This window comes from Aphis gossypii, chromosome 2 (assembly GCF_020184175.1).
Source record: "Aphis gossypii isolate Hap1 chromosome 2, ASM2018417v2, whole genome shotgun sequence".
Lineage (NCBI taxonomy): Eukaryota > Metazoa > Arthropoda > Insecta > Hemiptera > Aphididae > Aphis > Aphis gossypii.
Window position 1 is genome coordinate 61,025,232 of NC_065531.1, and position 60,948 is coordinate 61,086,179.

Sequence of the window (60,948 nt, forward strand, 5' to 3'; positions counted from 1 at the left end):
ATACTACTAAGTTTAGATATAATTTCAACTCAACACAACTAATAACCAATAAACTATTATACTCGTATTTAAAATGTTAAGGATTAGTTAATGATAAAACAATTATAATAAGAAAATATAAGAGAATATAAAATGAATATTTTAACAAAAACAAATTCACCTATAATTTATGATTTTTTAGTTATAAATTACAATTTTTTTAATTGTTTAATCTTATATAGGTACTTACAATTTAAATATTATATATTCACTATATAAAACTGTACTAATTCGAAATCGTAGAACTACATTTTATTTAATTTAATATATCATGAGGAGTGAGAATAAAATATAAGTGAACTTAAAAATTAAATCATTAAGCTATTAATTTTGTTTAGCTATAATTTAAAACAATCATTAAAAGCAACTATACTGTTCAATATAGTATAATTGACGACATTAACCCATTACGATGTAGGTTGAGGTCGTTGAGAATGGACCTTTTCATGTATGGAGATTAATAATGTTTTACGTAGATTAATGGATTAAAATAAATTACACAAATACAAAATAACAGTTATTATTATTACAAAGTTTTCCCAAAAAAATGTCAAATTATTATAAACTATAATAGGTATTTATTGAAAACATTTAAAACCTATTACGTTTGAGATACTTTAATTAATTAAATGTGATCTTAGTTTAATAATAATCAAATTAAAATCACAATTTATATACATATTTCAAAAATACAAAAGGCATGCTCTAACCTAATTCGGAAATATTGTTACTACAAAAACCTGATGCTGATACATTTATGTCGAATCATTTATCTCAACTCAAGTAATTTTGTGATGTACTAATATATTATTATTATTGTAAATTTTAAAATAGTAATGAATCATCGAAACAAAAAAAAAATTATATGCATACCCAGAGCATAGCTCAGTTAAACCACGCTTTCTAAATCATGGACCTCTTCGATATATTTCGATGTTTTCACGATCGTCTTTTCTTCTCCTTAACCGATATGGTTGCATATGCATACGCTCACTAATAGACAGTAGGAGAATATCTAAGTAAAAAAATGTACTAATTATACTAAATTATAATCAGTAAGTATTTAGTAAGGTATAATGACATTTTTATGTAAAATTTTTAATCAAACGATGTACTAAGAAAAAATACAATGTTATGACAGGATTACATTCATCTCAGTTGTATTTATAGAATCAAACATGTATAGGTATAAATATATATTTTAATTTTATGAAATTATTTAGTATAGTATTATGGCAGTATTAATTTTGCATATCAAATATTAAAGCCATAAATGCAATGGCACATGCTCAATATAGCTAAACAATGTATTTAATAGGTAGTAACATTGTTATAATTTTAAATAGTTTATGTCGTTTATAATAAAATCAATTTTTCAAAATTCAAACTTAAACTGGAAAATGATTTATAAATTTCAAAAACTATCATTATTAAATAATATCATCGTAGGTATTCAATTATTCTAAATCTAAACTGCATTAAATGTTACTGAATCTTTTATAAATAATTTACTAAATATGCAGATCATTGTTGAATTGATTTATTATAATACAATACCTAGTAGTTTCAGCACATTAAATATGTATTTTTCCCCTCGTAAAAAATCGATAGTGAAAAATATAAATAAAAATCTTTCCCTATGGGTATTTCAGTATTCGATGCTTAAAAAACTCTACTACGATAGAAATATTTCATAAGAGACAAATAAGGGATGCCTTGAATGTTTTGTAATAAATAAGTGACAAAAATCTAAGACATAAAAAAAAGTCATTAGCATATTGTGTTACATAATATTTACATACTTTATATATTTTTCAGTTTTTCATTCTTTGACATTAAACAAATTCGTTTACAATACAAGTATAAGCAAAAAATATCGTGTTTTTAGTTGAAAAAGAATACAATAATACCAATAACATTATAGTTATTACCATATTTTACATATTTAGATATATAGACAGTATGTCCAGTGTTCACGGTCCACAATAACAGGAAATACTCAATAACACAGCCGAAAGTTAAGTTAAATTTTAATCATGATTGTTGTCTTTATGAAGACACTAAATAATTATATTATAATATATGTTTAGGTTATATTGTATATAAATATCTAAGCAAATGTTTTTTTTTGTTATTATTATTATTATTGTAACTTATAATCATATTACAAGCAATGATTAATTTATTTTTAGCAGTAACTGACAATTTTACTACGTATTATTTTTCCTTTTTTTTTTTTTTGTAGATAGGTAACTAACTTTTCACTTTTTCATGTAAGAAATAGAATTTAAAATATTAGATATTCTATATATATATCTAATATAGTATTATTTACATATTCAACGTGTAAAAATTATTTTAATACATTAGATTCAAATTATTTTATACACACAGTTATTTCCTAATTTCCTTAAATCATTTATGTTTGGATTACCTGCTATGACGCAATGATTAGAAGTAATAAGAAAGTCTGACTCATCTGACTCAACTTAAAAATGACTAATAATAATAGCCCAATAAAATGATTTCGCACGTTACACATATATATCTAATATTGAAATTCTATTAATCAACTATCTCCACCATTTGTTGCGCTAGATTTTTCACTATCACAGTATCACAACATGTACAATTTACATACAACATAAAATATTATTTTATAATTTTATAATATCATTAATTATTTTTTAAATACCTCTTTAATATTTGTACAAATGTTTAATACTATAGTATTATTAATGAATTTAGTTCAGGGTCAACAACCGCCACTAAACATAATATGCAAATGCCCTGCATACAATTAAACCAAGAAAGTAATATTATCAATTTCCTTATAAATTGTATAGTATTTTAATCAAATTAATGATTGTATTATTACTGAATCGCGAAAAAAATGGCCACGGAAAAAAACCCCCAAAAAAATACCCACGGAAAAAAAACCCAAACTAAAAAACACACCCCGGAAAAACACCCACGGAAAAAAATCCCAAAAAAATATATCGTACATAATATATTTACATGTATTTATAGATACATATTTTAAACAATATACACAGTAGTAAAATATAATACTTTATTAAATTATACATACATACTTTTTAGCAATGGTGGGCATTAACTTATTAAAAGTTAATTTTTTTTAACTTTTTAACTTAACTACCTAGTTAGTTATTTTTGTTTAATCAAACTTATTAATATAATATAACTTATTCAATTAAATTTTGTATTGTTTTAACTTAGATTTTTATAGTTAATTATCATTATTATACAGTTAAGTTAATTTTAATTTTTTTATGTATAGAATATAGATATAGCCTACAAGTTATTATTGAATTTTATCATGATTGTAAAGACTACTTATCGAAAATTATTTTTTTAAATTAACAATTTATTATTATTATATTATTTAATTATTATGACTATGATCTCTCGTATTATAATTATTAGTTATTATTATATTACCACAAACGAGAATATTTTGTATTTTTAATATTTTGTTCCTATGTTCTATTAAATAGTTATATGATAAAATGATTTAAAAAATATTATTGTTTATTATTAAAAATGTATTATATGATTGTAAATCCATTGTATAATCAACAATCAACAACAGTTTATAAAATATTTCATAATATAAGATTACAATGATAGCACTTTTATTTTTTTAGGCTTTTTTTTCCGGGGTGTGTTTTTTAGTTTGGGTTTTTTTCCGTGGGTTTTTTCCCGTGGTCATCTTTTCCGCCTTCCATTATTACTATATTAAATTATTAAAAATAAGTTTTAATATTAACTATGTCATATTTTATATTATTAAAAAAAACTATTGATTCATTATTAATAAGTACAAAAATCATCAAGACTAATGTATTAAGAAGGGTGAGTAGGTAAACCATTTCCCCAGGAAAACATTTCTTAAGATTTATAAGGTGGAAGTATTACTGTCCACAATTCACAACCATAGTACAATCAAGAGACTTAAACATATTTTATGACCTCACAATTTTATGAAAAAATCAATACTATTTTATTTACATAATGTAATTTAATTTTTGATATCATACTTGGTGAAATATAAATGATAGAGTCACAGATAGTATAACATCGTTTTGTATAGTCTGCGATTCTGATTAACACATCAATACGTCATGAGGCTAGTGTTCTCATATTGTAATCTTTACTAGGTACTGCTATATCGCTCAAAAATTAAATTTGTATCTATCCATTTTTGAATGAATCTAATTTATTATTTATTACTTGCTACAATTGCTACATACGTACTTTATATTTTTTTCGTTAATTTTTTAGTTAATTAAGTAAATATCGAACTAATATTTACTAGATATGTAAATATACATAGTATACATAGTAATATACATTACACTTATTGAATACAACGTTATTAATTTTATTTTCAGTTTTTCTTGTTGTTTATAATAGTTTATAGCTGTTTGTTTCTATAATCGTTGTTTTAGACTGATTGATACAATCTGTTAATATTTTAATATTATACTATTATAAGAACAACAATATATTTAAAAATAATTGGTAAAAAAAATATGTAATGTAATTTATTGAAAATAAGCCAAAAAATAATTAGTTTTTTAAAAGGCTGGAAAGTGAGTACAATACTTCTGTAAGTACAGTAAGTGTAAAAGAAGTGACTGTAATATATTATAATACATTTGTTCAAAATTTTGGTGTGCGTATATTAATTGATTTAACTTTCCCGGACTTAAACATTTAGTGTTTACAATTTAATTACATCCCTACCTAATTTTTATATATTACATATTTTGAGTTTTAATTTAATGGGTTATTAAAAAAAAGCATCTCGGCTTTGTTTTTGAGATTACAATGTCTCGTAAGAAATATCATAGACTCAAAATAAACACTTAAAAAATACTGTTTTTTATATTTTTGTTTGGGTTTGTTGTATATAATTAAGTTAATGAAGGGAAATCTGGGATATAACTGATTTATGAAGGTTTTCTGAGAGGTATGATACTTTAAAAATGTCAGCCACTGGGCAATTAATTTGTTTGAAAAAATGTCACTATTCGTCTACATGCACTTTATAAGCCAAGTTGCTTGTTGTAGTAATTTCTTAGCTTCAATACTGCCTTGTCTGTTTGAATGATTACAACCATTGAACCATAAGCTGTATGTACAATGTACGTGTTTTTATTGTGAATTGTGTTAAATAATATATACAATTATTCATTATAACTCACAAATGAAATATGGATAAATAGGTTATAATAAAAACAAAGAACGTATTATAAAAATCGACCAAAAATAAAATTAAAATAAATAATTCGATAGAAAATTATATGCTTTGTCATATTATGCTATTAGGTCAATTCTAAACGACCATAAAGAGTCAACGTAGCATTTATATGAGGTAGTAAGAAATTTTCTCGATTATAACTTGATCATTTTTCAATAAATAGTCATTGTAATGTAAAATTATTATAAAAACGGTAACAGTATTATTATAAAATAAACAATACCGTGTGTTACTTTAACATGTTAATCTTATAAGAAGTATATCAAGTTATACTTAATGATAAATAAATAATGTAAAAAATAAAATATGTTAGTTCTGAGTTATCGATATTTGAGCAATTAATGAACATATTTTATGTGTAGACTCTCTAAATAAATGTAAAAAATTTTTTTGGATTCAATACCTTTAAGAAGAATTTAATACTATACATGATTGTAAACTGATATTATCATGCCTCAGGATTGTCATTAATAACGGACACTCAATACCTTGGAAGTATGATATTTGGTTTCATACACCTACAAGAGTCTTTGGAAGGTTGCAGAGCTCACCGACACACTATGCCCACAACTCTGCAATACCTATTGAAATTATGAAAAACGGTTCACGTAGACAGATACGTTCAGATAACACATATCAGTTCTGTACTAATCTATCTTTTTGGTCGAAAATATGACGTGATCTCGTCATAAGCAATATGGAAGGCCGAGATAATAAGTCAGTGTCGATAAAACTATAAAAGATTATCGATAGCAAACCGACATTCTTGTTAGTATTTTCAACAATGGGAAGTAAACCACTCATGTTGCCATTTATATATGTTTAGCCAATAACCTTCTTATGTTTAACATTGGTTATCTTTAATGGTATTGTTGAATAACAATCGAATAAATAATTTACTTATAATTAATATTGTTGATCAACTAAAAATACAATAGCCTTATTTGTTACTTTTTATACAATTTCTATTTCTACAGACAGCTATTAAATTCTGTTTCAAATAAAATGAACGAAAAACAAAAATGAATACCAAACAAGTACATTAATTTAATATTACTTTTATAAGTCATATGATCTATAAAAAAAATATAGAAAACTAAATAAATAATTAAAAAAAAAATGTTTATGTTGTTTAATATTATTTCTATCATATACCTAATACATCGTTAATCTACTATATTATTATTAAATTCAAAATTATAATATCAATCTCATATTGAAAATATGCTAAAAAAAGAAAAAAATATATTAGTAAAAAATATTTTAAAATCTTATAATTATATTATTAAACAATTTACCAATATGTTTTGTTTAGTACTGTATTATAAATCACCTTAGAAGCTAAATTATTATTATTAATATTTAATATTATATATTACGCTATGGCCTGTAATTTATTAATATAAAATCAAGGATTTTACGAAAAAAAATAATTAACAAATCGGACAATATCAACAACGAATCTCCGTCGTTTGTTGATTTATATGCCTAATTAATGATTTCTATTACTTATTATCATACAAAATCAAAATTAATCGAATAAACTATAAAATCAAGGACACCTTCTCGTATTTTTATTACTGTTCTGATCGCCATCAAAGATTTGAAGAGAAGGATTCATTAGGAGTTCTATCGTTTAAAGAAATTCTTGATTTGCTGCATATTCGATCACATAAAATATATATTGTAACATAGTGTATTCGTAGAATCTTCGATTTATAAAAAAAAATACGTTTATGCACCAACATATTCATACGTCATTTGATTGAGACTAAACGACATTAGCAATCAAGTTTATGGTAGATGAAATAAAATAAACAATCGTAAGTCTTATTAATATTATTATTTAGGAAGTATCAAATTTAGTGATGGAAAAATATTTATTAAATATAATATATAGACAACATTTTATTTAAATGTTTAATAGCTTAATTTATTGTAGTATTATAAATAAAGTATAGAAAGCAGATAGTAGGTATACCTGGGTATTATTCTAGCAATAAAATTAATTCTTAAAACTTAATTTATTATCAAAATATTATGCAGGTACACTGGAAGAGCTTAATAATAAACTTAAGCCCTATCTTTTAAAGTGTTCATGCACTATGAATAATATGATTTTAAATTTAAAATAAAACTGTTAACAAAACTATATTTGTATAATGTATACGCTTCACAAATATTTTGTGATATAATTATCATTTTTATAAATTGAAAGAAATATCTAAATCAATCATTTAAAGCTTCGAGTCATGCATACCAATAACAAATTTAAGTAGATTTTATTATTTAAAACTTTATTACCTATAAATAGAATAAAATATAGTAACATTAGCATATTTTATTTCATTACAAACAAATGAAATAAAGTGTTAAAAAAATAGTAAATTATGGAACTAATAACTATTTGCACGCACTATATATTATACATAGTTAGTATATTATACATATTATAAGTCCGGTGTAGCTAAGCATTAAAAAAGTTAATAATAGTGATACGATTATTCCACACAATAATATTTTAATACCAACAAAAATAATTATTAAAATAAATTACCTACCAAATATATCTCTATATGTAGTGATTTTTCACATTCAATATTGCCATAATTATATACTATTTTTTTTTTTTAATTTTAACATCGAAAACCAATTTGTATGCTAATCATAGGCGTGACTAGACTTTTTACCCAAAAACATAATATATATTTAATTTCTATTGATATTAAAATTTTCAGTACTTCAATTCTTAAAATCAGCGGTGTGATATTATAGATATTGGTAAAAGAGACTGATCCCAAAAACTCATTTTTGGGGGTTCACAGTGTTTTATCTTAAATTTATTCTATTTTTTATTATTATTATTATTATTATTTATTTTTATTTTAAAATTTTAAAAGCACCTTACTCTTGGAAAAAAAATTAACAATTTTACACCATTTATTTTTGTTATATTATTTATGTTCACCCTCGTTAATGCACAGGGCCACTTAACATAACTGCAGTGTATTATAACTACACTAACGGCTAAGAAGTACCTACCTACAGTGCGTGCAACTGATGGCATATGTTAACGACATGTACCTATGTACCAATATTTCCTCCTCCATCGCCACTGTAAAATAAGCATTATTTAGAGAAGCTTTTCAGTGTTGTGTGTCGATAACCATTGACAAATAATTATTATCTATTCATTCCACATATTCACATACACCCACAAGACAAAAACACGCAAAACACGATCATTTTATCGGAATAGTAATCAATGATGTAATAATGATTTTCATTCTAACTAACAACCCCATATGCATAAAATAAAAATTATTTGTTGTAACACCATGAACATGCGAATCGTGGTAAATTATGATTTTTATGCTTTATCATCACTTATCATTTATTATTTATAAACCACGCTTTGCACACAACCGCTATATTTTTCCGAGTAAAATAATATTTTATTACCATGCAGTTTTTTTTTTTTTTTTTTTTTTAATTCATGACAAAATAAACACAAATACTAATGGAAAAAATACTAGCTAGCTGTCTAAATGACGTTTCCGGAGGAAATGAACGAATTTATTACTGAAACGTGCAGACAGTCTGTACTATAAAAAACGTATTCATAACTTTTATAAATATATTTAATAACATAGAATATTTACAACTTTTGTAAATTCCAATATTAATTTTATAAATATAATCTATAATCAATATTTTGATCTGAATATCTGATAAAATAAATCTGTCTATGCTCTGCATGACAATGTACTAAACGTATCTGATCAAAACATCACAATTTGAAACACAATAATTTACACAAACGCATGCCTAAAATAATATTGTTTTTCGATAACTATCGGTACTCAATAGGTATTGTATTTGTCTATTTATGGTGTAATTAGGTTTTTGTAATACAATTTAATATATTATTAACCAACCATTTATAATGTCCAGTTTTTTACTGCACATCATATTATACGAAAGTATCAAAATTAAATTCTAAAATTTGACAACTTGTTTATGGGCCAACTCTGTCTACTAAATCATCGGGTTAGATTACATTTTGGTTACTCTACTTTATTCCTTTTTGTGTTATTATAATGAAACATGAATAATGCCAGGTTCGCATTTTTTATAATGTCATGTAATTGGAAAATGTTTTCTGTTTCTATTATTGCATACAACTATTCATTTTCTAAATTTAAACGTACAAATTATTTTGTTTTTATTAAGTTAAATTATATACTACCTTATAATATACCTATATAGGACATACAGGAATAGACGTATAGATGTATATGATACCTAAACGAATATATGACTCGAAAAATATAGGTCCGGAATGACCATGCAAAATTGTACGTGTTATTATTATAGTTATATAGGTACAATTGTTTTTATATTTTATAATTGTTTAAGAGTTTACTGTTTGAAACATTATATGAATTATGTACATACATTTTATATTAGGTAACTATAAGAAAGAGCAATTACTTAACAGTTGTCTAAATAATTCGTTACAATAAATAAATAAGCAATGTTTTGTAAATCAATAAATTAATAAAATTATTTCTACTACATAAAATTAAATGTAAGACGTCTGATGGATAACCCTTATGTTCTAATGAGTAATGTTCATCAATAGATTCAACTAGGTTCATAGTGTATAGACTACTTATAATCACTTATTTTTTACTTTTCAACCCATAAATAGTAAATACAGTTGACTCTAAAAAATATTAAACATTTTTTATTTATATATTGTTGCTATTGCTTGCAGAAAATAAAATAGTTAATTGGGTGAATATACTGATAGAACAAGATTTTAAGTTTCGTAAAAATAATCCAAATAAACATAATAAAAATCCGTGCATTTTATACTTAACGAAATTTAAGAAAGGGTAAATCCTTGGACATTTGATTTGTCACGTGCATCGCTGTGCAGAAACAGCTGTTAGTATTAAAATAATAAATTATTATGCTTAGATAATAAATGGCAGTTTATAGTATTTTGACAATTTCAACTAATATTAATAATAATAGATATAAAATATGAATACATGAGTAGTTCTAATAAACTTTTACCCGTCATTCATCAATTAATCATAGTTATTCTTAGCTCAAATGCATTGTGAAACGTCAAAGCCAAATATTATTATCATACTGCTGCTTGACTCTATGAATTATACTGTATGCAGTTAAGTCTCAGTAGCTCAACAACTTAAATAATTTGAAAAATACATGAGACTAATTTTTTTTTATCCCTCTTAAAATTTAATTTACGAAGAATCGCTTGTATTAAGTATAATATTGTTACTTGTCTTAAATTATAATTTTGTGTTAGTATAAATTATACGTCTATCCGGAGCGCGACGCACTCACAATATATTTTCTTCACTCCCTACAAGACTAGTGCAAGTAGTTACCTATTATTCAACTGGCGTCGTACCCGAAACCTATATACGCGAGTGACATTAATTCCCGGACAAGGGAGCGAGCGCATCGTTATCAAATTCTCGGTAAAAAAAAAAATAAAAATAAAAATGCAAGGAACGTAGTTGGACCAAGATGGGTAGATTGATTATAATTTAAAAGGAAATTTGTAAAAAGCACTCTGTTTATTACGCAAGATAAATGGTTATCGAATAAACAAACGAAAAAAAAACCATACCGATTTGTGTTTTAATAGGTATGTAGGTGTACGGGAGGAAATATCGTGAATCGGAGAACGGGATTGAACGTCGTAACGGCACCGTCGCCGCCTAATGTATTTTCACTTTTTTTTCTTGTCATATTATTATAATGTGTCTCCAGGACACGGATAACAATTTATCACCGTTGTGTATGCTTTTAACGGAATAGATGATTTCGGAGGGGTGAGGGGGATGGACGATAATAAAATATATATTAACTGTGAATAAAAAACGCGTAATGGTATATGGTAAACAAAGCGAAATATGATCATTATTAAAATATTATATTTTATTTTGACGATACCTATATAATATTATATACAGAGTGATTCACCAAACATGGTCACCCCTTCTTTTTTCAATAATGTGCAATTATTAAAAATCTGACTTTTAGAATTTTCAAACTGCTGAAATCTTTTGTGCTCTTTATAGAGTGGTCCTATGAAAATACAATAAACTGCTATTATTTTTCAAATGAAAACCCCCGTTCTATTGTAAAAAAAAATTATCGGAAGAGTTTTCTGAAAATGTCAAAATCGAAACTCGAATGAGTTGGCATTTAGTTATTCAACTTTTTGTACTAAGGATAATATATAGGTCTATAAACCATGATAATAAATTTGTATTATATGGTGATTATAGTGATTTTAAAATGTTAGTAATATTAATCTGTAAACCTTTTTGATTTTTTTTTTAAATGGTCCAAATATAATATAAATAGTAGATTCAATACTACATTTAATCCATAACTTTTATTATTATTAGTAGAAATATTTTAACACTGGGAATCTACTCGTTCGAATATATAAGTACTAACATTTTCGATTATATAATTTACAATAAAAATGAGGGGGTTCTTATTTGAAAAACAAAAATGTGTGAATCACCACAGAGAAATCTCATTTAGTCTTTATAATTTAAATATATATTTTTCAAAAATCCTGAGAATAGAATTTAAATTAATTCACTGTAAACGGAAAAATGGGAGTGATCATTTTTGGTGGCGAATCACTCTGTATACATATACTGCACAGCTCATTTCGATGACCAACACATGGCGTGAGTTTTCTGTTTTTGTGTCTAAACGATAACAATAATATTATTATTATACTAACCGTGTTCGTGAAATCGTAAAAAAACATAACTCAACGAAACTTAATATTAACAGTGCCTTAGACATTGGATGATTTATCGACAAATTCGGTCATCGTACGACCGTGAATTATAAACGTATTTTGTTGCTAAAACACGATATAGTAACCTTTAAAACGACTTGTAGGATATACTTACCATATACCTAGTTTGAGAATATTTTTTTTTTTTTTTTTATCATAAATTCATAATACGATCGAACACACTTAAGCACAATTGCTCGGTTGAGAATGTCTTGATGAATCTTTGAAACGGCATTTTTCTTTCTATTCGATAAATGCCTACAACACGTTTTATATTGTATCACTTTAATATTTGGACATTATAGTAAACCATAACATAATATTTATATTTTTATAATCTAGAAAATATGTTCCTACAATACAAAATGCAATATTATGCATTCAACTAACAAAATCCTAGGGGTTGCAATTGTTGCAATAGATAGTGTATAGATATACTTTATGTACCTAAGTAGAATAAAAAAGTATGTTCTGACCGCTGATCCAGCTGATCCAGCTGATTCAGCTGATTCAGCTGATCCACTGCCGCCGCCATATCCACTACGTAACCGGCGGCGGGGGTGCAGTGACGCGGCGGCGGCGGCGGTGGATCAACTAAATCAGCTAGATCAGCTGGATCAGCGGTCAGAACATACTTTTTTATTCTACTTACCTATGCTATAGTTAATATACAGTATAATAATATAGTAACTTTATCATTCTGTCATAACTATTATGCTAATTACGTTACACTGTCTCACCCCAGTTATTGAGCTTTAAAAAAAAAACTGTAAATAATTAGCATAAATTTGCACGTAGTAAAAAAGAAATTGTAAACTTTTTTAAACATACATATAAGCGCAACTGCAGAGGTAACTGGTAAAACGGGTTTTGATTATAACACATCGACATCGGTAACAGTTGTAAAAAATCATGCTAATTACGTTTAATTTTGAGTTTAGAAAAATGTTTAAAATAAAAATATTTCATTGTAGGGGAGGGTTGGGGTACGTCCCTCGAAGTTCGTGATATTTTATAAATAAACCATACAAATTCTAAAAATTGTTCGTTTAAATTCTTGTTCATATTTTCTACATACATTTTTTTTAAGTTCGGCGGTGGGGGAGCATTGTATTGTATGTTATTATACTAAACACCAAAAATATAAAAAAATAAATTTATTTTACGAGCATCAAGCCGTATTCTTTTAGTGCGTTTTTTTTGGCAATAGTATTATTGACTATTGTTCGTAGTGCCTTTTACAATCCACTTACAAAAGGGATATTGACAAAGCAATTTTTTTGCTGCTTAAAAATATTTTATCAGTGATTCTAATGGAAAATACTTATACAAATACATATTATACCTATACAGTTATTTTCTGATAATTTTATTTTTAATGAAGTATTAACAATTTTTACCAAACTGTTAACATTATCTATGTTTCTCATTCTTAAAATATTAAATATAATATCTAACAAATACTAATTTACCATACTTAACAGCAAAAATTCTACAGCACAACACCTATATAATAATAATATATATTTTGTAATAAATAATTATCATAAAACGTATAGATAGATCAAATTTACTAATAATGATGAATACTACCTATGTGATATGCGTATTATAATATATGTATAAGTTATAATACATATTGTTTAATAACAGTAGGATTTTCGAAGTAGGACAAAATTACAAATCAGTACTTACAGCCTACAGGTATCGCGTGTGCGTTAATTTCAGCAGACAACACACTGACGATAAGATGTAAGTATTTAAAGAACTGTACGCTATTAATTCAAATAATTTAGTCCGTGTTAGTCCAAAATTTCAATCTGATATGACGCAGACGTTTGGTACATAATATAGAAATCGGGTCATATCGAAGTAATTTATTGTTTACGTATAGGTCCATACGTAAAATACCTACAGAAAACGAACCGAAATAATAATTATTTGACATGCAATATCGTTTCAGTCGAACGGACGTAACAGGTTACGAAATTGTCAACCTATATGTATGATAAAATATTTATCAATTAGTTTTGGATTGAACATTGAAAATCGTTATCCGTTAATAATAGTTCGCCCAATTTTCTATTTTACCGTGAGCATTATAATTTATTTATCACAGCATGTGGCCGGATACGTGTCAATAGGAACACCTATACGTTTTAATAGTTATAGTTCACCAAAGCTATACACAGTAATACGCATTAAATACCGTGGCCGTGGGTAGTGAATGTAGCCGTGTCGCTTACGGGAAAATTTGCTAAACACGCTGAAGATATTTCACGATCGATAATAGTTTCGTGCGTAATCGCGCTAGTTTTTAAAATTCTGTAAACAAAAAAATCATTGTTTCAAAAAATAAAAACTTTCAATCGGAATTCGGATGACTTTATTTAATTTCATCGTGTCTTGACAAGAGCGCAATGCTGTAGAAATCAGAGAAAATTTCTGTATATTTTTATCACTTGACATTATACCGTCGCGGTAGGTATACGACAAAGAATAATTTAATTTTAATTATTATTAATAAATGTTTTCGACGTCCGTGGTAAATGGTAATACGAATTTTCGAAACCGTAGTAAAAATGTAAAATTATGTACGATGTACCTATAATACAGGTAAATAATTAATATCGTTTTATACGTTATGATAATATTATAACGTGTGTAGATTTATTATTCAAACCTTGTTGATTATTTTAATACATGCGATATAGATAATTGAGTCTATAATACTAGTAGGTACATTATAGATTATAAATACATTAGTGTTTAGTGTGAATATACTTAGGATAATTTTTCTTAGTAATGATTTTTTTTTAGTAAATTATTTCGATATTTTTGTAAAATTATGTAGTAGGTACTATACATATATAGTATAGGTACAGTCCATATTGTCACAAATTCTAATTCAATGTGTTATGTAAATATATATTTTTTTACTATATCTTATTAAAAACGTTTAAATGTGTATGATGAAGTTCAAGGCCTCAGTAAACAAATTACAAATTGAAGCTTACCAAGGGTACACCGGTGGTATTACGGCTGTGCTGGCCAACACGGTACTCCACAATAATAATTAGTTTTCTATTATATTTAGCGGGATAAGTCTCGAAGAACCCGTAATGACCACAGACCGGAAAATATATCAAATTGTAATAATCACAAATCAAAATGCTCAATTTTCGATTATTCTAATATTATTATTACCTACACGGCTGCTATACCTACAGTGTACGCGTATATGCGAGTAATCCGACGATTAACATTTCTAAAACGACTAAAACATATAATTATTATAATATACTGAACGTACCAAAATATTAAACAACATAATTTAGGTATAGTTATACCTACCTATATATTAAGGTATAGAACTAATAAACACATATTATTTTTTTCCTCCAATTCACCGTAAGTAAACAATAACATATCATTATATTATAATATTATATATTTAAATTATCTACGCGTGAGTAGATATCTAATATCTGCCTTAAATATTATTTCATGCGTACCTTATACCTATAATAATATTTATTGATGCGTAATGGTTTTATTTTGTTTTTATTCAAGAATTCGTTTCTAGTAAATTCCTTTTATTAGCGATTCAATACTCGTATCATGATGTGCAATGGACAGGTAGGTTATCTGTGTATAAGTATTGGCCCTCGTTTTCAAAAAATATTTACTAACAATATATTTTATACCGTGCCAAAATAAAATAAACAGTGGTTACACCCGTACACCAATCCTACGCACTATTATGTATATGTAGCTGCTTAATAAAATCAAAACAGGTGCAATATAGGTACTTGTACTATATGCTGTCTGCGTACCTAATAACTAATAAGTAGCCAACGCAAATCTATAAATAATTCGTTCGTGTTGTCAGGTACTTGTTCCTATTGTTATATAATAATAACCGATGTAGACAGTATAGATATTAAATATTATTATTACTTTGGTGATGTTATTTGACAGTTGTGTCAATATGAAAACTTGAAGATAGAATGGGTACAAATTTACAATTCGTAGAAGACTGCAAAAACGTAAAAAAAAAAGACCGTAAAAACGCATAAAATATAAATATATCATATTATTATAATATACTACAGTGAAACTTCCATTTGACGAAAATATCTGCTTAACGAATTATTTTTGAGAACCATGACCTTCATTGTTAATCATGCGTTGATTCTTTTTAACGAATTCCTCTATAATACGAATTTTTTTTTTTTTGTTCCTCACGAGACTTCGTTAAATAAAAGTTTCACTGTATATTTGCATTATACGCACATAACACATAGGTATTCAAATATTATGTATTTGAAATATTGAAAAACTTGAAAGCATTGTACTGCTCGCACACGTTCGGGAATTTAATATGGAGTCCTTACTCCTTACCAAGGTGGTCTAAATCTTATATAATGTTCAATCTGACTTTTTAAGACACCTTTATAAATTTGGATTTAACGTTTCAGTTGATAGCTGATGACTCAAACTTAGGCTGCACTCTCTTACATCTTACAAACATAAATTCAATGAGGTATCATTTATTCATAAATTAGGTATTACCTGACAAAATAAGTATTCCTAAAGTACTTGAAAAAATAAACTGTCGTATTCCCGCTTTTAATACTCGTTTTATGACTAGGTACTATTTTATATACCTCTTCGTTCTTAATCATATATAGTTTTAATGAACCGCAGAGTCGTATGTTAAAGGAATCAAACAGCCTTGTATTTGACGTTAATTTTGATTACGAACTTCACTATTTGTGTCTGAGTTTTGGATAAATAACTGTAATGTAAAATAATATAATAATATTATTTATTTAATAATCGTTCTTTTTTTTTTTATTTTGTATCATTTTATGTACCTAATCTCTTTGCCCGAATGGACATTTAATGTCACTTTAATATATAAGTATACGCAGCTTTTTATTCTAACTACGGTCGGACATTAAGTGTAAACTATATATAAGGTGACTTTTCTATCTTTTCTCATTTATACAAATATACGATCGAAATATTTAGAAAAATGTCGTGATTCAAAATATGGATTTAAAATGTAGGTACGTAGTTATTCAAAAAAGTAAAAAACTTACTGTGTTACCACAATACAAATTATCAAAAAATATTTTTTATATATATATTATTTTATTTTAATTGAAAATTATGTGCAAAAACGTTAACAAATTTTGAAATAATGATGAAAAAATATAAAATCACCTTGTACATAGTTTATACTGAATGTCCAAACGCGTTTTAAATGAAAAGCCGGATATTTATATTAAAGTGTCTAAAAAAATTGATATTTACATTTGTCGTTTAATGAATAATGTTTACTAATTTATGATAATGAATATATATTATATTATATGTGATCAAATTTAAATTTTTGATCGAAACATTATTTTTTTTTATTACAGAGAAAACATATCTTTGATTAAAGAATTTTGTTCTAGATTTGTTTTTTAAGTTGGCACCTTTTGGATATTAAGCACATGCACATTAATTTTGAGTACTAAAAAAAGGTCTTTCCATCAGGATGGAGTATACAGAAATACAGAATGCAAGACCTTACCTCTACAGCCTCCATAAAAAAAATCCTATACCCGCCTATATACCTAACTATAATCTCCACGCCACGACTGACTTGGGTACATACGAGCAGACTGCGGTGACGACCTGCCTGTGTATACATAGGAGTACATAGGACTTATAGAAGAGTCCAGGTATATAATATTGTCTCTAATCCGCAGGACATTATTAGGATCATCATCACTGTTACGAGTTAGTCCGGCCGGCCGTTATTGGGGGTCGCCGCACCGTGTCGGATTAAAATCAGACTATTTAAAAAACCTGCCGCGACAATAATATTCGTGCAAATAGTGCTGCATAAGATTGCAGGACGTGACGAAAAATAAAAATGCAAATCGTTTCACGTGCCTACATAGTCTATACACTCATAAAGGGTATATATTGTACAATATGTGAACTGTGCAATATGTATTATGTCTATTTAGTATATAAATACGCATAGCTACAGATAGAATTAAAAAGAGAGAAAAAGCGAGTTCAAATATAGACTAAAAAAGAAATATTCATCTGGAAAAAACTAACCTCCCCCTGGTAAGTATGAACATAAATGTTATCATAAAATACCACATGGTACATATAGGTTACACGCAGACGAGCGATTTTAATTAAATTTACATGTGCGAGAACAGACCAATTATTCAGAATTTAGATTATTATTGTACACTAATATGACCAACGGTAAACGCATTAGCTTGCGTACATGTTTATCGTCCGTTATAATGAAAAAAAAATACTTATATACTAATTAATGTATTCATAGGCGTAAAATGGTGGGGGCTATAGCCCCCCAAAATTTTGTCAACCCTCCCCAGAATTCTGTGTCTGGACTCTTGTCAGGTTCTCCACAAGGAAAAAAAGGCTATAGCCCCTCCATATAAATCCATCACGCTACGCTTATGAATGTATTAGTGTATTACATCGTTATAGATAAACCGTAGAGCTCCGGGTTGGACTTTCATGAGCCTGTTCAAAAAAAATCAAATTATTTTTCATTTGCATTATTTTAGATTCTGAACGAAGTGATGAATGTGTTGATTTTACAATGATGTGTGTTTTTTTTTTTTGTGTGTCTGTGTACAGCATAACTAGTCGAAATAATGCTCCAATTTCAAACTATGGGGGTGGTTTCCGATGTAAAAGTGAATATCCTTGGTGCATTATAGAGGTAAAAAGTTAACATTTTCCAACAGTTTTCAAAAAAATCGAGAAAAACAAAAAAAAAATGACGGAAAAACGGCAATTTTTACGCAAAACTAGTTTTTGACCAAATCGATTTTTTTTTTGTGGTTGTAATTCAAAAACTAATCACTGAAAATACTTGAAATTTTCACCAAATGTTAATGTCAGTAGTATCTGTATATAGTTAAATTTTCAAAAAATTTTGACTTTTTTTGATAAATTTTTTTTAAAGTGTCGATAAAAAATTGTTGGATGACCAAAAAGTTTTGAAAATTTAATACAAGGTTCCTTATGAGTTTTTTTTATTGTAGCTAAAAAAAATTAAAAATCGTTAGTCACAATTTTTTTTTATAAGCGTTTATAGTTCAAATTTTTACGAAATCTGTCGAAAATGCGAAAATTTGCAAGTAATTTTGAAGTTGAAAAATCATAAAATTTTTTCTTTTATAACTAAGTTTTGAAAATTTGGTACAAGGTTCTCCATAGATTTTTCTTCAAATATCTGTAAAAAAAACTCTACCGGATTCAGACAAAAAATTTTTATGAGTGTTTGAAATTTAAATTTTTACAAAACCGCGTTAAATAACGGTTTAGCCTCAAATGATTTTTGATATTTGTTATTATTCAAATAGTATAAGTTGTAAATACTTAAAAATTTTACCAGTTATTTATATTTTTATTTTCTTTACGTGATTTGATTTTCAAAATATTTTGACTTTTTTTGAGATATTTGTAGACAAATGAAATTTTCAATTTTCTTAAGAATTTTTTTTTGAAGTGTCGATAAAATTTTTTTGGCGAAGTCAAAATATTTGAAAAATTAATACAAAGTTCCTCATAAGTTATTCTTATAGCGGTAAAAAAATTATAAGAATACATAGGCACAATTTTTTTTTATTAGCATTTGAAGTTCAAATTTTGACAAAAACTCGTCAAAATCATGAATATTTGCAAATTATTTTGTAGTTCAAAATTCTTAAAATTGTTTATATTTATATCTAACGTTAAATATTTAGACTGACAAATCATCTCTGTTCAGAATCGTTTTTCATATACAATGATACCTATCATTGCATTCAAATTTAACCTACTCTAGTCCGAGGTCCACCCCACCCCCTAATGTACAGCAGAGCGGTACCCACTTGCCGACTTTTTAATATTATTATTTAATGATTTGAACCACATTGTAATTATTACTTTAGGTACAATATATAATATTACTTTATTTTTTTTTAGAAAACAACTGTAAGGTTGGTTTAACAATAGTCCACTTGAACTAATGTGTACTAGGGAAGATTTTACTATACAATGATTTTCCTGTTGCTTTTTGTACAAAGGGATGGCAGTGCATCGCTCTCTAGCCAGTAAATTATACTTTTTTAGTATAACTTATGTAAATATAATAATACTAAATTGATACTTACAATAAATATACACTTATTTTTAAATAACACTCAATTTTGAATCATATTTCATATTATTACACTAAAATATTAAATAAAATCGTAATTTTTCCAGTAAATTTGGGGATTAGAGAAGATTCTAAAAGTTTCATAAGTTTCATAATAATTAATAATTATATATTTATATTCTCATTGGTCTTCGTTATTCATTATATTTATGTTCTCTGTATAACCAAGTTATATAATTGGGATGGTCTACTTACTTTTTTATAAGGCTAACTTATTTCTGTCTACTGAGTAATTACAATGGTATACAGGTATGCAGGCATGCAAGATTTAATACACTATTAAATTTATACTGTAAATATAGCCTATTCTTCAAGATTATTCTGGGAATATGATAAAATACTTTAAAATATATTTTTTATATAAAATGATTCCCGATGCATGCGATAAGTACCTACTGGAAAAATCATTAAATGTATCAACATAGGCAAGTGCCCAATAAAAACAAAATATTTTTAAATTAATATTATATCAAAATTCAAAAGAAAAAAGCTAAATTATTATTACATAATATCTATACTCAGTCTACTTCAACCACTCACAAATTAACTTAAAATCAAATAAAAGAACATTTTAAGTGCTAAACACAGATAATATTCAAACGCAAGTATGACTGATCGAGTAGAATATATATTTCAATTTTTAAAAAAATTTTGCAATTTCAACAGCTTTTACACCATTATACATTAATATAAAACAAATTACTACAAAAACATAAACGATTGAATTATAATATAATTAAAGACGTTGTTTAACAACATTTTTGTACGTATTTTTTCTATGCTAAAGTATATACCGATTATTATGAACAATTTAACAGCTATTGTTTTTTTTTCATTTAATATAAATTAAGAGGTATTTAATTAGTATGTGACTCCTCCTAGCTTAAAGTTGATTAAAAGATCATCAGTTTTTCATTATAAGAAATAGTTAGTTGCCAGCTTGTGGGTTGCGGAAATTCTTTCCTGCGTACTTGGCATTGCTGCCCAATTCTTCTTCGATACGGAGAATTTGATTGTATTTAGCGAGACGTTCAGAACGGCAAGGGGCTCCAGTCTTAATCTACGATTATTAATATTGTTAATTTAGTTATAAATAATACAAATGAAAAAAATAGTACAAAGTTAGGTTTTAACAGTATTATAACTTTTGTAATTACTATTTGAAAACTTACTTGTCCAGTACTCAATCCAACAACTAAGTCAGCAATGAATGTATCTTCAGTTTCACCTGAACGATGAGACACCATGGTACCCCATCCATTTTTCTTAGCCAACAAATGTGCATCAATTGATTCAGTAACTGTACCAATCTGATTGACCTTAAGCAACAAGCAATTGCAAGCTTTTTTTTCTACTGCTTCAGCAATACGTGTTGGATTGGTTACAGTTAAATCATCACCAACAATCTATAATACCCAAAAATTAAAATATGTATTAATATTAATATTTTAAAATAATAAATATTATAAAACCTAATCATTTATACTCTATCACACTAAAGGTACAATTTGCAAAATAAGCTATAAGAAACTGTTGCCAGCTTCTATTGATTTCCTCCATATGTTCTAGAATAACATGTTACTCTATGGCTAAATCAACATGAACATAACATAACTATAGATAACTCATTTTAATTAGATAAGACACTATCCTGTGATAGTAGAACTAGGCAAAGTATGATAACCAGTTAAATTCAAGTAACTTACAAGAAACTTACAAATTTACTTTCAAATAAATTACAGTAACTTTATTTTGTGAGACAGAATATAGTTAATATTTAAGTTTTTCAAAACTACTTATAAGATTCATTAACACAAATATATTATTGAAAATTAATAAAACCTTGAAAACACAACACAAACTTCAGTTTTATAGATATTTTTTTTAATAGAGATTTTTAATCAAGTCTAATTATTTATCATTAACATTCAAAATTATTTAAAATAAATAATTGTATTTCCATAAACCAAAATCATAATTATAACTTTTGTTGAAAATTAACTAGCTAAATAAAATTACTTAACTAACCTAATGTTAAGGGCATAAATAAAATAATCAATTTCAGGAAAATTAACTTGAAGCTTATTAATAGGTTAGCTCTAATAATAAAACTAATAAAGCTCAATGAAGACAGCTGAACATAATTTTACTTAATTACACTTTTAAGATGGCAACAATACATTTCAGTGAAATGCATTTCTTAACATTCCTTAAAATTGAAATCTGATTTTTAAGGATAAATAACTTATTTAATGACAATTATTATACCTGGATATCAGTTGATGCTGTAAGTGTACTCCATGCTTCCCAATGATCTTGATCAAATGGATCTTCAATTGAAACCATTGGAAACTCCTTGATGAATTCTTTGTACAAGTCTGTTAAAGCTTCAGTTGAAATAATTTGGCTTTTGTCTTTGCTGTCAGACTTATTTTTGAAGTCCAAGTCATACTTTCCATCACTGCAATTATTATTAGTTATTCAAATTACAAAGATCTTTATATATGCTACTTAAAATGTAATAACAAAATTAAATCAAATTAAATGCCTTACACATAGAATTCAGAAGCAGCAACATCCATTCCAATTTCAACTTTTCCTTTGTATCCAGCCTTTTCAATAGCAGTTTCGATTAAACGCAAACCTTCTTTGTTTTCAAGAATGTTGGGAGCAAAACCACCTTCATCACCAACAGCTGTAGCGTCCAATCCAAATTTAGCTTTAATAACATTTTTAAGGTTGTGGTATACTTCAGATCCAATTTTCATAGCTTCGGTGAAAGAACTAGCACCTATTTATAAACAATTGTTTAAAAAAAAATGTTAAATAATTTCTAGATGTTTTCACTATATTTATTATTTATATTATTATAAAATTTTAAAAAAAAACTTGAATCACTGCATTAAAAAAATCAATAATTTAATTGATGAGTTATATGTAAAGATTTTTTGATTAAGTTATTCAAACATTATATATCACACTATATTATTTGTATTTAAAATTGTAAACAATATTCACATTTTTTATTCAAACCTGAGTATAGACTGAATGCTCAACTATTACTCACATTTCTCATTATTCACACAATATAAAGTACTCAATAGTCATATAAAGACGCTTAAGAAGACACTATGCCTGCATGTGTTGTCTCTGTCTTACTAACGTATATCATAGCAAATTTGTGTTCAGCAGAACATATTTTGTGATGTTAGTTTTAATATTAAAGTTAATTTAATTTACCTATTATCAACATTTAAAGGTAAGAATATTATCTAGGAAATGACATATGCAATATGCTTTTATTGATACTATCATTTTAAAGTTGTAATATTTTATACAGCTATAACTCATTTTAAAATGCTAATTTCTATAAAAGCATTTGACATTTTCTAGATAATATTCTTTCCTTTAAATTTGATGATAGGAGAATTTAACTGAATATTAAAACTAACATCACAAAATGTGTTCTGCTGAATGAAAATGTACAATAATGTACGTTAGTAAGACAGAAACAACACACGTGGGTATTGTCTCTTAAGCAACCATCGAGTAACTCATGGTTTAGTCAAATAAAGTTGGCAGCTGTTTTATAAGACATTTCACGCACAGTCGACTGATATTCAAGATAAAGTTAATAGAAAACATGCTAGGTAATTGAAAAAATGATAAAACATATCTACAATTTTAAGACAACATCACCCATATTTTAATACAAATTAAATTAAGTTGAGCATCGATAAAATTGAGATAGACAGTGCTATTTTTTAAGTGAAGATATGTAATATCAGTAGTAGACCAAAATATTAAAACCAATAAATGGACAAAAAATCAAGTAAGTGTGGTTCAATTGTAAAAATAAAAATATTTGAATTTATTAACTAGTTTAGTTTTAACTAAAATAATAAACTTTGATGATCAGTATTTATATTATTACTTAGTATTTTAATATATTACCAGTAGGCAAAATCATAAATTCTTGCATAGCCAATTTATTTCCAGCATGAGAACCACCATTGATAACATTGAAAGCTGGAACGGGCAAAATAATTTCTTTGTTTCCAGCTAAATCAGCAATATGCCTAAAAATGTCATTATTAATTATGACAAATGTTTAATTTAATATTTATATAATTACTTGTAAAGAGGAACGCCTTTCTTGAAAGCACCAGCTTTAGCTACAGCTAATGAAACTCCCAAGATAGCATTGGCACCAAGCTTAGATTTATTTGGAGTTCCATCCAACTTTAACATAATATCATCAATAGCTCTTTGTTCGGTGACTATGAGTCCCTATAAAAACATAAATGATAATAAAATAAGTTCTTAATTAGAAAATTTAAACTAATTATATTAAATTTTAGATTCTGAGAAAGACAATGAAAGTATTGGTTTCATAAAAATGAGTTTTTAGTCAATGACACTTTTTGCTAGATAAAAAGTTTAAATCCTTGACTTAATGAGTTTTCTGTTAACAAATTAGACTTTAGTACTTTTCAAAATAATCAAGAAAAACAGAATTACGAAAAAACAAAAATATTTATACAAAACAAGTTTTTAACAAAATCAATTTTAATTTTTGTTGTAATTAAAAAACAAATACCTGAAGAAACAAAATTATTTTGAAATATTTATATTATTATTTTCTAAACATGATAAACCCTATTAATAATATGTGTTTATTATTATTAGATCATAGATAAAAAAACAATATTTGTTGTTTGTTATTAATATATAAATAACTGTACCCAAATTGTATTTATACTCTATTCAAAATAAGAGTGCACTTGCATAAAGACCAGTTTATGTCGACAGTAGTCAAGCATTGCTCAACTACCGCCTCACCAAGTTTACCATCTGTATGCCTAATGTATAGTAAAACCATGTCTCTGTACACAATACAGCCACCAGGGTACAATCTTATTCTGAATAGAGTATACACATGGTATGTTATTTCTGTATTTTTTTTTTTTTTTCAAATAAAATAATTGCATTTTAGATAAAATTGTGCTTCTTTATAAAAAATACATATTAAGACTATTCTTAGCTTTTATGAAAATGATATTATAACATGTTAGTTAAATAATCAAAACATTTTTAATTACCGCTTTAATAAGAGCTGGTGCAATGATGTTATTTATGTTGTTTACAGCAGTATTAACTCCTTTTCCGAGATAATTGGACTTGTCATTATCACGAAGTTCTAATGCTTCATAGATACCAGTACTAGCGCCAGATGGTACTGCTGCACGGAATTGTGGTCCATTGTCAATGGTTAAGTCAACCTATTTATTAAATAAATCATAAAATATATCCAATTTGATAATAGAAGTATAAAAAAATACTTACTTCTACGGTAGGGTTACCCCTAGAGTCGAAAATTGAACGAGCTACAATCTTTGTAATAGGCATGATTTCTGAACAAGGAAACCGGTTGAAGTCAGCAAGTGTCTAAGTATGATAATTAAATGAATGGTTAATAACAGATAATAAAATCGTTTGATAGTTTTGGCTGATAATCAAATATATTATATTTATATGGCAATGTCAGAATGAGGTTACGGTCAAATTGCCCTACACTGATATAAATATAATATTTATCATTAACACAAGTTATAAAAGTGAATAATATTATTTAAGTTTCAATTTAGAAGCCTTAAAACTGAAAGTTGTAAAAACATAAAGCAATAATGATTAAAATAAGTACTTATTTTTAATTAAATAATATTATACAATGCAGCTCCAAAGATTAACTTTATTAGGTAGATAAAATATGATAAACTTAAGTAGGTAAAGAAAAAAAGGATTATCGTTTAGGATAAGGAAACATACAAACCTAGAAAGCACTAATTTTAAAATAGAATGCTGTTGTAGGTACAATAGATATTTACTATCACAAAAAATGTTTTGAATTTTGAAGACAAAATAATGGAATATTCAAATACATTTGTTTGATAGGATAAAAATCACAATTTAAATGTAAGATCCATAAGAGAAATGTATAAGCAAGATTTATAATAGGTTTATTTTATTTTATAAGCATATTACATATTTGAGTATAATTTACTATTTAGTACCTACTCAATATAAGTATTAAGTATTTTAAAATGTTATTTTTGACTTGAATAAAATATGATCAAATGTATTTTAAATTATAGAAGGCAAAGTACTTTCAAGGAAAATTACGAGAGATAAGGTAATAGTCTAAAGGTGACATTAACCTGAAATGATTTAAGTTCAAACAAATAGATTTTAATTAATTATGATAGTAGGTAATCTGAACAATTGATGGGTTGGTACTCGTTAAGCATCTAATAATATGACTTTAGTACTACTGATATGTAATAGTTATCTGTATACTAAGTATATTGTAATTCAATAGTAACGTGGCATAATAAGGTTTAACATTATAAAAAAATATTCATGAACATTATGCTCAAGCTCAATATTATTTACAATTAACAAGTGTCAACTGTCAACATTAAAAACTTAAAATTAATTAAAAATAAGTTATCTATTTTTATTAATTACTTAAGAAAATGTTCTATTAATATATTCAATAAACAGTATCTTATGTAATATTCCATCTTGAAATAATGCTCCTAATGTTTCCAAAACCTAAGAATATATCCTATCTCTGTCAAATAGAATGATTATTATGTTTCAGCTTACAAACATCCTACCATTCCTACCCAAGTTTATTATTGAATTTAATACTTAAATAAAGTTACTATGCATGTTTATTTATTATTACTTATTAGTAATTAGTAGGTGATCACCATGTATAAAATGAAAACTAAAAAAAATCTTAACACAACTATATATATATTTGGCTGTTAATGAAAATTAAAAATATAAATTCCACGGATGATTCAAGGTTATGTTTATTAACCTTGAATTGCCCTTTTACTCCCCACAATATGTTACTTAATAATATTAGATCAATTAGTTTAAAAATATAAACTTAACAATTTCAGTATAGTATATAAATACAATGTAAATAAATAAGGATTAAACTTTAAATATGACCAAAAACAAAGAACTATAATATTATAATAATATATCAATATGAAGAACAATAGATTTCTGTCATAACTAAGCTCTAATACAGTACATATAATATAATATAGATTATACACAACAGTACCTAAGTTGTTGAAATAGACGTATCTTAATCTTAAAGAAGTACTTATCTTTGCAAACAATAGACACTTCAACTTAGTTGAAATTATTTTAATGACAAAACAATTAAATAAACATTAAAAGACACACTTTAAGGGCATACTACAATAATCTCTATTATGACTACCTAATTATGATACTTATAAGACTAATTTTGTTTGTAAAATAAGTTATATTTTTACTAGTTTAATGTTATGAAAATAGAATTATACTAAATAATGGCTAAAAACCACAACCCAAAATTTATAATTTAAAATATGGTTATCAGTTGCGGCAAGACATAGAATTATTTGAAGCAATTTCTTTAGATTTGAATGGGTGGGTGGGTGACCAGATCCAGGTAGATGTCTTATCTTAAGACTTCAACACAAATAATATATTTTAATTTAATATGTACACGAAAGAAACATGTATCTAAATAAATATAATTATAAATATCATATAAAAAAATTACTTAAAATATACAATATTATGCATCACTCAATAAGTTCAAATCGCCACTGAATAGGTGGTAAACCTAGGTAAGCAGACATAGAAGTTAGTACCATACAAAAATCATGTAAAACCTAGGTAATAAAATATCTTTAATGGTGGTATAGACTGAATCAATTAGGTAGGTATAATGAGTTTTTAATGAAAAACTTTATGTAGCCACAGTGTTGGTTTGGTCCACAAACAAACCCCTTAAAAGCATAGATTTTTGAGTTTACCGTGTATATAGACAATTGAAATTCTGAACACTACAAGTATTGGCCTCAAAAATAAACATAGCAAGACACAGTATACAGATTACTATTTTAGATCATTGAAATAAGAGTCATAACGAGTCCAAGTCAGGGATAACAGTATTAATCAAACAGTAATAACATACATTTTTGACTGTTTTAAATACGTTTTTAAAATCTGTTCACAATTATTAACAGTAGACCATAAATATTGTACAGATAAACATCTATGGTCTAGATGACATAATATCTATGTCGGTAGAACTTAACAGTTAAGCAGCCAAGCAGGTACCGTTAATAACAATTAATTTATCAAATAATTCGGACAGGAGTATACGACAGCAGAAGCGATACTAAAAGAAACTAAAATATAAATAGTCTTAATTATACAATTGTTTGGATACTTACATGCGATGAACAGTAGTGCGCCGACGGGGTATAATCGGACGGAAATGGTTTGGGCCTAGCGGATGAGAAACGTCGACGGCTATCGATCGGTTCCTAGGCGGTCACCGGTAAATGGGAATAGCCAATGGGAGAGAAGAAAAGAACGACGTGAAACTATAATATAGTGATACGGGCACAAACGACGGCAACAGCTGCTGCTGCGCCGTCGCCACCCCGTGACGTAGTCAAGCCGGATTATCGGATTCGACCTTAACGACCTTTGTCGGAGCCTGAAGGTCGAACGCATAGACGCTGCATCTTTATAGAGACGACAGTGTGTCCGTCCGCCAAAACGTAAAATTTTCTGATAACTGTGGTTGTGGTGGACATTCTATTGCTGTAGTTCCACACGTCAACTGATACAGAATAAATGAAATTAATTTCAATAATAATAAAATATGTAATAAATTATTATTATTAATGTGATACAACCACGAATTACTATAATCTACTACTTTACTACACGATTAAAGATTTAATACTCGTGTTCTGTGTAGTCTAAGGCCGTGCTCGTGTTAGTCACGGACTAAGATAGTACTATCATTATCATTATTTTGTACCGCCATTGAGAATGAACAGTTCTTCCCTCTAGATAAAAGACATCTGCACTTAAAATCTAGAGCTATAAAAAAAAATAATAAACAGAACTGAGAACACAAAAACTTCTGTACCATCAACTACTATATTATTAGTGTATTATCTATATAGTATTCAAGTATTATATAAGTATATAACTCTAGAAGTCCGTGTCCGTGACATTATGACAACTTCAACGGCTTAACCACGAATTAAGATATACTTAATATATCTTAATTCGTGGGCTTAACACATTGAGAAAATACCACCACATTATTTAATCTGTGATATTACCAATTGCCATTGTCCATTTACCGAGTGATTTGAAAGACCTTGTTAGTTTTTAAAATAATTTACTTTTTTTTATAATAAACAACAAAATCCCCAATTAATATTTTCTGACAGGATTTAAAACTGATTGTACTAGTAATTTTAAAAAATTTAATTTGGTTCACTATGATTTTGTACAAATTATTTCCATGGCATCATTGATATAGAATGGTGAACCAAAATAAATTAAGTTAAATAATTAATAGTGTTTATACCTTATAAGTTACAGATAATATTATATATTATCTATGATCTATACCTAATCAAAATTAAATATTTATTCATTTTATAACAGAAAGTTATTTTGTATACTGTCAAACTAACTATAAAAAAAAATTATAAATTAGTTATTAAATCAGTATAACATAATCTAAGCACATAAAATTAACATATCTACTACAAAATATAATGTTAAAAAATGAATGTCAATTTCAGTTTTAGAATAAATTTATTTCAAAAAGTTTTTAACTTAAATATACAAATTAATATATATAATACGATAATTATAAAAATAACGGTGTCTAAGTTCCTAAGTTTATTTTATTTTTTAACTTAAGTAACATGAAAAAGAGTACCTAACACAAAGTATAAATGTAATTATTGTTGTAATGTTAAAATAATTAATTTGGAGATTTTGTACCAAAGTATTATAAATTATGGCAAGATGTTAATTGTCAAATATTATGTCTGTGCAGTACACTTCTATACCATAATCAAATATGAGTGCATGACACATTTAATAAAAATAGATGAAAAAGTTGTAGAAAAATTAGAAAGGACTAGGTACTCCAGTTCTAAGAAAGAAAGTGTACAATTTTTCTAGGTCTTTTATATTTGTTAATAAAATCAATAAAAAACCGGTCTAGACAAAAATTGTGTTAAAATAATGAATTCAACAAAAAAATAAAGTTAATGAGAATATTGTAGTAGATTTAGTCGATAATCAATAAAATATTTAAATAAACAAAAAAGAAACTATATAGGTACATCAACTTCACAATTCACATCATACTACATCAATTATGTGTATATTGTGTACATTCAAAATCAATCATTTTAGAAGTTATAACTTATAAGTAGAGTTATCAGATTTTGAAACCCCTAAAGCAGGACATCATATGAACTTTTTTTTTTTTAACACTCATAGTTTACTTATATAGTGATAGATAAACCTAAAATCATGCCGATTTTATGTTTAATTATTAAATAATACAATATAAAATATTATTTTCTCTTAGTTTTTATTAACTGGGACAAACTACATAACTAGCCGAGACATTGGAATATGCTGTTAAAACCATAATGAATAACAAGCCTACTTATAAGTGTAATACATCAACTATATTATATACCAACTCACACCTTGTTACACATCTGTAAGTAACTTCTATGTATCAAATTTTTCTTTGTAAAAATCTTGATACTATTTTAATAGAATTTCATAAAAATATAAATCAACATATTATGTGCATTATTTTTAATGTGTACTATTTAATTTAATTATTTGTGATTTCTATGTAATTAATAATTACTTAATTATAGTAATTAGGTACCTACATAACAAGTTAAATTTTTAATTATAATAAAGGCTTCAAAATGTACATTTTCATAAGTAGATATATGTACTTTAGTTGTATTTTGTATTATATACTTATACCTACCATGTTATGACATACCTATCTAATGTTTCAAGTATACTTTTGTGTTTATCTAAAACTTTAATTTTTATTATTTTATTATTGAAATCATATGTGTCAAGTACATCTTATGAAATTAAAATTTCAATTTGTGTAAGAATTTTAATATAGTTACCACTAACTAGGTAATTGATTAAATTATATCTCAATAAACATTAAACAGTTAGATTTCCTAAGTTCCTGGTTAAAGGGATTTTTATTTATTTATATAGGCTTTCTGGCCTTGTATTATAAGGCATAGGCTATAGGTAATAAATAAAATGCACTTATTTTCATTTTGAGTAGGTAGGTAGGTACTAAAATTTTTTAATGTCCATCTATAATTAGCCATTAGGTAGGTATTCTGAGTAGGTACCTATTCATTATTTTTTCTTTTCGTGGTATTAAGTCTGTATTCTGCCGTTTCATGTAAATTAAATGATTCTAATAGCAATAAACTTTTATTTATTTTATTGATAAATGTATAATATAGGTACCTATTCACAACCTTTTATTACATATTGGTTATAATTAGCTTATACTATGACATAGAATTATAGTTTTAATAGAATTGTTATAATAATTATAGCTTTAAATTATGATATGTTCACTATTACCATTGATCATAAAATAGACTATCTATTCTATAATCAATGTTATTACATATTATAACAAACATTATTATAAGATAGGTATTACCCTGTATTAGTACCTGTAATAGTATAAGCTTGGCTTAAAGAGAGAATAATCAATTTTTATTTTTTATGATGGTGTAGGTATTCTTAATTCTTACCAATAGTGTCTAAAACAAATTTGACAATGACATTTTTGTTAGGAATAGGGGGGTTAGCATTGCAACCAGTTAACATTAAGTTATTAATATTAAGTTTTTAGCAGGTCCCTAGGTCATTATCCTTTTAGCCTTCAGAAAATCAGTGTAGGTACTGTGAGAAATTTAGTTTATTTGTTTCATTTTTTTATTTTAATTTGCTATACAAGCTTCAAACAACTAAATATTAGTTTTAGCTGTGTTAGATGATTTTAGTATTAAAAAAAAATAAATCAAGTGTATTACAATATTTCACCTATTTATATTATTAAAACTCAACTAAATTAAAAAATAATAATAATAAACAAAAGTATTATGCAAATTAAAACATTATCAATCAACAGCAATCCAGCAAAAATTATAAGTTGACACATAACAATATAAAGTTAATATTCAGATACTCTAAAAAAATTTAATAAATTATTATCCTATTGTTTATTTGACTTCACAATAGAATATTTAAACTTTATGAAAATATTTTTATCATAAATTTAATATACAGGAAACCTAAAATGTATATAATACTAATTTATTTATTGCCAAAAATTAAACGTAAATAAAAATGTAATATAACAGATAGGTACACAATTAATCATCATAAGTTTTGAAATGTGGAGACTTATTAACAACAACCCCACCAAAAATATGACCATCATCTTTTGACAATGTTTTCAATGACCAGGTATTGGTTTTGGGATTGTAAATATCAATAGAATTCTAACGGCAGAGGAGGGGGTAAGCAACTTACGGAACTTCCCCGTCCAACACACTGCTGGGATGACATACGTCGCGTCCGTGTTTGAACAGCAATAAAATTATACCTAATTTAGTATTAGTATTAATAGTACCTACGTACATGTGTAATGATATGTATTGTATATTTGTATATTATAGTCACCTATAAGTATTTTAGAATTAGTCTTAATTAAAAAAATTTTTTATTGTGTATAATTTTAATATACATTTTGTTAATCAATATTCAACTATTTCAACTGGATTATTTTATTGTTCACTATACTGTATTTACATACATGCAGTATAATAATAAAACTTTATAATCAATAGTAATTAGTAGGTAATTAACTGCTGTGCCGCTATGGACCAACTGTAGTAATAAATATACCAAATTCACATGATTCGGTTACCTGCACACACTTTTTAATTCCGCATTACACAATTTTAGGGAGGGAATTTTAGTTGAGAGATGACAATATGTTTGTGCTAAAAATTCGGATGTCACGCGTAAAATTTAGGCACGAATATAGGAGGTAGGTATTTATCCTAATATCCTCTACTGCTCTACTATACTAGATCATATAGGTACAACTGTACAAGTTATATTTTACTCATACAGTTATACTTACTTTATATTGTTAAACTTTGTGTATTGTGCAAAATTTAGTATAAAATACAAATATATATAAATAGTAAGATTGCACTGTTAAAATTTTACTTGCGTACATAAACTTTAATGTAGGTAACAAAATGTAGTTACTCAAATTATCCTAAGATATATTATTATACATAGGTATACCTATGGGCTATGACATTCTAAAAACACAAATACCACTCTAGATACGTATATGTCAGGGGTGACCAAACTGCGGCTCGCACCTTATCGTAACATTTTTACAAAAAAATTTTTCAATATGAATTTATGTATAGATATTATGATCTTTTTTCTATTTCGGCTCTTCCATATTTATTAATATATTGAGTGGCTCTAGAGTCTAGAGTCTTCTCGTTGGTCACCCGCACCCTTGTTATATGCTAACAACATATTATTACTAGTGACTAATAATAATTTCTTTATTGCAAACAAACAAGTACCTATACAACACCACCTTGAAAAAATACATACTTGACCCAATTTTCAGAAATCCCCTTAAGAGTTTACTTTTTTTTTTCTATTATAATAAGGAATCGTTTTAAACACGTAGACATAGATATAAAAAAAACCACTCAAGATTCCAAAAAAAAAAAAAATAATAATAATTTAAAATACTTAAATAATATATAGGTAGGTAATAGGCAGACTTGGGTAGTATTCAGAATACTTTTTGAATAATTTTTTTTTAAAGTATTCAATACGGTATTTTGAATACTTCTTACAAGTAGTCTGAATACTTTTTAACGTCCAATCACACTTAAAAAATAATTTTATTACTTTTTTCGTCATTGAAGCTTTTGCACTTGTGTATAATTATAAATAAATTTTGGTAAAAAAATATGTTTTTTGGTTCATAATATATAAGGGTGCCCCCCACAATGAATTCCACCCATGAGCTACCACATACCTACATTCGCCCCTGTTTGTATAGATACAATATACATCATACCTGTCCACTACACTTTAATCAAAAGATTTAATTAAGATATTTTTGATAAACATGATCGATCGTTATAAACTAAAATACCTAGTCAATAGAATTTTTGAACAAAGTTCGAATGTTAATATGTTTTTTTTTTATTATCTGTATGTATAAATAATTTTAATTAAATATTCATAATAAGAGTGAAGAGATGCATTATGATAAGTGCCAATAGTGACGATAAATTTGTAATGTAGCTATCTCAAAATATATATTGTATTCAATTATTTCGAAAAAGACAACAATGAAAATGATTAGATGAAATAAATCGAATCAAATAAATTAAATGAATGTAAAATAGCGAGTTTTTTTTTGGAAAATTTGTAATTCTAATTAAAAAATATTTCACGTTTTTTTTTACATATTTTGTCAAAAAAAAAAAAAAACATAAATATTTACATATTTTGACTTTTATGTTACATAAATATCGTTACGTGTAACAACTGACAAGTTAAATGTACTAATATAGGTACTCGTTAGTAAAATTCCGTTAAATATAAAGAGCACAGAGTTTTTACACAATTATTTGAGTTTTTTTAGTTAAATATTAGATACAGGTCTAAAATTATATCCAATGTAATTTATTTTCTATAACCAATAATAGCAACCCTAGCTATATTAGGTATGTACTTATACTAGGTATATAGGCGTTACTTGGGCGATTTTCATTTTTATTTTACTTTATTTTATGTCGATATACCGTGTACTTAAAGATACTTAGAGACTAAATCACTAAATATACCTAATAAATACATTTTGAATTTTGATTAGTAAATTAATTTATATTTCTATAATAAATCTTTTTAAAATATTATACTTTTCAGTTTTCTTGAAAAAAAAATTCTTACAACCTAAAATGACATTTTGATAATATTTTTCAAATAAATTTACAAACTATCAAGAGGACCGAGGGCCATTGCCCTGTTAAATTTTTTAAGGCGGGTAGTTTCCCCTTCTCGACCCCTCCCCTCAGTTTACGCCTATGGATTACTTACAGTGGCTTAGATAAGTTAGACAGGGATTTTCATTGAGGGGATGGAATATTTAATATACCCAAAAAAATTGCTGATTTTGGTAAAAATGAAAATTAAATTGAAAATATAATGCTTTATTCATTATTGCATTGTATAATTTTATTAGTAGATAGATTTAGATAAGTATGAAACCATAAAAATTTGTTATTATAGAACAACCGACGATTAATTTTTCACAATACACCTACACGAAGAATGGACGAAATTGTATGTACCTATAACCTAATTGTCCTAATTTATATTAAACTTCTATATAAATCTATACCTATAAAAAAAGTATTCCTTCAATGTTGTACCTCCAACGTACATATATTATTTTATATTTTTACAGTTGTTATTCAGTTCACCTATACTCCCATATGATTTAAAATAGTTGTGTTTTAAATATTTTACATTTACTTTATTAGTTTCAATTACATGTAACATTAACTATATATGTTAATATTTTTACCCGTATAAGCTAGTAATGGTAGTAGGTACTACCTATAGGTATACAGGTATACATCCGTAAGTACTTATAATATATCTATACATATAAAGCTATAAAATTAGTTTTCTTTTTTAAAATACTTATTTCTATATAATGTTAGTTGCCTGCCTTTATTGTACCTATAACTGAAGAGATTAGACTATATTTTATTAAAAATGTTAACCAGTAACCACGTGGTATTATACTGTATAATACTTTAATACTGTATATAGGTAGTACTGTATAGTCGGAGTCGGTAACCTTTTTGGTGTCAAGGGCCAAAAAATTAATTTTCACAAGCCATACACCTATTATTTCGTAATCGCGAGCCCCATAAAATCGCTACACGAGTCGCGGGGTGCCCACCCGCGGTATAGTCTATAGCAGGGGTGGCCAAACTTTTTTTGGCCACGATCTACTAAAAATATACTTCACTTTTGAAGATCGTCTTCCATAGATTTTTTTTATTATTATTATTGAATAACTATAATTATTGAGAAACATATAGAGTACGTGCCCTTAAAAATAAATTCTAAGTACTAACATGATCGACTTTGATATTGTCAGCGATCGACTGTTTGGCCGTCCCTGGTGTATAGGTACCTACATCATGTTTACATAGATAGGTACTATGCTGAGTAATTAACTAACTAATAATTATAATAAGAATTGTATTTTTTACAAAAATATTAATTAATTATAATTATAATTTTTACTAGGTATAAATGTATGTAAAATGAAATTGCATAGTATACTGTAGTGCAAATAAGTTTATGAGTACCTATATAGGTACACATATAACACTGTTAGTATAATTAGACGTATAAAACTATAAGATATGAATAAAAAAATTAATTAATCATTTGCAATACGTGCGTATATTATACTATATACATAATATAGGTACATACCTATACTTATTAATGGGTAAAAAACCGTCCCCCATACCTCTGCGCTAATGTAAAAAAATTTGATTAATAATAATCGTTGAACTCACCAGGTAAATAGGTCACAGCCGCCCGTACTGTCCTTGATACTCATCAATTTGATACTTATGTGAATTAATATTGAATTAATTAAAAGTCATTATTCGTATTCATTTATTCTCCACCCGGTTAGGTTAGGTACCTACTACCTACGCCGTAGCGGTTTACGTGCGTGTTGCTTTGTGTTGAACAAAGTACAGGAGACCGGTTGTATATAGGAAGGGACGTCACAGTTTTAACGGGAAATGTGTGTTGTTCTCCGGCGGCCATGACATAATAATTATTATTTATTACCTTTAAACCTGGCTAATAACTTGTATTTATAGCATAATGTTTTACCACCCATCGGGAGCCACTACTACACCGAGCAATAGCATAAGTCGTGATAAATGCTAATGCAAACAGGATAAGTGATTCGAACGCGTCGGTCGCAGTAAAACTCGTGCGTGGATAGTGCGACTGGATCCGTGTATCGAAAAAAAATAATACTGTCGAGTGGCGATATAATATTGTAATTTATTCAAATGCGTGCTGACATTTGTGTTTTAAATTTCGTATCGGTTAGATTTAGCGTTCCATGAAATTTGTCGACATTTCTATGGATTTACATAACCACAAAAGTTCGGCAGTTCAAAAACTGGCATTAACCCAAATTGGATTGATTTTTTCGTTGTTTTCAGTAATTAATTGTTCTAACAACACTTTCGCATATACCGTCGCAAACATGTCCATCAATCCCGTAGTAATATCTTCGTCTGTTAAACAGACTGCCACTGTAAGTGTTTAAAGTATACCTATTATGTAAAAAAAGTTTTTCTTCAATATTTTTCATTTCGCCAAATGTAGTATAAAAGTTGTATAGATTGTCAACTGTGTAACTTTTAAGATGTACTTGTTAGTTGAATTATATTGTTTTTGATAGTTGCCTAATGTAATTGACACTTGGTATAATTTCTTACAATTAAATATTTCATTCGTCCGTTCAGCTTCTCAAAAAATTATTTTGTTCTTATACATTTTTTTAAGTTTAATTTTTGGTAGTACTTTGGTCACAGTAATTTGTTTTCCAGTTAGAATTTAATCTAACAGATTAAAAATAACTAATAAGTGTATTATAAACTGTAGTACTTTAGTATTAGGTATATGAATGATTTCTTATTTCTTATGTGTTTTTTTTATTAATTTAAAATGTAATTAATTACAATTTTTTATGAATAGTATTCTTTAAAATATTCCTACATGAACCTTAATTTCATAACTATTTTTATTTTTTTTGTTATTCAGGTCATATTTCTTCATGGTCTTGGAGATTCAGGGTACAGTATGTTATTTATTGTTTATAATCTAACGGATAATTATATTCTTGTAATGGTATTACTTTTTTTTGCCTCTATTAAATTTGTAACTAGTTAAATATTAAATAATAAACCTCTCATGAAAAAAACTTAATCATTTTTATTACTGACTATTTTTTAATTTAATGATATTCCCATTATGGTATGTATACCTAGGTACCAATAGTGTTTTTATTTCTTAATCTATTTAGTTAAACTATATATTTTATATCCAATTTGTTTATTTATTTATATTTTTTTAAATATTCTCACTTAAATAACTAACATAGGTATTTTCTTAATTTTTACTTAGAAATGGCTGGGCCGAAGCTATGACACAAATAAGACAACCTTACGTGAAAGTTATATGTCCATCTGCGTAAGTCGATATTATTTTATTGTTTAAGTTGTTGTATTGCTGTACCTTTATACATATTATTTTAAATTTAAATCATCAGGAGTCCGATGCCAGTATCTCTAAACCAAGGATTCCGTATGCCTTCATGGTTTGATTTGTTTACATTAGATGAATCAGGTCCAGAAGATGAAAATGGAATTAAAGAAGCTGCAAAATTAGTGCATTCAATTATTGATCGTGAGATAGAAGCTTCCAATATACCATCATCTCGTATTGCCCTTGGTGGATTTTCACAAGGTGGAGCTCTTGCTTTGTATTCAGCTTTTACTTATAACAAACCATTAGCTGGAGTTATGGCTTTATCATGTTGGATACCATTACATAAAACATTTCCAGCAGTAAGAATCATTAATTTATTTCTATTTTTGATCAAATATATTCATGATTGTTTTTTAGGCTGCTAAAAGTAACAAAGATATGCCAATAATTCAGTGTCATGGAGATTGTGATCCAATTGTACCACTAAAATGGGGTCAACTTACAGCATCCATTCTTAAGTCTTTTGCTAAAAATACTGAACTGAAAACATACCGAGGATTGATGCATAGTTCATCTGATATGGTATGTATTTGCTATTGTTTTTGTTAACTAATAGTATAAAAATAATTATTCTTAAATATTATTAAAATATAAGTAATAACAGTTATATTTTTATTAAATTAAATTAATTTTTATTTTGTTCTCTTATTTTAAAATGCAGATAAAGATAACCATCATAATTAAAAATTATTTTAATTGTTATAATATCTGTGTAAACGATTGTATTATGAAATTTTTAATCAAATATCTATACTCTGTTCACTGAGAAAGCGCTCGCGGGCCAACCAAAAATCAAAATCAGTATTTCTGAGTATCCCCAAATGACACCTTTCCATATGGGAATTGGTTTCAATACCATGATGATGCGAAGGGATGTACATAATTGACGCTAACCTAACGCCTAGTTTAATCTGTATACTATATGTTGAAAAGTTATATAAGTGAACAGTCTAATCTAATTGGATGATACAATGTTATTATATAATTATGTTGCATGCACTTAACAAAATATTCTTTTTATCAAGTGGGTGTTCATTTCATAAAAAATTTCCATATTCTGGCTGTTACTTAACTACTTTTTTTTTTTAAAAAAAGAACAACTATGCATATTTGATAGCTTTACAAGAGTTTTTTGATTCTTGTGTACAAAATAAGAACTATTGCCAACCTGAAATGTTGGTTACTATTTGTCAAATAAACAGTTGATTTGTTAATTATAAGGTAATCATATATCATTATTTATTACAAAGTTTCTATTTTTCCACTTCAAGAAAAGAATATTTCATTAAGTGATGTATAAAGAAAATAATTAATAATATAATAATACTGAATTAACTTATGAAAATAATATATTTTGTTTTTTCTTATATTTATTGAAACTGATCATTGATAAAAAATACTTTGTCTTCAATATAATAATATACCAATAACCAATGGTCTAATTGTATAGTGTAAAATGATCTAAGCTAAAATATATCCTAGTTTTCAAGTCAGAACACATTTTGTTGGGATTTTAACAGTTTTTTTTTTTCAATTTTTTATATCAGCAGTAATTTTTTAAGTAAGAATTGATATTTTTTTTAATATTTTCTTTTAAATTTATGTATTACTTATAACATTAAATATTTTTTATTTTATTTATTTTATTATTCTTATTACAATATAGAAAGAATAACTTTAAAAAAAAATTACTTAAACAGTCTGTATTTATTATATTTATTTTTATTTACTTTAATCTTAAATAGATAATAAAGTAGAAGATATTATTATTAATTAAATTATTATCATGTTATAAAATGAATACTAAAGCTTTAATTTATGTATTATTTATATTTTATAGGAATTAAAGGATCTTAAGAAGTTTCTGGAAACGGTCCTCCCTCCAGTGTGATTCGTCTATCATCTTAATATAAATTTAAAATTAATATTGTTGACATCTAGAATATGGATTGAATATTTATATATATATTTATATATAGGTATATACTTTTTTGTAGTGTATTTAATTGAATTTCTTATGATGAGTTTTTACTTTTATTGCTATATTTAGTGTATATAACATTATTGTTGTTACTTCTTATTGGCATATTTATAGTTAATATACAACCGGTATAAAATATACTTATTAGTTATTAAGTAAAATAAGTATAAATTCACATTACCAAATTGTTTTTTTTTTTTGTTTTTGGTAATTATCACGAGACACTATTGAACAATTAAATACTTCGAACTTAACTGATTAAGTATTTTGATAATTATCAGTTACTTATAAAAATAAATATAATTATTATTTATACTTATCATTAAAAAAATTATATTGTCTATAAACATTAAGATTCAAGAGTATTTTTTGGTGTATGTCTATTGCAAAATGATGGCAGTGATAATTATCTATTACCACCAATGCTACTACTCAATAGTTTTGTTATGTTGTCATATGATTTTCTCAACAGCTGTGCAGTGTGCATTTATCTATATTCTATCCAGCAAGAGAACGTGCCACGAGCTCACCAAAATTTGTTTTGATAGCATCGTGATGTAGGAGGATGTGCAGCATTGGCGCCATTCTCTCGTTGGATAGAGTATAGTAACATTGTAATATATTAAACTACAATCATCCACAAATCACTTAATACATTTTTCAGCTATAGTCCCACACAATAATCTGTATTATAGTGGTAAAGGAAAGGGAACATGTTAACTGACTGAATTGCACAAAAACTGGTCACTATTGAGAAGTACATTTAATATAAAAGAAATGGAATAAATATATAAATAAATAAAAAATTAATAATCAATGTAGTTGTATATGTTTTTTTTTGTTTTTTATATCATAATCATAATACACGATTGTTTTATCAAAGTAATTCTAGTAACCGTAGTCTGTAATATACATTTTAAACTATGAGTGAAGTGAGGAATTTAATTATATATGTTCAGTATAATACGTGTTTGTATGTTATGGCCAATCTTCAGAGATGTTCATTTGCCAAGGTCTCTACGTCAGCTGAGCAGATTAAGGTCCTTTTTATGGTAGTTATACACACAAAAGTTGTGACAATAATTTCAGTTCTGTCTGACACAGCAATTGTGTCCTTGCATCATCTAGATATAATTTTATTACAAAAAGTATAATTCTACAAAATGTATTATTAATTTTTATTACTAATGATGATTAACATTTTTTGTTCGATAATATAATTTTTTTAATAGTAAAACTAAATTAATGGACATGGAGACTGGGATATAATTGCTGAATGCTGAATGGAATAGTTTAATTGGTTTGGTTTAATATAACTAAGAAGGTACATGGTTATGGCGGCCAGTAGGAGAAAATTCTGGCTTTGGGACAAAAAATTAATTTTTTTTGATAGTGAATGTAATGTTTTTAATGATAATATTTTTTCATAAATAATGATAAGAAATTATTCCTCGGTTAAAATTCTTGAAAATGTCATAAATGATTCAACATAGTTGTTCTTGTATCTGTTAAAAATACCTAATTAAAAATAAATATGTACGATCAGAATTTATATGCATTTGGATGAATTCATCAAAACTACGAGTAATTTGTTTTAAAAAATTTTTTTAATTTTTATTGTCAATAAATTATTGGTTACCTTGAAAATGAAAATATAACACTATGTTCCTCATCAATAGTTCATACTAAGATCAACAGCCAACAGGTAATCTAAGAATATTTAAGCTATAATTATTGTTTGAAGGTATCTATTTGAGTTCAAATTTGAACCAAATCACATGTTTTAAATATAAACAACGATGTATAATAAAATAACTATCTATAGTTGAATCGACGAAATAGAGAATGTTGTTTTAAAACAATGTTATTTTCAAAAAGTATTCATTGACACAAATATCGTTGGTGTTTTGTACAAAGGACATGTCATAAATATAAAATGAGTTTTTGGTAGGTATCAACATTTTTAGGAAAAATAGGCATATTTTGTGTAAATGTGCTAGTTTAATTGAGGATTATTCTCTGTATATATATGCTATAGTACCTATGTATTATATTATTTTATACGGAAAATTTCAGAAAGGTGTTTACCATAGGCATGGGCGCCCATTGGGAGGAGCAAGGGGGGCACTTGCCCCCCCCTGGACAAAAAATATTAAAAACTTGTAACTCAATAAATATTACCATAATATAATTATTATCTTTACATTTGAGAATTTTTTATTTTGACCCCCCCTAAAATATTACTTATGGGCGCCCATGACCATAGGAATTCTTGGTAGTTTTATCAAATAAGCAAACTAATTTTGAATTATCACGTTTTTATCAAATTTAAAAATTAAATTGATAGGTACCTAAATTAATAAATAATAATTCATGTCATTGCTTTATTGATAAAAATTTAGAGCGAAAATTATGCCTAATAATCATAGACAGTTAATTAAATTAATCATAGTCGGTGGCAACATTTATAGATCATTAAATAGAAACAGTTCATTACTAATGCAAAAAAAATATATAGGTATATAGGTATTTAAAAATTATTATTTTACGATGTATTAGAAAATACGTAACCTAACCTTATCTTACAAATACTAACGATTGTTTAAAACGAATAGTTTATAAATTTCCCTACGAATGTAATTGTATGATTTTGTGAAAATGTGAATATTTTTTTTTATACTTGGGTATAATAATAATATTTTTTTGCCATTTTTTTCTTTCTATTTTTTTTTTCGATATTTTGGTCTGTACCTATAGGCTATAATAATACCCTATAACCAGTATTACCTAATCATTATTTCTTATTGAAATATTTATATAACAATAATAATTTATTATAATTAATAATGAGTTGGAACTGGGAAAAAATATAGAGCATATAGTGTTGTCTTGGTCTTTTTAACTACTACAGGTACAGAAAATTTGACGTTTTGAATTAAACATTTTACCTAGTGTAAAATATAGATATAGCGAATTGACGATCCACTATCAAATTTAATGTAGTGATATTATAAGGACCCTGCATAAATTATTTTTATATTTTAGTTTAAAATAAACTGAGGATATTAAAATTCTAAAAATTTTAAAATATTAAGACTTTTTATTTTTTTTTATTACGCAGAGATACAATACCTAAGTATAAACGACCACGATTTTTATGGACTGAAGATTAGAAAATTTTATAATATCACGGTTACCCCTAACAGTCTCGTGAGTATATCTTATAGTTGGTCTTAAAATAATTGTTAAAACAAGTTAACTGCCTTCATTTTTAGAATACCTCTGTGATACCTTTGTGAGTTAATTTCAAACTCACCTAATCAGGTCAACACTCAACCACGCTCTAATCAAATTAATGAGTTTGGTGAAAAATGTTTTTGGTTTTATTTTAATAAAAATAGATGTTTATCTGATCATATGATGTTTACGATATTCTAAATCGATTGTGCTTAAAATAGATAGGATTTTAGGTGAGAGTTAAATTTGATGCTCATAGCCAATAAGTGTATTTTCACAATATTTTTGTATGTATCACATTTTATACAAATTACATGAAAATGAAAATTGCTCCCGCTTTGTATAACCCAATATTTATTTTTTTTCTCCTCTTTCCATTGATGCATATTATGAATGAGAGTTAAATGCAACTCTCACAAAATAAAGTAACAAAATATTTGAGAGTCAAATTTAATGCTCATAGCCCACGATTACGACCACAGCGTGTATCAAATTTAATTCTCAAAGCTAATACAGACGGACGACGGGTTTTAAATTTCTTATCAAACGAAATTATTGCAAGGTATAAGAAGGTGAGAGTTAAATAAGACGCTCGACTGCTCGAGGCAGTCAACTTGTTAATAAGACAGCTCGGCAGACGTGGATAAACATGGTCAACTATTACTCATTGAGTACTAACAAACGTAAAATGTCACGGTTATTCTGTACTATGAAGGAAGGTTGTCAGAACACAGTTTAACTTCGACGATCGAGGTCTACATTTTAGATTTACCATGATCTATGGGTATCTATGAGTTAATTTCCGTTGACTGTCGAGCCCGTTTCACAGTCAGTTTGTGGAAAACGTAATCTCTCGTTGCGGGCATTATTTTTCGAATATACATCGTACTGTTGGATTTACGATCGAATTGTTCACTCTTCATCATATATATATATATATGTATATAATATAATAGTTTCTCACCAAATTCTACTTTTAAATTATTATGTTTGTATAAATATCTGTAAACTAGCTTACATCAAAGCTTTCATGGTTTCAATACAGTTAAATTTATTTAATATTTTTTATACTAACAAATCTAAATTGTTTTATTATATAAATCTGCACATCATACTTGATACCTTTTTTTATTTAATTGAGTGGAGCTATGAATGAGTACATTACACCATCAAATATTTTGTTTTTAATATTTGCCTTATAATATTAAAGTTTATAACTTTAACCAGGTTATAAAGGCTTAAAAAACTACATTAGGTACCTACTCATATTTTTACTTGATTTACCGGGTTGGGATGAGTGTGTTATTCATGTGCGCTCAAAAATAACAAAACATGTTATTAAAATGTATTAAAATGTTATAATTTTAACATATTTTAATACAGTGCTTATATTTCAAATTTTACTAGAAATATGCAACATTTTAATCAGCTCTTTTATAAACAGGTTATAATTTATTGTTTTATCCATGGTGTCTGCTTTTTAGCATACGAATGATTATAATTATATATCAAAGTCAATGTACAAAGAATTATTCCCGGTATTATAAAATTTTTTATTTTATATCATTGAACTAAATTTTACAACTTTTAGGAATAGATAATTTATTATCAATATTATCTTGATTGAAAAATAATAAACATCAATTTATGGAGTCTAGGCAAACAGTGCCTTTTCAGTTGGTAAACACTCATCCATTTTTATTCTGCTGAATTCTTCAATAAGTTCAATGTTTAATAGATTGAACTTTAAATTATTTGTTTATTTAGTATAAACAAGTAATCTTAAAATTGTATATAATAAAATAACTATACATTGTTGCATTATAAAATGATTTAATCACATACATTAAAACAAAAACAAAAAAAAAATCCTAGCTAAACTATTAGCCATTATGTATATTGGTATAAAATATGTAAATATCAAATATATAATATTATACATGTTAATAATGCAATTTTAATCTATATGATATTTTATCAAAAAATATATTGTATAAAATTATTAATCCAACTAGATATATAAATCTTTTAAATAGCTTTTTCTTTTTATAAAATGTATTAAATATATTTTTGAGCCATCCTTTAATATTATTTTACCAACTTTGATATTTACTCTTCTACTTCATCACTTTTCTCTTCATTTTCTTCAACATTTTCTTTTTCAACAATTTTTTCCTCTTTTAATTCTTCATCAGGTTTATTTTCTTCTTCGACTTTTTCTTCTTCGACTTTTTCTTCTTCAACTTCGTCTTTTTTCTCATTTTGTTCTACGTTTTCATCTTCTGTTTTTATTCCTGTCTGTTCTTCATCCATTTTGTTATTTACCTCTTCAGACACGGCATCAGTCCCATTTGTCAGAATTTCCGATTTGATTAAATCTATTGGTATAACTCTAGTTTCTTCAACAGTAAGAAGAATAACTTCTTGTATTTTAGGTTTTCTAAAAAAAAAAAAAATACATTCAAAATAAAATTATAACCTATTATAAAAGGTTAATAATAATATTAAAAAATCTTGATCTTGATTATGAGTACACGATATTTAGTGTTACTAACTGACGATTTGCGTGTCTATACCTATAACAACCAAAGGTCAAGGCTTGGTCATACACACTTGCGTGAGCAGGACACAAGAAATGATTTTTGCAAGCTTTAAGTATTGTATTGCTTGATGAAATTGTATTCGATAAAAATAATGTTCATGAACTGTTCTATATTTAATAATTTAAATTAAAATTAAAATTTAATTTAAATTACTGTGTTAAAAGTGAAGTCTTATAAAAAAAAGTAGTTAGTTTTAGTTATATCGATGAGTTAGAGATATTATAAAAGAGAAACCCTCAAGGTTTGCTTTATAACAGATTTTTACTTGAGTCCCTAAAATGTTTTCTAGTTTTTATTTTAAAATAATTTTTTTAGGTTTTCTAAATATTAATTTAGTTTTCTTTAAAATTGTTTTACAAAATAATTAAAAACTTCTTAGCTACCAAAGCAAAGACTTTGTTGTAAAACAAATTAAAAAGGGATTATTTTTATAATATCTGATTAAAAAAATAATAATAATAATTTATCATACATTACTGTGATTGTGTGGTCACCACACATATAGAGTATCTATCAATTATTATTGTTATAGGTATTTCGGGAATAATATTTTAAACATTAGACGTTAGTAATCATATTGATAGAAACATATATTTTGTAATCGTAAAGAGTAATAATTACCAAACTTAACCTAAGGCTGTAAAATACGTTCAATGTTCATATTATTATAATAATTTACATCATATAATATACAAGTCTATTGTGACCTGTGTACATAATGTATTATTATAGATGGTAATGTAATAAGGCATACATACTATACCACGCCACGAGTGTTCTATAAATATCTATGTTTTGCATATACGCGAGGCCAGGCATTGCGTGCCCTCACGTTTTAGTGCCTAGGAGTGTAGGTTTTGTAGGGTTTGTGATGTTATCCCTAATAAGTTTTTTTTTCGGCATAAGATATCTTTACAAGCATGAGCTTCTCTTGTATTTATTAGGTTCTTATGAATTTTGGATTTACATGAAGAAAATACATTTTTTAAGAGGTTTAAAATTTTTTTTGTTGATGTATAAACGTTTCCTCGACTACTCAGTCCATCGAATAGTATAATATCATTATACATCGATTTCTGCAAGGTGATTTATTTAACAGCATAATATTATAATGAATATTACATTCGTTATTATAAGATCCATATCACATGGCACATTTTTTTTTTTTTAATAAATTAATAAGAAAAATAAATATTATGTAGGTATACTTACTACTTGTATAATGTATAAATTATATTATACATGTTAATGTGTTATGTTAAAACAAGTAAAAATGTTTTGAATTACAAAAAAAAGCTAGCGTAATATACTTTAGAGTTTAGAATATAAGTTGAGGTAGGTTAGGTTAAATAGTATATTGATAAACAAATATATGATATTTTTTTTACAAGTTGTTTATTAATATTAGTCGGTTTAGTTATGTTGTATAATGTATACACTATGAATAAACTATATTATATACCTTATACCTACATTATTGATGATTGACATATAGACTCTACGTTAGCTTATACACAAAATACATGGATAAATAGTTAGGTATACATAGGTACTTAAAATAATAATTAACTTTTACATGTTATAAGATAAGGGCATGACGAATTATCGATGTATATCATAGGTTATTTATGACATGTGATGGAGTATAGTATTTTATACCTATTGGCCATAACTTTATCATAATTTATAATTTCAACCAAAGATACAAGTATCCATGGAATAATAATTGCCACTTACTCTGGCATATTTGAAGTAACATCGTTTACTTTTTCTTCTACTGATTTTTCTACATCTTCAACTTGTTGTTCTGCTTTTCCAAATAATGAACTGAACTTTTCTTGAGTCTCATCCATCAAGTTTTCCATGCTTCCGCCGACGTCTAAGAGTTAAACATAGGATTAAAATAAACATGGTTAACATCTAAAAAAACATTTTTAAAATTTATAATAAACAATAAGAATGTGACGAAATACCAGGGCTGATGTTCGGCAGAATAAAATTCTCTTTAAATATAAGACTAAGTCATATTGATACTACTATAACTTGAACTATATACCTAATATATTTGTACAATTCGAGTTAATTTTTTAAAAATCATATTGATGGTCTTATTGTTAATAACTATTTATTATTTTATAATTTATAGTATTAAAGTAAAACATTATAAATTATTTAAAGTCATTATAAATTATTATAATTAACTTTAATAATAAAGTAAATTTACTATTATTAAACTTAAAGGTATGCATATTATCTAGTTATCTAGACTATCTTATAAGTTTTTATTGGTACTTTAATTTTGAAGTTAAAATTTATGATTTGGCAATTGTATACCAGGCGCCCATCCCCACAGGTCGTGTTTTTAATTTTTAACCATTTATGTTTAATTATTTCTTAGTTAAGTATATAGCATGTGCTGATTACTCATCAGAGAAACTTAAATTACACGGAACTGAACATTAACTATATGCTTAAATATACATAAAATATTCTTTATTGTACAGTATTATGTATGCAATTAAAATAGTAATTATTATTTTAAAAATATGTGAATTCAGGTGAAGAGGAATGATGGATCATGGATGTTTTTATAGTATATTATGTCAAGCTAAGTGAAATACGAATTGTACGTAAGCACGATATGTAATATACATATATATTATATAATATATACACAATTTACACATCTACTTACTACCTATAACAGTAGTTTTTACTTAAAAATAAAAATTATTATATTTTATTTTTAAAAAGTAATCTAACCTTTTAGTCAATTATTTAAATTTCTTGTAATTTATGTAAACTCTTTAAATTGTTACAAGTTTAGTAGGTATACATATTAATGCAGCATTTTTCTCTAACACAGCTTATTATTAACATATTATAATTAGTAACTACATATGGAAAAGATTGTTCAAATAGTGTTAACATAACTTAGATGATTATTAGATTAAGTAAAAAATTATGTGTTCTTCAGTCAAAAACTCTTACTAATTAGATTCGATCAATAACATTGTTATCATCAACGATTTAATTTGAACTCTATTAGTTTTTTTTATAACTTTTATATTTTATAGTTTTCCGATTTTGTTTTAAATAATTATTTCATCAAAACATAATATTTTTTCGTAACAAAAGTTTCACTTATTTATGGTAGATCTATTTACAAACCAACAAATATATCTAACTTGTTTTTTGTAAATATGTATACATAATAAAATAAAAAAATATATGCATAACTAATTTATATGCGTTAAAAAAATTATCAAAAGATATTGAACAACTACTGTTGATAAATTATAAAGTTTTTAATAATAATTATTTCATCTCAATTTTATTAGTAAGACCCACAGATTTAATAAAAGAAAAAATATATAGGTATTTTATTCTAAGTATAATATTAAGTATATAAGTTTAGTGTATACATGTATTTTTGCTGAAATCATATTCATGAATAATAACGTCTTATTTTAAGGAAATCGGATTTCTTTAATTAAATATTATAATATTATAAATCACAAGTATAAAATTTAATTTAAAAATAATTGAATAAACTATTGGATTTATATTTATAAAGAAATATTAAGTAACTATTATATGAAATCACTGATAATAAGTAACATTATTTAAGTTATAAGTTATACTATTCCGTGTTTGTACTATATTGCATGACAATGTACTATTAGATGGTATGGAAATTCGAAAAAAATTACTTCTTATTTAAATTTGGTAAGTTGAATACAAAATGTTATTATTTTTTGTAGATTTTCATTTTATTACTAATTAGTAAACAAAAATTGTTAACATTAATTAATATTTAAAAATCATAAACAAAACCAATTTATTTTTAGGTAGGTATATACAAATGTCATTTGTTTTTACAACCATTAAAATTATTAGTAACAGATTATAACTTAATTATAACATAAATAACTTTTCTAAATTTAAATAAATCACTCATAGAATAAATTGAGAAGATAATTATTTTTCTTATATATTTTACATAACATGTAAAAATAATTTTCATTTCATTAGAAGTATAACAAGTTGATTACACTGTTTAAGTTGTATAATACATTTATATTTAAAAATATTAGATTATAGATTATATTGTATTTAAGTTATTAACTATCAAGTTAATTGTTTAATATAGATACACTTGCTACAAAATACTTCCTTGCATGTAAATATTTTCGATGATTATAGAATTAACTATTAACCTACATAATATACCTATTAATTATTAATTATATGAGTGGAGCAATGCCAAATAAGAAGTTGTGTGAGATAAACTGTAAGAGAGAAGCAAGACATTTTTTATTGTTTGAATGTAAATATGGTACAAAAAAATCATCACATTAGAAAAACTATACTCATTGGAGTTGCCTGAATTACAATTTCAATAATTAAAATTTTTTGAATAATTTTAATGCTAACAACTTTTATCTTGTCGTAGCGTATAAAATAATATTTTTCTGATTGGCTTACAGAAATGTAGTTGTAAAAATTCAATCGTATCTACTAATATGTTACTACCATATTAAACATAACTGCTACAAATTTGAATACACTCAATTTTTGGCCTAAATAATTACAATTTGGTTAGACTGTTACTGATTAAATAACAGTGATAACTCTAATAATATAATATTAGTATATTAATTATTTTTAACTATTAGATTAAAATATTATGTCAGAATTTATGCCAAAATTTACGCGGCGCGCTGTGATTGTGAGTATTTATTTACCTTAGATATCAGTAATATTATATTTGTGCAACTATCAATATAGCTTTGATGACCCTTTTATGTGAGAAGAAAAGGAAATGACACTATATGTCCATCATAATATATTTAGTATGTTTTACTAAGATAGCCATCTCGTTTATAATTAATAGTTATCTTTAGAATATTTTATTTTTGTATTAAAAACTACCCATTTGGTATATCAATTATAGCAGACATTTTTTTTTGTTTTATTACAAAATTGTATAAAATTATGCTTTATATTTGAACAAAGTATGAAGTGGATAAAAAATGTGTCAAAATTATACTCGCGTTGAAGACACTGACAATAAAAAAGCCCTGACACATATATATTAAATACGCATTATACACATCATATAATACATAGAACTTTTTGTTATATATTTTTTTTAAGTATAAACATACAATTTATCATAATCATTCGTCGGGACACAACCTATTGTCGAAGCGCTACTTGGCAGAATAGGAACGCTTGCGGTGCTCATCCTTCATAACTCTCTTCGTCAACATCAGAAATTGACCCATTTAATCGGAATTTGTCAAGAATGATCGCCGTATAAGTGTGCTTGTGTATGAGCAGTATAAATGTCAATTGATTTTTGTATATGTATAGTATATCGATAGGTACCGGAAAACTTTTTACTACTGACATGTTATTTAGTATTTGTTGACCAGGAACACCAAAAGAGCATTAAGCGTATCGATTTTTTGTTTGAAAACTATCATGAATGGTAGTGGATGCAATATAATAAAGTTCTTGGACATAATTCTGAATATTATAATCACATCATTAGAGTTCGAATTCATAAATATGCATTTAACATCTCATTTTAAAAGTATAAAAATAACATTTCGATCGATATCACTTTACGGATAACAACATTTTCGGTGTCGATAAACATGCGCATATAATTTTAAATATATTATAATATTATTAATTACGTATTCATATTTAAACTTAACTAATCTTATTTAAATTATATCTTATTATAATTTATAATAGGAGTATTATATAACTATTTATAAAATATTATCCAAAATGCTTAAATCAATTTATGTCAATCCACTGATTATTTATTCTTTTAAAAATGTTTTGATATATTTGTTTTAATTTTTTTCTTTTAAAAAATAATAAATTGCTTTTATAAAATGTAATGGGAACGCATATATCCATATGATTAATGAATAAGCTTTAAAATAATTATTAAATTAAATTATGTATTGCATATTCAAACAACGATGAATAAATAATAGTACATACGATTTGATTTATAAAACCTTTTTAAGCACAACGCGTGTGTCCAGAATATACATTGTATGGGGTAGGAATAATAAAATTAATTAATATGGAATACCACAATAAGGCATACCGCATACTATGTACATTATTTAAAAAAAAGCTTAATTGTTCGATTTTTTTGTTCAGTCCAATTTGTTATTGAAAATCAGTCTTTGTGACTTAGCAAGATTAAAGGTCGTACATTTAAATTATTTATTAATTTAATTTAATTATTTTAAATATTATACGAATTAGAAATAATGTAAAAATCTAGATACTAGAATAAGGGGTTTCATGTGTTTGTAAATTTTTTTCTAGTCGATATTACTGTAATATGCTATATAAGTACGAAATACAATTTATAACGTTGCTGATATAATAATCAAAATTTTTACTACACATATGTTGACTTTTTAGTGTTTTTAGGTCAAACTTTTTGGCTTTAAGACACATTTTAATATTTTTTACATATATTATTATCTATAGTTTATTAGAAATCATGTAAATAATTGAGTAAATATTTATCGTGAGTCAAAGTTGAAAATTATTTGATTGTGAGTTTGTCGTAAAGTCGATAAAGACTAAATATTTATGCTCCATACATAGGTATTTTAGAATTCAGTAGACTGTAAACGTAGTTTATTAATTTATTATCTGCAGGTATTTTTATTATAGGTAATGTACGGGTATAATACGTGCCAATCTTCCTTTAGAGTCTAGATTCATACTTAAGTAAGTATTTAGGTTCTCTACTTTACTATAAATAAAACATAATCAACAACTATACACCGATATAAATTAGATAGATAAAGTGCAACATAGTGGAAACATCTTTACTTTGGGGTAGCAATAGCTGACGAGTACACGGAGCTATTACACTCTATTCTATTTAGTATTTATTGATTATTATTAGGTACCTAACTTATTAAAATGTTCACAACATAACTTATGTTTAACTAGTTTTAAGGATATTGATGTTCGATTTGTAACATAATTAATACAACACAAATGTAAAAAAATATATATATATAATATTTATAATAAACAACTAAATTGCTATGAATAACTAATTTTTAAAAACAACTTTTACAGAAAGTTCAAGCAGATAAGGAAGTCAAGACGGAAAATTCAACAATTTAGATTTTTAACACTTATCACTATTACTGTGATATCTTAATACTAATTAAATAATTATTATAATTCATTGCCCCGATAGAAGTTCTTCTGTTCACGTTTTACTCATTTTATAACTTAATAATACTGATAAAAATTAAATCTCGTCATTAGAAGGGCTAGTGGAGCTGTCAACGAACATACATTTTGTTATTGGTTACAATATTTAGTAAAAACTAGAGAACTCGCTCTGGTGTATAGTAGATTTAGAGTTTAGGACCTTGTAACTTCAAAGGTCTCTGAAATGAATGTGTTAAATTTGAATTTAATGATAAAAAAAGTGGGCAAATGTGTACCGCTCTGCTGTACATTAGGTGCCGTATGGATCATTATTATATATTATAGGAGTGTTAAATTTGAATCCAATGATAGTTATCATTGTATACGAAAAACGATTCTGAACGAAGATGATTTGTCAGCCTAGGATATAATTTCTAGTGGTTGGTAAAAAAGGTGGTTTAAAAAAACCAGCTTATATTAAAAAATATTTTGAAAATTAAATCACGTAAAGAAAACGCGAATCTTAACTGGTAAAATTTTCAAGTATCTACGACTTATACTTTTTGAATAATAACAAATATTTAAAATCGATTGAGGATAAATCGTTATCGTTACGCTATTTCGTTAAAATTTAAAATTCAAACGCACTTAAAATTTTTCCTATAATGATGCTTCGAGTTTTCTCTATAGATACTTGAAGGTAAACTTATGGAAAACTTAGTGTTGTATTTTTAATCCTTAGTTATAAACACAAAAAATTTTATGATTTTTTAACTTCAAATATTTCGCAAATATTCATAATTTTGACGAATTTTCGTCAACATTTGAACTTCAAATGCTAATAAAAAAAAATTGTGCCTATGTATTCTTATAATTTTTTAATCACTATAAGAATAACATATGAGGAACTTTGTATTAAATTTTCAAGTATTTTGATAGGGCCAAAAAAATTTTATTGACCCTTCAAAAAAAATTTCTCAAAAAAATCGAAAATTTCAGTGGTCTATAAATAACTCAAAAAAAGTCAAAATTTTTTGAAAATTTAACTATATACGGATACTACTGACATTAACATTTGGTGAAAATTTCAAGTATTTTCAGGGATTAGTTTTTGAATTACAACCATAAAAAAAAATCGATTTGGTCGAAAACTGGTTTTGCGTAAAAATTGCCGTTTTTCCGTCATTTTTTTTTGTTTTTCTCGATTTTTTTGAAAACTGTTGGAAAATGTTAACTTTTTACCTCTATAATGCACCAAGAATATTCACTTTTACATCGGAAACCACCCCCATTGTTTGAAATTGGAGCATTATTTCGACTAGTTATGCTGTACACAGACACAAAAACAAAAAAAAAAAAAAAAACACACACCATTGTAAAATCATTACATTCATCACTTCGTTCAGAATCTAAAAGAATCACTGTATATGAAAAACAATTATGAGGGTATGTCAGTCTCTATTTCTATAAGGATATTTTATTATATATTTATATTACTGTTAGTAATTAATTTTTTTAATAATTTTTAATAATGATGGTGCAAACTTATAACTTATAACTGCTTCAAATTGTGACAAGTGATGGTAGATGAAAAAAATACATAGTATACATTATACCATTATTGTAAACCTAATACATATAAAAGTTTAATATTATATTTTATTATAAAAAAAGTAATATTAATTATTATCATATCGTTATACTAAAATAAATAATATAGGCATTACGAATACACGGGTAATGGATATTCTTACTGATGAATTAATATAATAAATAATTATTAACTTTACAGGCGTAGCCTTACTACCCCGTTTAGTTACCTATTTGATTTATATTTTGGAAATAAGCTATAGGTACACGAAACGTCTAATTTATTAGAAACGAAAACTACCTAATCTAACTTAACCATCCTATAAACTAAATATAACATATATAAAACACAAGGAACAGAATTTCTAAATTATTATATTTTGTCTTTAAATATTTTATAAAATTCAAATTTGAATTGTATACATTTTCAAATAAAACTCAACTTACAAAACTTTTATTATAATTATTATATTACTACATAATGTTATGTTAATAATAAAAAAACATAACTAGTATTTGCATCTTGAGATATTATAACTTCTATAGTCTATATCAATATAATAATTTATAGTTTATACTTGTTGTCTGCGCGTTTATTACAATTTACAACTAATGTTTAAATTTCGTCAAGTGATTACAAATATACAAAATTAATACTAAGATGAAGTGTAGTTAGTAGGTAAACATTGGTAATCGAATAAAGTTAAAAGGTATACATATTATCATGAGTTTTCTAACTCTAATAATAATCTTAAATTTAGGTAAACAATTTTGATTGCCAAGACTGATGACAGTGTTAGAAACTTGATTCTTGCTGAGTTTCTGGATCTGAATTGCGGAGTTGAAGCGAAATTTCTAGTAGCAGATGTGTGACGTTTCACAAAGAAATATTAAACGACGTTATTCAACGGCAAACGGATTACATGACAACGGCACGTAAATACGTAATTCAACGTCAACAACAACAATACTAATCATAACAGCGATATGAGCGTCGACGGTCGTAAAGGCAACGGTCAAAATAGAAGATGGCCAACAATAAGCGAATATGTGGGCAGCATCAAATCTTATTATTTAGTCTGACAACTGTGACACTTAGTGGTGACCGATTGAAAAGACCGAAATGCAAGGACAATATTAACTTAATTTAAAAAAGAATATTAAGTTTAGTTATACGATAAATATAATATTAACAAATATTATAGTTGTTTTTTTTTTTATCATCGTTGTACTTTAAGGTATTTTAAAAGTTATTGTTCAAAAAAATATTCTAGTTGACTATCAGATAATTAAAATTATAATATAATAATTACCGAAGTACTATTTTTATTTTGTATTTCGTAATTATGTACTATTTATTAATGTGTTAAATGTCTATGAGCAATTTTTATACTTAAGGCTTGGACAATGAAATTTTCAAAATATGTAGATTATTAATTTATAAATTACATTTTTTATTTATAACCTACCATGAACTTATTCATACAGTAAAGTGATATTGCCCCAAAAGTTATTAACAATAATGTAATTTGAAATAAATGTATATTAATATGCAATTTTTTCAGTAAAATTTAAATAAACTTAATGTGTAATATGAAGGCACTAATAGTAAAATAAATTATTTTGATAGGAACATCAAAAAACATCTAGGTAATGAAATATTCTTAGTGATAGACTGACAGACGGTCTCCACTCAGAATCATTATTTTTTGTATACAATGATATATCATTGAATTCAAATTTAACACTTCCATTATAGTGACCCACTGAATAAAAATTGAAAACAACTTGAATAAAAACACTTAATAAAATCATTAATCAATGAAAATTGTTCGCATTAAGAAAAAGTTTGATTAATGTGTACTCTGCACGTGTAAGAGTGTTTGTACTAGAATCTAAAATTGTATCTGTTTATTATGAAAGTTTCACTGTTTGATTAACGATTATTTTCGATACGAGTTCAAATTCGTAATGGTGCTATACCAACCACTAGGTATGGTATAATACATATATATTGATTAATAAGTATAATGCGTGTTGTGAGTTAATAATATATTTATAAACCAAACGAGGCTTTGAAGTGATGGAGGCAATTGGTATTTGACCGAACAAAATGTAAAAAATACCTCTGTATATATAAATATTAACAATCGTGTAAATTTTTGGTGTAATCAGAATTAGAATTAACAAGGGGGAGGGTAAAAAATTAGACTCTTGTCTGTACACAACTAAAAAATTCATAATATAAATTTATGTTTCAAAAAATGTATGACTTTATTCGAAAATTTTTTTAGTTTTCAATACATGTGAAATTCTAACATTTTATTATAATTTATAATTATCTTTTTACTCTCGTGTTTGTTAGTAAAACCATTATCAAATTTTAAATTTTAAATATATAAGAAAAATCTATATTTTACTATTTTTTATCGTTATTATTTTTAAGCGTTTTACTTTTTTGAATGACACCATACTTTTCAAAATAAAATATTATAGTATTATAAAATAATTTTGGACAAGTTGTTTTAGAAGTTAATTTTGACAATTAGTTTAGATAAACGAAGCAGTGAACAAATGTTTTGTTGGGTACGCTTCTACAATTCTACTCCAAATAGATTCTACTTCTTAATATCTATAATAGAGGTATATCACTCGCAAATATCACACTATAGAGTATAATAATCAGTCCAAACATAAGTGTCGTTGATTTTGATAGATTTTCGTCGTAATTAGATATTATATAGGTACTTAATCCGTTGAAATAGATTATTCAAGCGCAGATCTGAGATCGGTATAAACAATCGATAATATTATAAAATACCCTCGGTACAAGTGGTACAACATGCGAAGTGTCGGTCTAGTCATGGACACTAAGCATGCATGTGCTACATTATTATAATTTTCGATTTCGGTTATTCATGGAAAAGTCAACCCACAAACTAAGTGTACGACTAAATCCTTTATAAACAATAAGTAAATGGTAATAATTTAAAATTATATTACGTGTAGCTAAATTATTACACTTGATATACTTTAGGTATTCTGTAATATTATCTTTACCTGTTTATTTGCAAACTAAAACAATAAATTATTTATTATTCGCAAGTATGGATAATAATAGCTATTGCTTGGTTTACAAAAAAAAAAAAAAATTGATGAAAAGAGAAATGGTCAACGGTGATTACACGCAATATTATATAAAACGTATGTCAAAAATGAGACGGCATTTTGTTAAAGATATTGATGACTTGCAAGAAAATCATTTTTATCATAGTCATGTAGATTCAATAGACAGGCACTTACTATTTAACAATATAGGTAATAATATATTTCTTATATTAATAATAAGATAAAAATGTTCATAAAATTGATTGATTATTATAACTAGGTACCTACAGAATATTTTATCGAATAGATTAAATTTGGATAACCTTTTTGAAACCTTTGTTTATTTTTTTTTAAATATACGAATCCCCTAAAAGCACTTCACGTTCCACGGGCCTTTGATGTGCTAGGCCGACACTCACCTTGTGCGTATAATATAGGTACGCATATTATTACCTATATATTGTGTTTATACCTTGGATCTTTTTGACGACGTCGTCGATGTTGACGCTGCCAACCACTTTCTGGACGATCGTACAAGCTTTGTCGGCGTCGGACATCGGCGGCACGTCGGCTGTGACCGTGCGGCTGTCGGTGGTGGCCGACGCCACCATCGCATCGCTAGCCGGCAAAGGATTGCTCCCGGCGCATCCCATTTCACGGAGCGTGTACAACCTTTGCAGTTATTTAATATATATATATATTTAAATAACAGACAGACCGATTCACCGGAGGTAAGTTGATTATGCAATGAACAACTAAGCCGAGCTGTCGTTGTAGTCGTAGTTGTCGGTGTTCGCTGGTCTACTGGCGGACGTCGTCTGCCGTCGTCAACCCCAGAGTTCCGGCTTTATATGTATATAAGCATATATAGATATATTATAATAAGTAGGTTTATAGGTATAAGTGCTTTTATACACATATATTATATTATTCGCGTATTGTTGTTGTCGTTGTACCGGACTGAAAACCAGGAACCAAAATACGAATGCGTGAGTGCGTCTGTGTACGTGTTTGGGGAGGGGGTTATTGTATATAACGATATTAGGAGTGGGTGTTAGTATTAATGTGACTATATAGGGTGTTTCACTGAACATGTTTAGTGTTCACCCCCTTTATTTTATCTAATGCAGTCATTCTAAATCTAATTTTCGGATTTCTTTTATATAAACTTATTCTTAGTTTCTTGGAATTTTTGTACTACTTAAAGAGTGTCCTAGAGAATAACAAATTTCTGTTTTTTTTTCAAATAAAAATTTTAATTTTTCCTTTAAATTATAAAGTGGATAATTTTTTTTAAATAATACAATATCAAAATTAAAATTCTAACTAGTATTTTTTGAGTTTTATTTTTAACTTTTTGTACCAAGGCCATTAAGGGTAATAGGTCCGTAATAATGGACTTGAAAGATAAAGGGGGTATAGTGATTTAAAAATTGTAGTAATTAATATCAATAGATTAACATTTATAATTTTTATTTTTTTACTTATTTTTATTGATCTTTAAATACATTGACCTCTTGACCATTTGTAAATGTTCATTTGTGTTATTTACTTTTTTTTTATTTTATATTAAATTTTTAAATATTAAATAATTCAGATTTTTTTAGAATTAAAAATAAATTCCCTGTATCTTATGGGTTCGGTTCTAGAGCTTGGTAAATTTGTTCAGAAATGTGAAATTGGTTACGGAAATGTTGTAATTTTTGACATTCAGTGATGATTTATTTATATTTTTTATGAACGGTGAAAGTAAAATAAATACTAGATCCAATACTACATATATTTTATATTAAAACCATTTTTTAAGGGTTATAAATCATAATTACCCTTAATATAGTACCTAAAAACGTTAAATACATAATTGAAATCTTTTTTTTTGAATTTTGAATAACTTAAAAATAATTCAGAGTAAAAAAGAATACTGCTCATTTGAAAAACAGAAGTTAAAAAAATTCCAAATATTAGAATTCGAATATATTTATTATTACAGGAAAAAAATTGAGGTTACCATGCTAGGTGAATCACCCTATATAAGTATATAATACTCTACCACTGGGTTTATAGGTAATAATATATAGGTACGTATGGGTGCTCGTGGGCGATAAAGAATATCGCAAGTACGCGTCTACCGCCGACGAGCGCGCAATCGACAGCGGTCATTATAATATATTATATTATCATTATTACAAAAAATACGATTTATTCATGTACATACGTAATATATATATATTATATATATATCATTATACACACGACGTTTTCTATATAATCGGGGCGTTTTACAATCAATTTTTTTTTTTAATTTAAAAATTATGATTCGATTGCCGATGTCATTTTCAATTTCCCATT

General features: G+C 26.2%; 3 protein-coding genes across 3 annotated transcripts; 1 reads left to right on the plus strand and 2 right to left on the minus strand.

Annotated features, from left to right (window-relative positions):
• Nucleotides 1–21,056: 21,056 nt before the first annotated feature.
• On the minus strand, nt 21,057–28,926 carry LOC114120372 (enolase). Its single transcript, XM_027982253.2, has 9 exons — nt 28,761–28,926; nt 25,795–25,896; nt 25,551–25,730; nt 24,584–24,738; nt 24,403–24,527; nt 23,002–23,239; nt 22,717–22,909; nt 21,621–21,854; nt 21,057–21,508 (listed from the first exon to the last, which is right to left on the minus strand). Exons 2-9 carry the CDS (start codon nt 25,855–25,857, stop codon nt 21,377–21,379), a joined length of 1,320 nt encoding a protein of 439 aa, XP_027838054.1. The 5' UTR covers nt 25,858–25,896; nt 28,761–28,926; the 3' UTR covers nt 21,057–21,376.
• Nucleotides 28,927–37,314: 8,388 nt separating this feature from the next.
• On the plus strand, nt 37,315–41,660 carry LOC114120373 (acyl-protein thioesterase 1-like). Its single transcript, XM_027982254.2, has 6 exons — nt 37,315–37,846; nt 38,356–38,387; nt 38,719–38,784; nt 38,864–39,161; nt 39,220–39,384; nt 40,703–41,660. Exons 1-6 carry the CDS (start codon nt 37,649–37,651, stop codon nt 40,751–40,753), a joined length of 810 nt encoding a protein of 269 aa, XP_027838055.1. The 5' UTR covers nt 37,315–37,648; the 3' UTR covers nt 40,754–41,660.
• Nucleotides 41,661–45,636: 3,976 nt separating this feature from the next.
• On the minus strand, nt 45,637–59,567 carry LOC114120377 (rho GTPase-activating protein gacV-like). Its single transcript, XM_027982258.2, has 3 exons — nt 59,072–59,567; nt 48,421–48,562; nt 45,637–46,520 (listed from the first exon to the last, which is right to left on the minus strand). The coding sequence occupies exons 1-3, from the start codon at nt 59,250–59,252 to the stop codon at nt 46,190–46,192; spliced, it is 654 nt and encodes a 217-aa protein (XP_027838059.1). The 5' UTR covers nt 59,253–59,567; the 3' UTR covers nt 45,637–46,189.
• Nucleotides 59,568–60,948: the final 1,381 nt, after the last annotated feature.

Coding starts and splice junctions, on each gene's coding strand:
- LOC114120372 (XM_027982253.2), bottom strand. CDS start 25,857: ATGCCTATTACAAAGATTGTAGCTCGTTCAATTTTCGACTCTAGGGGT. Junction 23,240..24,402: donor ATTTATGATTTTGCCTACTG/GTAATATATTAA, acceptor GTTTATAAATAG/GTGCTAGTTCTTTCACCGAA. Junction 21,855..22,716: donor CAGCATCAACTGATATCCAG/GTATAATAATTG, acceptor TGGGTATTATAG/ATTGTTGGTGATGATTTAAC.
- LOC114120373 (XM_027982254.2), top strand. CDS start 37,649: ATGAAATTTGTCGACATTTCTATGGATTTACATAACCACAAAAGTTCG. Junction 37,847..38,355: donor CTGTTAAACAGACTGCCACT/GTAAGTGTTTAA, acceptor TTTGTTATTCAG/GTCATATTTCTTCATGGTCT. Junction 39,385..40,702: donor TGCATAGTTCATCTGATATG/GTATGTATTTGC, acceptor TATATTTTATAG/GAATTAAAGGATCTTAAGAA.
- LOC114120377 (XM_027982258.2), bottom strand. CDS start 59,252: ATGGGATGCGCCGGGAGCAATCCTTTGCCGGCTAGCGATGCGATGGTG. Junction 48,563..59,071: donor CGTCGTCAAAAAGATCCAAG/GTATAAACACAA, acceptor TTTAACTCTTAG/ACGTCGGCGGAAGCATGGAA. Junction 46,521..48,420: donor GTTACTTCAAATATGCCAGA/GTAAGTGGCAAT, acceptor TTTTTTTTTTAG/AAAACCTAAAATACAAGAAG.